The 70,838-nt window shown below is 48.2% G+C and overlaps 2 protein-coding genes and 1 pseudogene across 3 annotated transcripts; 1 reads left to right on the top strand and 2 right to left on the bottom strand.

The window, feature by feature from the left end:
* Positions 1-18,939: 18,939 nt before the first annotated feature.
* Positions 18,940-55,115, bottom strand: RAB7B (RAB7B, member RAS oncogene family). 2 transcript variants are annotated; one of them, XM_067729201.1, is made up of 6 exons: positions 54,877-55,115; positions 47,292-47,360; positions 46,641-46,767; positions 45,702-45,917; positions 37,169-37,294; positions 18,940-19,144 (listed from the first exon to the last, which is right to left on the bottom strand). In XM_067729201.1, the coding sequence occupies exons 2-6, from the start codon at positions 47,342-47,344 to the stop codon at positions 18,950-18,952; spliced, it is 717 nt and encodes a 238-aa protein (XP_067585302.1). In that variant the 5' UTR covers positions 47,345-47,360; positions 54,877-55,115; the 3' UTR covers positions 18,940-18,949. The 2 variants fall into 2 exon arrangements, with proteins under 2 accessions (XP_067585302.1, XP_067585303.1); XM_067729202.1 differs by lacking the exon at positions 18,940-19,144 and adding an exon at positions 23,095-30,572 and having other exon boundaries at positions 54,877-55,112.
* On the top strand, positions 52,570-52,726 carry LOC137219916 (large ribosomal subunit protein eL39-like; annotated as a pseudogene).
* An 8,158-nt stretch (positions 55,116-63,273) lies between the features above and the next one.
* Positions 63,274-69,538, bottom strand: CTSE (cathepsin E). The gene is given in 7 exon segments (XM_067711147.1): positions 63,274-63,435; positions 65,153-65,388; positions 65,391-65,431; positions 66,630-66,752; positions 69,073-69,153; positions 69,155-69,267; positions 69,497-69,538. Coding segments are annotated over 7 exon segments (798 nt in total).
* Positions 69,539-70,838: the final 1,300 nt, after the last annotated feature.

Genomic DNA, 70,838 nt, shown 5'->3' with positions numbered 1-70,838 from the left:
CCTGAGACCTGAGTTCTAAACTCCACGTGGCCACTCCCAGGAAGAAGTGGGATAGGGACTGTCCTGGAAGTACTATTTTTATAGGGAGAGTCCCAGCTTGTCCCCAAGAGTCTGACTCCCCACTCCATTCCAGGTTCTCTCTTTAAAGCCCATCCCTGAGTTCCCGTCTGACCAGAGCTCCAGCCCTGTTCTTCAACACATCTTAGAGCGCGCGTGTGTACAAACACACATACACTCATACCAAACAGATTTTGGGGATTTACTGAGTTACGCAGATAAAGCCAAAGTATTGATAAAGTTCCCTCCTGACACATGTCACCTTTGAGCTGGTCCAGTTAAGGAAGAGCTAGTTTTCAGATTAGCAAACTGAGGCTAGACCCCAAGAAGGAGATGAATCCTGCCACATCTGGCCTTATCTGCACCTGCTGGCTTCTTGCACCTGTGCCCTGCATGGGGCCTGGGCCAAGGGTGTGGGCAGGATCATGTTTTGGGCAGAGCAGCCCAGTGGCTTAAGCAAACACCTCAAGGCTGGAGACAGAAAGATCTTCAGCACATTGGCCTGCAGTGGCAGGATCTGACCTGGCCCTGTGGCTGCCAGTTTCCTGAGTGCATGGGATCTGGCAGGGCTGCAGAGATACCCAAGCAGAAGCCAGTTCTCACCTCTCTTCCCAGGGAAGCCAGGGGCTCAGTGCCCCAGCGATGAGCATCTTAGACCGGTCAGGAGACAGGGGAGGCGAGGTAAGTGGCAGTGACGCCAACCTGTGCTTGGTCTTTTAACTCAGAGAACCTGAGCTCCTGCCATGTGCCTGGCACTGTGCTAAGTACTGGTGACCAAGACCTATGAAAGCCAGTCCTCGGGAGGCCAAGACTCTGAAAAGAGTAGGCAGAGGGAGGCTTCCCAGAATACACACGGTCACAGGGCTTGGGGACAGCATTTTGGAAGGAACCTAAGGGTGGGCTCTGAAGGGTGGAGGGTAAGGACAGGACCTGTCTGGAGAAAGTCAGACCAGAGCTGGCCAAGACCCCCCAGCATCTGAGGCCAGAGGAACGGGAGTGTCGCTGAACCATAGAACTGGGAGAAGAAGAATGGGTCTTAGGGTTCTGAGTCACCTCTCTCGTTTTACAGATGAGAGACTTGAGGCCCCAGAGACAGGAGGGACCTGCCCAAGGTCACCCAGAGAGGCAATGTCAGAGCCAAGGCAGGACTCGACCCGGGACCCCAGACTAGCTCTCCAGCCTGGCCCTGAAGCCCGAACCAAGCTCTCTCTCCACAAAGCGGGTAGGAGACTACTTGGTGACCCCTCCCCCCTTCCTTCTCAGTATTGCTTGGTCACTCTCCAGAGACGCTGGATATCCAGAGTGCTGGCTGCAGAGGGACTGCCCTGCTCGTCGGGCACCAGCCACTCTGTTAAGGGAGAGGTTTGGGGGAAACAGGTCTACAGTGTCGGGCCTGGGAGCCCAGGGGATGCGGCTCCCAGGTGCCCTGGTCCTGCAGCCTCCGCACGGAGACGATTCTGCTCAGAACCAGAAACTGGTGGACTGGGTGAAGGTGTCCAAGGCACTTCACGCTGCCCCGGGAATGCTGCAAACGAGGCTGGAGGTGAGGAGGGGGTGAGTTCCAGGCGATTCATGTTGACTGCAATTCTGACTTCGGGCCCGTAAGCCAAGCACATATTAACCTGGTGTAGGGGCTGCCTCCAAGGGTGGGGTATAGAGGAACTAAACCCCCAATTCTAGGAGAACTGAGATAGCTGGAGAAACATGGAATTGACAATCTTGGTTCCAGGGCTTTGCCCTAGCTCCAGGGTCTAGCTTGGGCAGCAAGAGAATTTGGTCAGAAGATGGAGTTCTGTTGACCTTGGAAAGTTATCGATAAAAATGATGCCTCCTCGTCTCCCCTTTCCTATCCCACATTCTCCAGGAGAGTAAAACTGGAAGGTATCTGTCACTCACCAGCCAGTCCAGTCCTCCCAAATCATCCTTCCCATCACCACTGACCACACAGGCCTCTCTTCTCTAAGTGCTGACAGCTGTGCTCCCTGAACCCCAACCAGCCAAAGGTGAGGTGTTCTATGTCTTCTAGGTGTTGTCTCCCTAACAGCTCTTTTAAGTCAGTGACTGTGTCACATGTACTTGAGAAGCATCAGGACACAGTGGGAAGAACCAAGACTTTAGGCTGAGATCCTGACTCTGGGTTTGCTGGTCGTGTGATCGCGGGCAAAGTATTAACCTCTGTGAGGCTCAGTTTGTTCATCTGTAAAAGGGGACACATGGCAGAAGGGGAAGTGCTTTTGTAAGGCAAGTTCCTTTCCTTCAGGCATGACCGCCCGGCCGTTTGCCCATCTCTATCATCTCTCCACTACCCACTGCTCTCAGCCCTTTGTCCACACCCCAGCCAGGTGACAACCTTTATCACCTTTGCACCATGAATGACCCTTGCTCCCTTGTCTCAAGAGCCAGGAGTGTTGAGCTCCTACTCGCAGGCCTTGCCCTCCCAGTCTCCCAGGGATGCAGCCAAGTGGCAGAATAGGTTCGAGAAGGCTCTTCTCCCAGGTTGCTGTAACAGAGCAAAACCATCAGGACATTATCTGTACCTGGGCCTTGGAGCTCCCATCCCTATGCCCCTCCTGCCTCTGGGAGGTGCCAAGTGGAGAGTGTGTGAGTGGGAATGTGGGGGTGTGTGTCCGTGATGTGGGTGTTTGTGTCTGTGATGTGGGTGTTTGTGTCCGTGATGTGGGTGCTGAACAAGAACAGGGATGCTTTCCTGAAAGGGAGTGGGACACCCTTGCTTTTGCTCCCTCCTCATCCCACACGTTCCCCAATGACCCTCTGCCTGTGGTGCTTTGCTTCGCCCTGCTGTAGCTGAGGGAGGCTGGGCTGGGGTGAGTCCCCTCACCCTCTGGGTCCTGGAGCCCTCCTGCCTAAGGAATAAACCAGACTCTCTAGGGCTGAATTGCACTCGGTGTGGGCAGCCCTTGCAAGAACAGAGTCTTGCAGCTGGGACTCCCCTCAGTTCATGTTGGAGAGAAGGGATGGTTGAGGGGAAGGTGTCTACCCTGAGTTTTTCCCCAGGGGCTGTGTTTGCGGGACAAGTCCAGAAAATTATCCCCAAAGTAAGCCTCTTTTGCTGTGTTTTTTTCAACCCTCCAAGGTCAGGGCACCCAGCACCCTGATTCCTCCCTCTCCTTCCCCAGAACCACTCACAACAGGCTCAGGCAGAGGTAGGAGCACGGTCAGGGGTAGGTTTTCAGCCCTGAAGAAAGGGCTTGTCCATTCTGGGTGGGGGATTGGGACCAAGTCAGGGCTTCAGCCTGGGACACATTCGGGGCTTCTCAGCCTGGTCAGTCCTGACCAGCCTGAACCCCATTCTCCCTCTGGGAGTCAGGGGGGTGTGAGACGTTCATGGAGTTCCCTGAGAATGTGGCCCCAGTGTGACAGTGCAGGAGGGGACCAGGGGCCAGCCCGCTGGGACCTCAGCTGGGAGCACTTCTCTGGGTCTCCCAGCTTAACAGGCAGAGGTGGGTATGACGGAGGGTGGCTGAGTGGCTCTGGGGTCCAAGGCTCAAGAAGTACACATTGTCGCCCTGGAGTGCAGGGAACAGGCCACAGCATGAACGGGTTCTGTGGAATCCTCAGGACAACTCAGTTGGCCGGGGCTAGTTCCTGTCAGCCCTCCAGGGCTGCGCTCTGGCCTGGGCTGCTCACAGAGCCTCATTGTTCTCCGGGAGCCTCTTGAGCATTTAGCTTGTTTTGTCCTGCTGGTACATTCGTTGGCTGTGATTCCCACTGAAGACGTCTTCAGGGGCAGGGAGGGTGCCAGGCTTGCGGGCAGGACCTGGACTGCTCCACTGAGAAGGGAGCTCAGAGCAGTGGGGCCTCGGCCTTTGATGTGACCCTTGGGGCTGTTTGCCAAGAGCAGCAGCAAGTCCGCCTGGATGTTCTGATGCCACTGCTGGCCCTGGCAAGGAGGCTGAGAGCAGACTCTGCCACCAGAGTGTCCTGGGATTGGCTCTGGCTCCCTAGGAATAAGCGGTGTGATTATGGGCAAGTTACGGAACCTCTCTGAGCTCAGTTTCCTCATCTTCAGAATGTGAGGAATAACAGCATCTACCTCAGAGTGATATCGGGAAGATTAAGCAAGGTAACACACGAAGTGCACTTAGCACAGGGTCTGGCAATTTCCAGAGGCCCCCCCCCCCCGACCTTGTCCTTTCTCTTATACGCTGTCCCCATGCAGCTTGAAATGTTCTCCCTTCCCTTCTCAGTTCTCCAGGTCTTTCGGCTCAGACCACATCTCCTCCGTGAAGCCGGCCCTGTCTGCTCTGATTGCACTCACACTCCTGTAGTTCTCTCAGGTGATAACCGCAACGAGACACTTGACCACTTGACCAGGTGCTCTTAGGGATTTGGCTCTGATGGCTCACACGAGCCTACCTTCCTGGAGCGTAGGATTTGGGTGTTTTGCTTCTCTTGTGTCCTTCACAGACCAAAATCTACTAAGCCTATTAAAATGAGCGCTTACCTATTGACTGAGAGCCCATCCTGGGTCCTGCCGCAGGGCACTTATAGAAGAACCATCATTTATTGTGGTTTCAGCCTTGCTCTGTGAAGGTCCAAGGGTTCCAAAGAGGTGCTTCATTTGCAGCCACACCCCACCAGCTGGTGAGCCCATAATACTGTGACTTACCCACATTTTGCCTGCTTGAACCCCCTCCCTCTGACTCAGGGCCTGAATCCCCTCCTGGGTTGCAGTTTCCTGTGGGTAGGCTTGGGAGTCTCCGGGGGTCTCTGGGTGGCTTTTTCTGCTCCAAACTCATCCCTGCTGTCTGTTGCCCCCTCACCATGGAGAGATGGCTCCTCCGGGGAGTTCTGCTCTGCGGCTTCCCGGAGCTCCCGCCTTCGAGGCTCCAATGTCTCAGTGCACGCTGTGTCTGGCAGCCACTCCATGTGTCCCGCAGGAGCATGGGTGGTGGCTTCTCTCCAGTCTGTGTCACGTTGTGTTGGCCCAACCCTGGTGATGCCGTGGTGCAGACTGTTAGCCCTCTACCACCAGAGCCAGCATTACTGTGAGGCACCCAGCAGCAAGCTGGACTCCATTTCCCAGCCTCCCTCACCCTCGCGCATGCAGCCTAGAATGAGGTGAGTGCCTTCCAGGTCTGGGCCTTCAGGTGCTGGGCGTGTCTTCTCCATGCTCTTTCCTCCACCAGCCATACTGGTGACCTAGCACCTACCATGCATGATGATAAAGGCCTGGCAAGTGGGGAAGGAACAGACGGAAGGGATCTGAGCTCATCAATGACCTCATGAAGCTGAGGGCTCCAGTAGCCTGCTCACCTTGAGACTGCTGTAGGAGAGAAGAACTCCTGTATTCTGCCATCCACTGTGCTGGGGTTCTCTCTCCACTGCATGGCAGTTTAGGCTTTAACGTACACATAGGCCCCGAGTGTGATGAGAACACAGCCCCTTCAGCCTCTGCTTGGAGTCCCGCACCCTGTCTGTGTAAGGGCTGGATTGATCCCCAGGGCTTGGCTCAGAAGAGAGGATGTAGAGGCCCATTTCCTGGGTTCTCCTTCTCTGCCCCAGAGACTTGACCAAAGGAACTCTTCCTCTCCTGTAAATAGAGGACTGGAGGGCCTCTGATTCACCAGCTCATCAGACACACCCAGTCTCTGGATCCCAGTCTGGGGCAGCTGGGACTCCCAGCCCTGTGTTTCACCAACAGCAGAATCTTTTCTTCCCTTTCCCTTTCTCTCTTTTTTGAAAAAAAAAAAAATTATTGAATTATAGTTGATTTACAATGCTGCGTTAATTTCTGCTATACAGCAAAGTGATTCAGTTTTATTTCCATTATGGTTTATCATAGGATGTTGAATACAGTTCCCTGTGCTGTACAGTAGGACCTTGTTGTTTACCAATCCTATCTATAATAGTTTGCATTTGCTAATCCTAAACTCCCAATCCTTCCTTCCCCACCCCATCTCCCCCTTGGCAACCATATGTCGGTTCTCTATGTCTCCAACAGCAGAATCTTTATAATTGATATCCCCAGTTAAGGAGAGCCTCCTTGGACGAGGGCTCAGCCCTCCTGCTTGCCTCACCTCTGTCTCCTGCTTAGAATGAGAAGATAGGGGGAGGGTTGGGAGTCTTTAGGGTCGAGAAAGAACCCTGTGGGTTGGTAGCTTCTAGTCTTGTAGTCTCCCTGGGACTAGCAAGTAGGTGAGAAATGGAGTTGTGTTACTAACTGAGATTAAGAAGAAATGGTGCTCAGGACTTCCCTGGTGGTGCAGTGGTTAAGAACCCGCCTGCCAATGCAGGGGACACGGGTTTAAGCCCTGGTCCAGGAAGATCCCACATGCCACGGAGCCACTAAGCCCATGAGCCACAACTACTGAGCCTGCACTCTAGAGCCTGCGAGCCACAACTACTGAGCCCATGTGCCACAACTACTGAAGCCCACGCGCCTAAAGCCTGTGCTCCTCAACAAGAGAAGCCACGGCAATGAGAACCTCACAAACTGCAATGAAGTGTACCCCCCGTGTGTGGCACGCAAAGGTAACACATAATGGAGTTCAAATTCAAATCCAAGCAGTCTGTCTTAGAAGTCAGTCCTCTAACTACTTCATAATATTAATTTGCCAATTATATTAGACTACAAAATTCACAAGCAAGATAGGTATACACAAATGCCATATTTTGCTTGTTTTCCTTATACTGTAAAATTATTACCATATGAATAATTAGCACCACCCTTTCTAATTTTCCTTCTAGTTTCCTCTAATTTTCTTTCTAATTTGTTCAAAATGACAAATCAACTTATTTACAAAACAGAAACAGACTCACAGACATAGAAAACAAACTTATGGTTAGCAAAGGGGGAAGGGGAGGGGGAGGGATAAATTAGGAGAATGGAATTAATAGATACACACTGTATAGCACAGGGAACGATGTTCAGTGTCTTGTAATAACCTACGATGGAAAAGAATCTGAAGCTGCACACCTGAAACACAATATTGTAAATCAGCTATAGTTAAGTATAAAACAAAATAAAAAAAATAAAGTGAGGTGCAGACATCAGGATCCATCTAGGCCAATACGTCAGTCAGCATCACATCATGAACAAGAGGTCAATATTTGTTGTAGTTATCTTTTTCTTTCGTGATAAGTTTTACACACAACGAAACGCACAGATCTCGTGTGCCAGAGATGAGTTCTGACAAACGCATATACCTGTGCAACTCAAATCCGTATCAAGCTGCAGCACATGGTGATGACTCCAGAAAGTCCCCTCAGGCCCCTTCCTAATAAGTACCACCCCCCCCAACCAAAACCAAACAACTCTTCTGATTTCTTTCTACCATAGATTAGTTTGGCCTTTCTGTAACTTTATTCACTAAATGAAATCATACAATAGGTACTCTTGGGAAGGCTTCTTTCCCTTAGCATAATGGGTCCTGCATTCTTTGTGAAACAGTCTGTTTTATACAAAGTCAGACTTTTTTCCTAACCACCAGAAAACAAGTCCCCAAATCTAATCTTCATTACCTGCAGGGACACCGTGTTTACAAAGGCATGATCAACATCTCAGCGCCCATTCTGTGTGTCCTTGAACGGCTAAAGGTGAATAGGGCTGCCCCCCACCCCCACCCCCTCCGGAGACCTGAGCGTGCGGTGGAGGGAGTGCAAGCTTTCTCAACCGCAGCCTCCTCCTGCGGCTGCGAAGGAGCTGCCCTTTCGGGCACATCCACCCCTTACATCTTCCCACCCCAGGCTCTGAGGACTCTGCCTTCTTCTCGTCCTCCCCCTCCTCCCTAACCCACACCAGGAGGATCTGATAACCAGTCATTTACACTAGATAACTGATAGTCCGGTTACACTGTAACTGGACCGCCTTCCACCGAGGTGCTGCCTCTACCGGTATTGACTTGTTCCGACTTTTATCTCCGAATGGGGCCGACAGGCTCCCAGCCCTGTGCCTCTCCGACTTCCACCGAGGCTCCCTAAGGACAGGGAGTCCTGACCGCGTCCCCGCAGGGGCCGATGTGCTCAGTGGGCGCAGCGTCTTTAAATACATGCCAGAGATTTTTAGTCATTCTTAGAATTAATCACGGGTACAGCACGGAAACTCTGATGGGATACAGACAATGCTGTGATGGGAGAAAGATGCGCGGCGGGGCGCGGGGGCGGATTGATCTGTCGGGTGTCGGTTCCCGTCCTTCCCTGAGGGGAGGTGTGTCACTATCCAGAGCTGACATGTAAAAAGTAGTCATACTAAATAAAGGTTTAAACATACTGAGAGACCTAAAGGCAGCTGCCAGAAGACTCAAAATAACAAAAGTTAGGAAAGGGGGGAGGGGGGACCCGAACAGGTTCAGGAGAAGTGTCAGGGAAGCATTGTGTGTTTCCTCAAAAGCTCATGTGAATGAGGCATCCCACTACCCCCTGTGTTGAGGTTTGTTTGTAATATGCGCCGCCCCACCCCGGCCCCCATCCCCGCCTAACACCCTGCAGAATCGCTGAGTAAACACAAGGCTCTGGGATCTGCCAGGTTTTCCCCTTGGCTTGCGTTCTCTGACTCCCCGACCCCTACCCCCAGGAGGCCCTGTGGTTGAGACTTGGGCAAAGGCGTTTCAGGCACTGGCGGGAAATGGGAAGTGGGATCCGAGGGACCCAGAAAACCACTCTAAGTCCATTCTCCTGGCCCCGAAGGGAAATTCAAGTTGGCCCTTTTATCAGGACGTTGGTTGTGAGAGAGTGTGCTAAGTGGGCTGGTCCCCTCTCTGCAAACCCCACTCCCATCCCCACCCCCTCCGCATCATAGCCTCTGCTTCTGGTGGGGGGGGGGGGGCTGAATGAGCTGTGGGAAATTTCTTTCTGAAACAAGTCCGGGTTCATCTCAGCATCAGGAGGTCACCAGGACGGGACACAGAACTCCCTCCTCCCTCCAGTCCTTCCCTCTCAGACCTGGGCTCCCTTCCCCCTTCCGCCCTAACCCAGTGGTTCTTTCCCCCAGCCTCCACTCTCACTTTAACCACAGTTAAGTTTGTCCAACTTGGCTGTACTTTAGAACCACCCGGAGGGTTCAGAAAATAAATGTACAGATTCTTAGGCCTTGTTCCTAGATATTCAGAGTCCCTGTGTCTGGGGGGACATGGTCATGAGTATTTTGTAAACTATTCAAATACACAGCTAGGTAAGGGAAACCCCGCCTTACCCCTAATCCACCCTTCTTCCCTCAATAGCCTCCCAAATATGTGTTTTGTCTCCTGGCACAAGTGATGTGATTTTGATCGGTAATGGATGATTTTTCACATCATCACTTTTAAAATCAAATATTCTCTGAAACATCCCTCTGTCTCCTGTGCTGCTTCCACCCTGATACTGAAACTTGTCATCTCTGTCATCAGCGGTGTCATTGAATAAGACATGTCCCTGTCTCCTGGAGCTGATCCTCATCTACTGAGGCTCTGAAGGCAGACCTCCCCTCAGGGGAGAGGGAGCAGTTCCACCCAGTTCTAACCAAAAGGGAAGTGATCATACTGGGGACTGGTTCTGAACCAAGCTCCTCCTCTGAACAGCTGACCTCTCTCATTCTTTTCTTGGGAGACTCTTCACAGTCCCCACTGGGAGGGGGGCATGGGTAAGGCACACCAACCCGTACCCCCCTGATCTGTCCCCAGGCATCCTCCCCCTTCTGAGCTCTTTAAGCAGGGGAACCAATAATACCAATTTGGTCTGAGATCTCTGCAGAGAAAATATGCACCACCAACAAACCTGCGTTAAGTTGCTGAGATCTAACCCGAGCCTAACCTTCCCAGGCATTTGTAGTAGGGGGGGAGAAAAAGGAGAAGCTATAGGAAGAGGATGAGCAGTACCTAAGCCTAAAATAAAATTCCAAACACCAGTGAAGGAGAGGTTATTCCGGATTGGAGACATTGTTGCAGCCCCTTCCTACAGACCCTGCTGAATGGATGAAGGAACTGTAAGTGTATGTGTGTGTTTGAATGATATACCTGAGTTACAGCTTGCAAGTTATTTCCTTCTTCTCTGGCAAAGGACAAATAGAGAAAGAGCCTACTAATACTGAGGGTGTTAAAAAAAATGATGTCTATAGAAAACTCCTTTGAAAGGTCGGTAAGATCAAAATATTTTTTTGTTGTAAATGACCTTGTTTAAAGAGCTTCAGGTATTTCGTCCTTCACTGGTCTAGCCCAGTTCCAGGCTAGGGAGTGAGGTAGTGAAACAGAGACAGGGGCCAAGAGAAACACCCCGATTAGGAGCCTAGAACCCCTCATGCTACCAGTGGAATCACCTCTCCGCCAGAGCTCAGCACGGGTCCCAACCTAAAGGAAAGTGGGAGCTTTAGCTGAGGGGCACCAGAACCCCAGGGATCTGCTTGCTCCCTGGAGCTCTAGGTGGAATACATCAGCTCCAGCTGCCCTGAGCCTTCTCAGGAAAGGACTCACCCAGTTACTGAGCACTCCATGTACTGCCTGCGGGCTAGAGTCAGACCCACTGCTGTTCCAGGCCCTGGGGACTTTTGACAGCTCCTTGTACTTTCTCCTCCAATTTTACACTCCCCAAACACCGTGCTTTTTCAGATCTATCATACACAAAACATTCTTTCTTTGTGTGTTGTTTTTTTCTGCTTATGAAAGTAATTCCTGCTCACTGTAAAAATTTCAAACAAAATGGTAATGTGCAAATAAGAAAGCAAAAGCCTCCGTAATCTAATTTTCTGAGATAACCAGCCCTAGCAGTTGAGGATACACCCTTCCAGATCTTTCTCTAAGTGTACACAAACAGCTTACACATGCCATGCTATTTGTTTCCCCACACCTTTGCTCATGCTGTCTGCACCCTCTTCCTGGAATGCCCTTTCTTTTCTCTTGCCAGGCTTACCTTTACACACACTTCTGAATTCAGCCCACTTTCTCCATCTGTCATCCCCCAGCCTGGACCAGGTGCCCCTCCCTGGGCTCCTAGAGCCCCTGCACAGCCTTATCAGAGCACCTACCACAGTGAATGGTCAAGTCCTTATTTATGTACCTGTCTCCCTCACTAGAATATAGGTTAATGGCCAAGAGGTGAGGACCGGGGAGGACCTCAGCCCCACCAGGAGCTCTGCTGACTGTCCTAGTCACTTGAGCATCCTCAGTGCCAGCACACTGCCTGGCACGTGCATGGCATTCAGTAGGTGTTTGTTGAATGAGCAAGTGAATGAATAAGTAGGTTCTGGGTCACAGCAGCTGTCCCTGCTATGGGACTTTTATGTACAGGTGGAGGACTACAGAGAGAGGCAACCACCCAAGAACAGAAGATCTCCATGTTGCCTGGTTCCAAGAGCTACCACTCACTAACTTACAGGGGCTCTGTAACTTTGGGGATGGTCTCCTCAGGATATTGTGAAGGTAAGACTTTATGGAGTGAGGTTTCCTCCCACCTCCTATAATGGCCACTCTCCCACTCCCACTTAGGAGGCAAAGGGCCCTTTTCCCTTAAGCCCAATGAAACAAAAGCGTTCAGGTCTGTAATACAGCTTGCCATGATGGGCTCCAAGGACAGAGCTCCAGACGTGTCAGTTGTGTGACCTTAGGCAGGTACTATAACTGCTCTGAGCCTCCTTCCACAACAGTAAAATTAGAATGCTACTGATTATACCTACCTCACAGGTTAGAGGAGACTAAATAAAAGACAAATGTTAGAGTGCTTTGTACATTTCATAGCTCTTTAGCCTCCTTCCCTCCCAGTGGAGTTCCCAGTGAGACCAGAGTGCTAGGCAATCGAGACTTTTAGCTCTGTCCCTGTCTCCTGAGGTGACCTTGGGCCGGACACTCCTTGTTTCCTCAACTGTAAAGTGGAGGTGGGAGGGGCTGTGGGACCTGCTGGCCCCTAAGACTCCTTCCAGCTCTAACGTTCTGTGTGCTCTGAAAAGTGAAGTAAAGTAAAATGCCCCAGGTCCTCATAGCCGGTCCATTTGGCTGTAAGCACAAAGGTCTCTGCCAGCAGCCAGCACTACCAGGGAGGGCCTCTTTCTTTCTCCAAAACCCCCAAATAGGAATCGTGAACACTGATTGGCAGGCCACCAACTGGAATGCCCCCAACCCTGAATTTCTGTGCTGGGCCACCCACCATGAGATCACCTGATACTATAAAATCCTCAGCTAGTTTCCAGGTCCCTAGAGAGGGAGGAATTTGGGGATGGTTTGTGTGATGTGTCTTTTATGACATCTGACTTCTTTGAAATCTGATCATTTAAGCTGGGATCAAACAGGCAAGTCGTAGAGTTTGCACCTGGGGAGCATGGGGTCTAGGTGGGGAGAGGAGACTGACAGGTGACCCTGATTTGGGGAGCAATAGAAGAACTCCTTGCAGGCTGGAGTTTGCAGGCTTCGGGAGATGCTTAGGGTTTGGGTGTGTACAGGGAAGGTGTGAGGGTGGTGTAGAGGGTAGGGTATCTGAGGAAGAGTGACGAGGCTGGGCCAGCTGAGGCTGAACAGGGGATGTCTAGTCAACAGAACGTGCATTTGACTGACCAAGCACTCATTTGATCCTCACGGGCACTCTGGAGGTGGGGATTATTAGTCCCACTTTACAGATGAAGAAACTGGGGCTCAGAAATGCCGGGAGGCTGCCCCAGCTCGCACCGCTAGTTAGCGGGCCAGGCCTCCCAACTCTAAATCCACTAGGCTGCCCAGAAGGCAGCTCCCCTTGGGTGCGGTGGGTTTGCACAGAGACTAACAGAATCAAGGGTGGATCGGGACTGTGGGACTGTGGTGAGGGTCCTGAGACCAATGGGGTGAAAGGGCGATGGTGGGGCGTTTGCTGCTCCTCTGTGGGCTGGCGACCTGGAGGGGCAGTCAGGAAGCTCAGGAGCCTTGAGCTGGGCTGTCAGTTTCAGGGATCAGAATGACTCCAAAAGACAGAGAGGCAGAGACTGGAGGGATAACTGGACAGCCTTACAGGTCACCAAGGGGCCACTCGCTCCCCTTGCCCCATCCTCCCCCATCACCCAGCAACCAGACTTCATCAACTAGGCAGCCAGTCTCTGCCCCGTCATTGCCCTGGGATGGAGGAAAACCTCTGTCACTGCAGAAGCTGCTCAGCATTTCTTCTCCTCTGGGGGCTTTCCTGCTCCTCTCTCCTCTGGCTTCCTGATGCTCTGGGACCTGAGTTGGGGGCTGGTGCGAGAGGGTTTCCGTTTCCCAAGGTGGCCAGCTCCAAGATCCTGCTTCTATTTGGCCCCCAGCTAGCCATCTGCCTCTTGCCTGGCATGGGCAGCAAGACTAGGTCTCTGCCTCCTTGTAGGAGCTGTCCACCTCTCATTCGACCCTTTGGTCTCCTGGGGAGATGGTCCATGAGCAGTATTCCTGGACCGTCAGCATCTGGGGGGCTTCCTAAAACGAAGCTGGTTGGGCGTCACCCTAGATCCTTGGAATCAGAATTTTTGAGGATGGGGCTTGGGAATCTGCATTCGAACAGGCTCCCTTGGGGGAGTTCTTAGGAATGGTAAAGGGAGAGAGCCGAGAGCCAGGGCATGCGATCATCACACTGTACCCTGCCAGGGAGGGACTCATCTCCCAGGATGCCGGGAAGGAGTCTGGGTTGGTGGCAGTTAGATAAGACCGGTTGAATGAGCAGAGTTTCAGAAACCCAGGCAGGGAGGCAATCCCCTGGCTGGAGGCCCTTGAAGCGGAAAATTGCTCTCACCTCCGGGTCCGTCCCCCCCACACCCCAGGCTTCTTCACACAAGAGCTCTCTCCCTGGCAGAGCCAGCCAGGAACACTCAGGTTTGGGTCCAAGGAGGAAATTTGAGGAAGGCCTTGGAGATGGGCCAAGAGGAGAGCCAAGGAAGTGATGAAAGATATTTTTAGGATTACTTATTCCAGAGAAGGCCGAGGGGGCACCTTATCACCATCCAAGAACTTAGAGAGGCTTATTTATTAGACTCTTGACCCAGCAATCAGAGATTAAACGGCAGCTGAAAGGACTGAGGTGAGATGAGAGGAAGGGACCTGTGAGGTCCTGACACGGGTCCAGGAAGAGGCTGTGGAAGCTTCTATCCCGGTGTTTTTTGAGGACAGTTCATTCAGTCATTCCTCAGGTGTGTTTTGTTGTCTGCTGTATGCCTGGTACTTGCTTAGCATAGGGGGAAGCCACGAGCAAGGACTTGTCCCCCTGAGCTGGAGGTCGAGTGGAGAGTCCCTTCTGTTTGGAAAGCCTTTCTCCTTGTGGAGCAAGCTTGCCCAGGGCAGACTCCTGGGTGGCGGTGCCCCATTCCCCGCCAACTACCCCCGTGCTCCTGCAGGGAAACATCTAGAGAGTTGACTGCTTGCCAGTTTTCAGACATGCCGCCACATTTCCACAGGGTCCTCCTTCCATATGACTAAAGACCTTTCGGTAGGCTGAGCAGCCCAGGCTGCCCTCACCTCTGACAGTCCTGTTGGGGAAATCTCCTGTCTCAGAACCAGTGCCCCTGGCCCAACTTGCCAGGCCTGTCAGGTACCCTCCCTGAGCCCCTGCGGCTGCCAGAGTCACCTGGACACTGCTGTCCACCGCTGGACATCTGGACTCCCAGACACCCCTGGTGAGCGCTGGGCTCCATAGTTCAGCTTCCCTGGGGAGCCTGGTGAGATCAGGGGATTGCTTCTGCTTTGCTGTCCATCTCTCAATACATCAGCCATCCCACTATTTATCTTTCGGGGGTGTCTATAACCCAGCACTGCTAAGAGGGTGAGAGGGACACAGGAGAAACCTCTGTCGCTGACTCATAGGGTGGCCAGGGCTAATAGACATGAAGTAATGAGAGAATTTTATTCAAGTCCCAAACCACAAGGAAATGGGAGTAGAAACTGGGACACCTTAGGTCTTTGTCTAACTCCCTTTCCTGAACCACTGTTAACTTCTAGTAAGTTCCGGTTCCAGTGGAACCTCTCTAGGTTCTCCCTCTGTAAAATGGGAGGGTGATCTCTGTGCTTCCTTGAAACAAAGTGAGGGTGTGTACGGGGACAGACAGGAACAATGGCTTGTGTTTATGGAGAGCTTGTGAGGTGCTGGAAGCAGTTCTCAATACTTTGTATAGTTAACTCAACTAAGCTTCTTAACAACAACCTTGTGAGGTAGCACTGTTATTATTTCTGTTTTACAGAGGAGGAAACTGAGGCAAAGAGAAATGAAGAACTTGCCCATTAAGTGGCTGGATTCAGCCCCTGGCCCGTCTGACCAGGCTTCTCACTTACAGTAACTGGGAGAGTGAAAGGGCAGGTGGAAAAGCAGGGCCAGCTGGCTTTCAGACTCCAGGGTTGCCTCCCAAGGTTCCCAAGAGGTGCACCTGCCACCTTCAGACCTGGAAGCAGGACCCCGTGTCTCCAACCCAGCACCTGTTCCTGGGTGACAGCTGGGTGCCAACCTGAAAAACTGCTCTGTTTCCTCTCGTGAGGTGGTCCCCTCACCCCGAGCCAAGGTCCTTCACATCCCTTCAAGTAACGCTCGTGTATCAACTCATTTGCCGTTTTCAGAGCATTCTCCCACTTCACCTTCCCAGTATCGTTCTTCCCATTTGCCAGATGAGGGGACTGAGGCTCTGGTGAGATCAGAGACTTGTACAGTGTCTCCTGGTTGGTGGACTCAGTCCAGTGCCCTTCACTAAATGGAGGCGTCTCCGTAGAAAGTACTGAGAGATTCTTGGTCCTTCCCTCCCCAGGCCCCTTTATGGGGCTAAAACACCATTTTAGTCAGAATTCTGAGGACTCAAGGACCAGGCATAGCCCACACTTGATTGAATTCACTCAATCATTCATTTATTCAGCCATATTTACTTGCCATGCTCTAAGAGCTGTGCCACATGAGGGCGCAATGATGAGCTGCCCTGGGGACCTCAGAGGTCTGGGTGATGGAGGGACAAGGGAAGCAGAGAGTGAGCAGGCAGTTATAATACCAGGTACAAGTACTGAGGAAGGACACCTAAGTTTGGGAAGCAGGGATGGCTTCCTGGAGGAGGTGATGAGGCAAAATCTAAGGTGAGACCAGATGGATGAATAAAACTAGCCCCTGAAAATTAGGCTGGGGAGAGGGAGGGAGGAATGTTCCAGGCAGAGGTAAAGCATCTGGGAGGGCCCAATGGCAAAGGAGCGCATGGCGCACCTGCTATGTCCTCAGCTCCACCCGAGTTTCTCTCGCCCCAGATCTTTCCATCTCCCAACTGCCTGTGACCCCTTTCACCCCCAGAATGCCCAGCTCCCCACTTCCCCTCTGATGGGCAAGCCTGGGAGTGAGCACCATTGCGTCTGCCTGCCCACTGCCTTGCGCAGGGATGCCTGGTGTGAATGTGGATTATTTCCCTTTGGGGGTAACTGGAGAAGAAGCAGCAGGTGAGGCAGCGGGTATAGTATCGAGGAACATCCTGGCACTGGCTCTGTCCTGGAGACCCGTGGGAAGCCTTTGTCCCGATGGCCTGTAATGGGGTTTCAGGAGAGAGCTTCAATATTTGCAGCAAACAGTGGCACAAAGGATATGGAGGGCTATTGTGGACTCTCCAAAGAGGAGCTAATCCTCAGGCAAGCCTCCTGGGCCAGAAGGGGTTCAAGTGCTGGGCGGGCTGCTGGGGGGTGTTGTCATTTATGAGCAATTGTAGGAGATAATAACAGAGAGAGAGAGACAATCTCTATACAGATGGAGGGAGGTGGTGAGAGGCACTCCCCACAGGGAAAGAAGGGGACAGCACCTGTCCTGAAAGCTCAGGGCACAGGTGATACTTCCCCACCCCCACCCATCTGAGCTCTGTGCTTCCTCCAGGCGGCCTGGGCTGCCTTGTCAGCTGTTCTTTGCCCAGGGGTCAGATGACTTTGGGGTGGGGACTGTCAGCCAGGACTCTCAGGCCTCTTTCTTCCCTTTCCTTCTCTCTAGCTCTCTCTCTGGGCCTCTTTTCGGTCCACTGCACATAGACAAGTCATTGCTTGGCTCCAGGGACCAAGGAGAGAAAACCAACTGTATTTGCATATCATTAGCATAAAGAAGCTCTATTTGCATAAGTCTGTTTTAAGCTCCTCCCTCCTTCAAAATTGCCCCATCATCTCTGAATATGGTACATAAATGTGCTGTCCAGCCACTAGGACAAGGGATGTCTTGGGGGCTGGGGGTTGGTAAAGGCTTTTTTCCTAGGTCCCTTCCAGGGATGCCTTGTGGCCTGAGTGGAGGGAAACAGAACCAAAGTAAGGCTTTGTGATGACCTAGAGGGGTGGGATAGGGAGGGTGGGAGGGAGGCTCAAGGGGGGGGGGATGTGGTGATATATGTATGCATATAGTTGATTCACTTTGTTGTACAGCAGAAACTAACACAACATTGTAAAGCAATTATACTCCAATGAAGATGTATTAAAAAAAAAAAAGAAATCTGCAGTCTGGGAGTGGGAGAGGTTGGAAAATTCAAACCTGCAAGCTTTGCATCAGCACCGGGGGTTCTGCCAGGATCCCCTCACCCCAGACACCTCCAGGAGTACAAAGAGCTGAGATTGGAAATAGAGGAGGAAATGTGCCAGTACACTGATTTACATTACAATTCGCATAATCTTGTGTAATTTGCATGGGTGAGATTACTCAGTTGTCCAGAAATTTTCAAATTAGATCTTTTTGCTTCTTAAAATTCTTCCTTCTTGGAGTTTTCTTTCCTTTGCTTGTTGTCAGCTTCCTAAGATGTGGATCAGCTTCCTCTCCAGGAGGGAGAAGAGGACTGGGGAGGAGCATAGTAAAAGGGATGGGGTGGAGAAGACAGGCAGTGTAGACATCTGAATTGGAGAAAAGGGGTGGTGTAGACATCTGAGGCCTCTGCCAGGTCCCAGCAGTACCATCTCCCATTTCTGTTGTCCCTACTCTGTGGGGATCTTCTTTCTACTCACAAATTCATGGGAGTAGAGCAGGAATGAGGCTGGGTTTGTCCGCCCATTTCCCAGAGGGCAGCCAAGGCTACACAATAAGAACCCAGAAGGCCCGACTCCCAGGCCACATTCTGGCCAAGACTGAACTGAATCTAGAAATCAACAGCCTTGCTCCTGGGGAGAAACGGCTGGTTTTAAGAAGCATCCTCCAGACTGCTCCAGACAGCAGCAGATGGGTCCCCTCAGCCCTGGGGTTCTAGGCCACCTCTCTCTTCGGGGTAGGAAGGGAAAGGGGAAGAAACCTGATCCCTCTCACAGTGGCGCCCCGGAAATCTAGTGTTTTCCATTTACAGCCCATTATTAGTATACTGGATTGGCCAAAAAGCTCGTTTGGGTTTTCCCGTACACTCTTACGAAAAACCTGAACAAACTTTTTGGCTAACCCGGTATATAAGATAAAGGAGGCTGAATTCTGCTGAAGCTCGGGCGAAGGGAAACACCTGCAAAAATCATTTGCTGAACCACTGTCAGCAGTGGTTCCACCTACTCCCTGCCTACGTCTGCCTTCCCTGACCTCTTCTCCCCTCTGTCTCTTGTCTTCTAAACATGTTTTTAAAAAAACATTGTTATAATTACTATTCACAAACTCCAATGCTATTTAAACTAATAATAATATCTCTTCTAAAAATAATCACATTCAGATCACATTACTCTTCTGCCTGGGAGCCTCTGTTAGTCCCCATGCTCCTTTCCACAGTGTATGAAGCCCTGCACGGTGCAGATCCAGACTTCCTTTCTTACTTCACCTCTTACCACTGTCCCCTTTCTCATGACTCTTCAGGCCCCTGGCTGCCCTACAGCTTGGAGAACATTCCTAGCTCATTCACACCTCAGCTTCTTTTCTTTGTTGGCTCTTCCTCCAAGGTCTTCTGAAAGTCAGATTCTTTTTTTTTTTTAACATCTTTATTGGAGTATAATTGCTTTACAATGGTGTGTTAGTTTCTGCTTTATAACAAAGTGAATCAGTTATACATATACATATGTTCCCATATCTCTTCCCTCTTGCCTCTCCCTCCTTTTCATCGCTCAGGGTTCGGCTCTGCAGTCCTCTCCTCACACAGGCCCTCCTTTGCCTCCCCACCTGGATAGGACTCCCAGAGTATCAAAGCTGTACCTCTCTTATTTATTTGATAACTTACCGGTTCTGTCTTCCATATGGGCAGATACCTCACCTGCCTCATCCATCTCCATGTCTCCAGCACACGGTAAAGCACCTAGAACATTGCAGGTGCTCATTAAATATTTGCTGTGTGATGGATAATAACACCCAGTGACAGACTGGGGTTGGTGATAGATCATAGATTTGGAGTCAGAGAGATGCAAGTTCGCATGCTGGTTTTGTCACTCCCTGGTGAATGGCCACGGGCAAGATACTCACCTCCCTGAGCCTCTGAGCCTCTTTCTGGGAACAGAGATAATAAGATATATTGAAGGTGAAGTGTGTGGCACTAGTAGGGGCTCATTAAATAGAGATTATTGACATGGATAATTACATCTTTGTTTCGTACTTACTTTGCACATGAGTCTGTTCCTGCCCTCAAAACTTCAGTTTATTGAGAGACACAGTGACCTGCATGGCCAGCTATGAAACAATGGTGAACATACTAAAACAGAGATATGAACCAAGTACCAAAGGAACAGAGGAAATAACAACAAATTCCACAATCCCTGCATTGGAATAGCATTTTACAGTTTATGTACCATGTACACTTCTGTCATTTATTTGATTGGCTCCTAGACTGTTGAAGTAGGCAAGGCCTCAGCAGCTCCATTTTACAATAAGAGATCAGAGGCTCAAAGAGATGACATCATTGGCCCATGGTCACACTATATCTCCTTGCCCTGCTATTTGTATTCCCCCAAAATTCATATGCTGAATCCTAACCCCCAAGTTGATGGTATTAGGAGGTGGACCCTTTGGGAGGTGATTAGGTCATGAGGGTGGAGCCTTCATGAATGGGATTAGTGCCCTTATAGAAGACACCCCAGAGAACAAGCTTGTCCCTTCCACCCTGTGAGGACACGGTAGGAAGGTGGCCATCTGCAACCCACAAGAGGGTCCTTAGCAGAACCTGACCATACTGGCCCCCTGGTCTTGGACTTTCAGCCTCGAGAACTGTGAGAAATAGATTTCTGTTGTTTATTAGCCACCTAGTCTAGTATTCTGTTACAATAGCCTGAACAGCCTGAGACACCCACTCTATCCTTCTTCCACTACACTCATTCCTCTGGACACCTTACGTGATTATCTGTGTATGTTCCATCTCCCAGGCTAGAATGCAAGCTCCATAACAGTCTGTTTTGTTCACTGCTCCATCCCTAGTTCCTAGAACAGTGCCTGACACATAGTAGTCACTCAGTAAATATGTATGGAATGAATGAATGGAAGATAGAAGAAAGAATTAGTGAAAGGCTGGTGTAGGCTTCAAACCTCTCAAGCAGGAGGCAGAATAGCTGGCTAAGAGCTCAGCTTCTGGAGCCTGACAGCCTGAGTTTAGATCTCAGCTTTGCCACATACTAGTGTGCAACTTGGACAAGGGATTTAACCTCTCTGTGCCTCAGTTTCCCCATCTGTCTAATGGGGATGATAATATAACACCTAGTTCATAGGATTGCTGTGAGGACTAAATGACTTAACATTCATAAAGTGCTCAGAACAGTGCCTCGTACATAATAAGCCTCAAAATATATTTGGTAGCTTAAAAACAACCAACCAACGAAGGTATTTTGACTCCAAATCCAGCATTCTCTCTCTACACCATGTTATGTAGAGCTGTATAGTTTCCAAATGACTAACATATTCATGATTTTATTTTATCTTTCTATCATTTTTCTATCTTTCCCTGTGAAACGACCAAGAAATAATGATATAATAATTTTTTGGCTGTGCTGCACGGCATGCAGGATCCTAGTTCCCCTACCAGGGAAACTGTGCCCCCTGCAACGGAAGCACAGGGTCTTAACCACTGGACCACCAGGAAAGTCCTCAAGAAATAATTATTGTCCCCATTTTACAGAGGAGAAAACTGAGGCTAGGCACAATGGCTCAAGACCACACAAAAGCTTGGTTAAAATAACCTGACTTCAAATCAATGATTCTGTCCATGATTCCACAGGTAACTCTCTCCCCTAGATCTAGCCTGAAACAGGAAAAAAAATAAAATAAAATCAGAGACTGGCAGAGATTCTCAGAAGCCCTAAAAACATCAGTCTCTCCCATTTTCAGGATTTGGAAATCCACTTAATTTTTTCCAATCATGGGCTGTCATTGTATACAAAACAAATGTTGCTGAGACTTTAAGGGCAAGGAAATCTCCCACAGATTCAAGAGTGATGGATCCAAGGCTGCAAATGTCTGGGGAGCTCCCTGTTGACCAAAGCCCTCTCCTCCCCAAAAGCAGCTGTTATGGGCCCAGAACTGTGCCAGGTGCGTGGCATAGGGAGAATGCAGTGAGTTCTTCCCAAAGGTCCTCTCTTTGGTCCAGATTGGAGGGTGGAGACAGAATCTTCCTGGGGCTAGGCTTGTCAGCTGCCTGCTTTCAGATGCCCTGGGTAGGCGTGAGAATTGGATTTTGTTTTAGGTGACCACAATGCTAACCAGGCAACTTGAGTCCCAGAAGTCACTGAGGGGAGAAGATGTGGAGGTACAAATAGGATGAATGAGTTTTTTTGTTTGTTCCCTCACTTGTTTATTCATTGCATCCTCATTTATTGTGCCCTTAACCTACAATGGTGATCCCAGAATCCTATGTCTTTATTCACTTTATTATTTAAATAAGAGATTTAAACCAACACCCTTGCAATTCTTCCTGATCCAGTAATAACTACCATTTATTAAGCATCTACTACGAGCAGGCATAGCACGTGCATGACCCTTCAAGGTAAGCATTATTATCCCCACATACAGATGAGACCGTGGAAGCTCTGAGAGGTCAGGTGACAGGCCCAAGGTCCCACAGCTAAGAAAAGAAGGTCAGGATTCAAACCCAGGTGGGCCTGACGCCAAAGCTCAGGCTGTGGTTGAAATTTTAAAATTTGAATACTTGAGTCATTAAAAAGAATGCCTGTAACATACATCTAAGATGCAAGGTGTAATAATAAAATGACTGCCTGTGGCTCCACAACTCTATGGAGAAATAGAACATTCCCAGCATCGTCCTGGTGCCTTGTATGTCTGGCCCCTATTGCATCCCTCTGCTTCCCCCCACTCCGACCCCCAATCAAGGTAATCACTGTCTAAATTTGGGGTCCATTAGTCCGTTGTTTGCATGCCTTTTGTTGCTTTATGTTGTTTTACCACATGCATTTGTGATAAATAAGTATGAAGATAAACCATTTAGTTTTGAACTTTACATAAATGGTTTACAGTATGTCTTCTATGGCTTGCTGTCTTCTATAAGCTTCTAAGATGCACCCAGTTGATATATGTGGCTTTATTTATTTCCACTGCTGTGAAATTCCATTGTTTGAATATACCACATTTTATTTATCCAATTTCCTGTAGGATATCTAGGTCATTTCTAGTTTCTTTCTTTCTTTAAAATTTTTTTTGCTATTACAAACAATACTACAAAGAAAATTCTTTTTTTTTTAAATTGAAATATAGTTGGAACTTCCCTGGTGGTCCAGTGGTTAAGAATCCGCCTTCCAATGCAGGGGATGTGGGTTCGATCCCTGGTTGGAAAACTAAGATCCCCCATGCCGTGGGGCAGCTAAGCCCGCACACTGCAACTACTGAGCCCAGGTTCTCTGGAGCCTGCGTGCCACAACTAGAGAGAAGCCTGTGCGCCACAACTAGAGAGAAGCCTGCACTCCACAACGAAAGATCCCACGTGCTGCAACTAAGACCCGATGCAGACAAAAACAAAATGAATAAATAAATATTAAAAAAAATAAATTGACGTATAGTTGATTTACAATATTGTGTTAGTTTCAGGTGTACAGCAAAGTGATTTGGTTATATATGTGTATGTATATATCTATATCTATCTATCTATCTATCTATATTATTCTTTTCCATTATAGGTTATTACAAGATATTGAATGTAGTTCTCTGTGCTATACAGTAAACCCTTGTTGTTTATCTATTTTATATATAGTGATATGTATCTGTTAATCCCATATTCTTAATTTATCCCTCCCCCTCCCCTTCCCTCTTTGGTAACCATAAGTTTGTTTTCTATGTCTGTGAGTCTGTTTCTGTTTTGTAATTAAGTTCTCTTGTACTATTTTTTAGATTCCACATACAAGTGATATCATATAGTATTTGTTTTTCCCTGTCTGACTTACTTCACTTAGTATGATAATCTCTAGTCCATCCATGTTGCTGCAGTTGGCATTATTTCACTCTTTTTTTTAATGGCTGAATAATATTCCATTGTATATATATACCACGTCTTCTTTATCCATTCATCTGTTGATGGACACTTAGGTTGCTTCCATGTCTTGGCTATTGTAAATAGTGCTGTTATGAACTTTGGGATGCATGTATCTTTTCCAATTATGTTTTTTACAGGATATATGCCCAGTAGTGGGATTGCTGGATCATATGGTAACTCTATTTCTAGTTTTTTAAGGATCCTCCATACTGTTCTCCATAACGGCTGCACCAATTTACATTCCCACCAACAATGTAAGAGGGTTCCTTTTTCTCCACACCCTCTCCAGCATTTATTATTTGTAGACTTCTTAATCATGGTCATTCTGACTGGAGTGAGGTGATGCCTCATTGTAGTTTTGATTTGCATTTCTCTGATAATTAGTGATGTTGAGGATATTTTATGTGCCTGTTGGCCATATGTTATGTTATGTCCTCTTTGGAGAGATGTCCATTTAGGTCTTCTGCCCATGTTGTGATTGGGTCATTTGTTTTTTTGATATTGAGCTGTATGAACTGTTTGTATATTTTGGAAATTAAGCCCTGTTGTCTCTTCATTTGCAAATATTTTCTCCCATTCCGTAGGTTGCCTTTTCATTTTGTTTATGGTTTCCTTTGCTGTGCAAAAGCTTATAAGTTTGATTAGGTCCCATTTGTTTAGTTTTGCTTTTATGTCTTTTGCCTTGGGAGACTGACCTAAGAAAATATTGCTATGATTTATGTCAGAGAATGTTTGCCTATGTTCTCTCCTAGGAGCTTTATAGTGTCATGTCTTATATTTAAGTCTTTAAGCCATTTTGAGTTTATTTTTGTGTATGGTGTGAGGGAGTTTTGTAACTTCATTGATTTACATGTGGCTGTCCATCTTTCCCAGCACCACTTGCTGAAGAGACTGTCTTTTCTCCATTGTATATTCTTGCCTCCTTTGTCAAAGATTAGTTGAACATAGGTGTGTGGGTTTATTTCCAGGCTCCCTATTCTGTTCCATTGATCTATATGTGTTTTTGTGCCAATACCACGCTGTTTTGATTACTGTAACTTTGTAGTATTGTCTGAAGTCTGGGAGGGTTATGCCTCTAGCTTTGTTCTTTTTCCTCAGGATTGCTTTGGCAATTCTGGGTCTTTTGTGGTTCCATATAAGTTTGAGAATTATTTGTTCTAGTTCTGGGGAAATTGTCATGGATACTTCGATAGGGATCACATTAAATCTGTAGATTGCTTTGGGTAGTATAGTCATTTAAACTATATTAATTCTTCCAACCCAAGAGCATGGGATACGCTCTTCCCATTTCACTGAATCTTTGTTGATTTCCTTTATCAATGTTTTATATATAGTTCTCAGCATATAAGTCTTTCACCTCCTTGGTTAGACTTATTCCTAGGAATTTTTTTTTTAATGCAATTTTAAACAGTATCTTTTTTTTTTTTTACTTTCTTTTTCTGATATTTCATTGCTAGTGTAAAGAAATGCCACAGATTTCTGTATATTAATCTTATATCCTGCTACCTTGCTGAATTCATTTATCAGTTTTAATAGTTTTTTGTGTGGAGTCTTTAGGGTTTTCTATATAGAGTATCATGTCATCTGCATATAATGAAAATTTTACCTCTTCCTTCTGATTTGGATATATTTTATTTCTTTTTCTTGTCTGATTGCTGTGGCTAGGACTTCAAATATTGTGTTGAATATAAGTGGCGAGAATGAGCAACATTATCTTGTTCCAGAATTTAGCAAGAAGGCTTTCAGCTTTTTACTGTTTAGTATTATGTTGACTGTGGGAGAAAATTCTTGATCATGACCTCTGGTGCACCAGCAAGGGTTGTGCATGTGCAGGGTGGAATTGCAGGTTTGGAGGGCCTGTATGTGGTGCCTTACTCAATATATCCAAAAAAAATTGTACCAGTTTACTTTGGAGCCTATAAGCTAGAGTAGTGTCTTTCCAGGGGTCAGTGCTGGGTTTAGGAAAGGGGGTTCCAGGGTGTTGACAAACTGGTAAGCCCTGAGATTAACCTTGGGAAATTCCTACCTCTAAGTGTGGTAATTCACAAAGGAGTGCACAGACTTGATAGTTTATCTCCAGAACTGAGCTTCTGATGTTGGAAATGATCGCTCAGTTACTAGTTAACATCCCAGGAGACAGGATCCTCCGATAGGACACACGAGAACCAAGAGAATTTGAGATGATCTCACCACATCCCAAGGGACTTGGCATCTTGGCCAGAGCATGTGAGCTTGGAGCATTTCTTAGTCGTGTACCCTCTGGTGGCAGAATCCAAGTTTGTCAGCCTTGGATTCAAGGCCATAGGATGGACTGACTGGAGGCAGCTAGGTCCTGGTTGGAGTTTTGCTTCTTTCCCTGCTTGTACTTTTTCCCACTAATATTAATTTTCCTTCTTTTAAATTATTGATTATGTAATAATTCAAAGAGTTCAAAGTTCAAAGTATAAAATTATACAAGGAAGAGTCTTGCTCTCACTCTTGACTCCCACTTGCCCAGTCCCCCTCTGAAAGGTAACTGCTTTTATCCATTTTCCATGCATCCTTCCAGAGTTTTCTTTATGTACAAGCAAACATGAACATAAAATCTTATTTAAGCCTCCTGTTATGGAAGAGATAGCATATTATTCCCATGATTCTGCCATTGCCTTTTCACATAACAATGAATCTCAGCTATCTATTCCATGTCATTACATAGAACATTTTATTGTTATTAAAAAAATACCTATGCAGTATTCTATTCTATTCCACAGTATTTATTTATCATCCACTATGCACCAGTCTCTATGCTGAGTGCTGGGGTTAAAATGATTAATCAAAACAGGCCCACTTCAATAGAAGTTAATTTAAAAAAAAAACAAGCCCTGCCCTCAGGGACACTATAGTCTAAGGGCAAACAGACAAACAATTATGATAAAATACTGCAGGAGCTCTTCCTTCCAAAAATATTTCTCCAGTCCCAACCCTTGTCAGGCATTGCTCTGGGCATGAGGCAGACGGTGGTGAATAAAACCAATGAAAATCCCTGCCCCTAGTGGAGCTACTGTTCTGGCACTGTGATACGGGGGGCTGGGGGGGCACATGGTGGGGTCCCTAACCTGGTCTTGGTATCAGGGAATCCTTACTGAAGGAAATGATGCTTTAGCTGATAACTAACAGCTAAGGAGGAATTGGCCTGGTGAAGGACCAGAGAGGGGCCAGAGTTCCCAACAGAGGTCCCCTGCCAGGTGGGGCAGGGAGGTGAGAGGCATCCCTGGGGACTGAGAGAAAGTCCTCCCTTTGCAGCGTCGAGAGAGACTATGGCCAGAGCTGAGCCCTGACAAGCAGGCAGTGGCTGGCAGCGGTGGGCCCTTGTAGGTCACAAGAGGCACTTGTCCTGTGGAGGCCACTGCGATGGCTGCCACGTGGAGTGGTTAGGAAAGGGACAAGAGGGCAGGCAGGGGGCTCAAGGGGAAGGAAGTGTGGTCTAGGCAAGGCTTGTGATCGGCTGGACCCATTGGAGCAGAAGATGAGGGGAGAAGGAAATGAATTCAAGACAAGGACGAGGAGGTGTTGACAGGACATGGCGGGATGTGAGTGGCGGGAGAGGAAGCCTCAGTCTCCTCATCTGAAAGATGAGGCCAATGCCCTCCTCCGTGGGCTGTTGTGGAGGATTCACTGGTATGAGGAGGGCTCTTGGCAGGGTTTCTGTCCCCTCACTGCCAGCATCCCTTCACCTGGTTTTTTGTTTGCTCCCCTCCAAGCCTATGAGCTTAGTTACAATTTTTCTGTACTTCAGCAAGGGAAAACTACTGTCTGATCTTCTAAGCCCTTGCTCCCCCCACGCCCCCAACAGGCATGCACAGAGTGTCCTGGTACAGGCCGCTGCCCTCTACTGGAACTAAACTTCCTGCCTTGCCAGCACACACTGCAGAGGGAGCCTCCAGGTGCGCATGCAGCAGGGCTGGCCTCACGCAGGTCCGCTGTCGCAGCTGTGTCTGCTGTGCGCGGCACCTAGTTTTGGTGTTGTTGCCAGCGTGGCTGCTTTGAGGCTGCCCTTGGACTGTGTGCTCCTGGGAACAGGACCCCATTGTGGGCACCTGCCACGGGCCTGACTGCGGCATCTGCCTGTGGCTGTGGATGCAGTGGGAGCCTCTGCTGAGCAAAGAGCAAATGCAGAAACAGCGTTTCCCCAAATCCCCTTGGGCACCATGGCGCCCAGTAGGGCCCGGCCAGGTTTATTTGGCGAGAAGATCTGGGTTTGTTTTTCTCCAAGCCGCATGGGCGTGTGCTGCCCAGAGCCCTGGCCTGGATTCTCTTGATTATTCACTAGCAGCCTGGAGCTGCCCCTCGGAGGAGGGCTGTAGTGGGTAGAGGAGCAGCCTGGTTGGAGCAGTCTTGTTAATCTAGGTCCTCTTCTCTGAAAGAATGCTGAGGACAGGGCCCTGGGACATGCTGCCCGCCCCCCCCCCCCCCCGCCCCTGCCAGGCTCTAGTGGGCTCCCTTTGGCCGGGAGTTGCAGCCCCACATCCTGCCTCTTTCTGCGAATACCTGCCCCTACTGGCTGGGAACCGAGGGTCAGTCTCAGACTCAGGAGTGGGGGAGGGGTGTGGAGCGGCCCACAGTGTTTTGGCTCAGTTCCATTTGCCCTGGAGATTGGTCACCAGCATGTCCCCTAGTCTTGATAGGAGGGATGCCGTGGGCCTCAGGTCCCCACTCTCCACCCCGCATGTGAACATTCAGTCCTGGCTCCTGACTCTGGGGAAGATTCAGAATGCGTGGTTTGGGGCACGTGGCTTTTGCAAAGACAGAACCTTTTATCTCCAAGCGGCCCAGGTGGGCCTGACCAGGGCTCTGTCATTCCGGAGGGCACTGAAAACATAGTGCTTACTCAGGCGCAGTTTCCTGGGTGTGTGCCCCCTGCGCTCAGAAGGACCCCACGCTTGGTTTAATGATCCAGTGTCACCGTCTCGGAACTCCTCATGATTTTTGGCCAAGGGGTGGGGCATTTTCATTTTGGGCCCTGCCAATTACATCACTGTTCCTATTATACTCTTTGTTGTCTCTGTCTTCCCTTTTATTATCTTTTGAATTTTGAACTATGGGGATATTGAAAAAAAAAAAACTTTAAAAACTAAATACCACAAAAGATTAAAACGAAGAAAGACACACTTGTTATTTGTTGTGCACGTTTAGAATGGTTCCTACGTCCATTGCAGCGCACGGGCTGCTGCATACACGCCCACGCACCACACGTCCAATCCACAGTCCGACAGACTCCTAGGAGAGCCTGTGTGATGTGCAGGGTGCCACCCCCATGAAGGACACAGAGACAAAAGTGTGCTCCAGGCCACCTGCTCCTATGTCAGGTCCATGCCGCTGCCCAGGACAAGCAATTCTTACTTCACAGCTGGGTGGGGAGAAGGGGTTCCCCAGACTTTCTTACTGACTCCCACCTCATATCTTCAGTGTCAGATGACACTTGGAAGTCATAGGCTAACATCCCCAGCTCTGCTGGGAGCTCAGGGAAGAATACTTCTGTGTAGACAGGAGACTTCTGTGGTGGGCATGGATGTGGTCATGGGAGACCCTGTGGGGTCATCTTGCCTATTCCCTTCAGGTTGGGCTCTATCTGTGTTGTTTATCGCCAGAAGAAAAAGAAGATTATGGCTGTAGAGATTGCAGGGACAGAGGCTCCATGGGCTTTCCAGGCCCCTCTTCTAGTATTTGTCACTGATGCAGATTTCTTGCCTGAATCACTGATGCTGCAGTTTTTGCTCGTCTCTCTGTAGGCTTAAGAAACTGGGATTTTCCTGCCCCACAAATCTCGAAGGGTTGAAAATGCCCAGAGCCCGAGAAGAAGCTGTGAGCATCTACACAGGAAAACTGCAGCTCTTCATGGGCCTGTGGAGCTTCCGCTTTCTGCTCTGCTGGAAGGAAAGGATCACTGCTGCCCTCTGTTGGTCGGTTGACAGAGACTCAAGGAGTCATCCAGAGGGCGGGGTCCCCTTTGCTTTTCTCTGGGACAGCAGCTTTGAGTCCTCAGGTAAATTCATCTTTTCACTGTTCCTGGCATGCAAGTTTGTCCTCGACCTGGGGCCTTGGCCCTTGCTGCAACCTCTCCTCAGAATGTTCTTTGTCGAGTTCAGGTGGCAGCCCCTTTCTCATTCTCTAGCCTTTGAGTCAATGTCACCTCCCCAGGGAAGCCTTCATGGACTACTTTGTCTGAAACAGCACCCAACCCCACCCCCTGTCCCTCTCTACCCCATTACCTTGTTTCACTTTGTTCAAGCACTTACCTGCTATTTGAAAATACCTGTTTAAATTCTGTGTTTACTGCCTCTCTCCCTCGCCAGAATGTCGGATCCAGGAGAGCAAGGTTGGTTACATTTGTCACTGGACCTCAATGCATCGTACATAGTAGATACTCAAAAATACTTGTTGAAAGAATAATAAATGTATCTCAACAAGAGCAACTGAGATTCAAGCAGAGGTTCTGGTCTTCAAAACCACACTGACGTGGGCAGGGCACATGCAACTCCCATTTGACAGATGAATAAGTTGAAGCTCAGAGAGAGTTATGGGAGTTGCCTGAGCACCAGCAGGGAGAAATGCACCAGTCCCCGGTGGGTTTTTCCTGTGCTCCCTCAGTCCTGCATTCTGGAGGGGACAAACAGGGGGTGTCCCAGGCCTGAACAGCTGCTGCCAGGGGTTGAGGTAGACCCTCACTCCCTGGCCCCGGTTACGAGGGAGCCTGAGCTGCACCCTTGTCCAAAGCTGTGCTGTGGCTCTTGGGGGTGGTGGTGGATGGGCTGAGGAAGGCCAGTCCATAGGAGAATATAACAGGACTCCAGAGAGAGCGGCCTGTCTGCAGAGATGTGCGTTCTAGAGCAGGGGTGTGGCTGGGAAGGGAGTGTGGCAAGAAAGCTGGAGTCCGCGAGGGAATCGTGACTCTTCTGGGGTTTGGCTGTGACATCCGGAGTTTCATCCAGGCTCAAGGGCCCAGCCCTGGCCTCTCTACACTCAGCCTGAGGCAGGGCCGCCCTCTGGTTCTGGGTCCAGTGCAGATGCGAGGAATTCAGGGCTCTGGCCGCAGAGCCTGGACTGCCATCTGAGCTTGGGTGGGCAGTGGGGCTGGTGGGGGCCCAGGATGACCAGGCCCTGCGCGTGCTCTGTCCCTGGGTGTGCAGAGCGGGAGTCTGGAAAGTCAGCAGCAACTGCTCTTGGACTGGTCTTCTGGTGAGAGCTTGATGGAGTCTGTGAGGTAATTCTCCAAGACGCTTCGATACTGGAGAAGGAAAAGAGGAGTCAGCGTTCGCATCCTGGCAGGCAGAGCTCCACCTGCCCTCTATTTCTTTTCCTTTTTTTTTTTGCGGTATGCGGGCCTCTAACTGTTGTGGCCTCTCCCGTCGCAGAGCACAGGCTCCGGACGCACAGGCTCAGCGGCCATGGCTCACGGGCCCAGCCGCTCCGCGGCATGTGGGATCTTCCCGGACCAGGGCACGAACCCATGTCCCCTGCATCGGCAGGCGGACTCTCAACCACTGTGCCACCAGGGAAGCACTGCCCTCTATTTCTTAATGGCCGATGGTGGTCTGGCTTTCTGTTCCCCCACCTTGTGCAGTTGGGAAACTGAGGCCCGGTGGGGAGGAAGTCTTCCCCGCCCCCTCCTTCCTCACCTCCTCCTCCAGCTCCTTCCCAGGAGCCCAGAGCAGGTGGGCGGCTGCATTAGAGGCCCAGGTCTCCTGACCTCCAACCAGGTCCCGTAACTTGCCATTCTCCAGAGGGGACAACTGAGGTGATGTTTGCCCTCAGGCAGAGATGATGACGGCCCACTCCTCATTTCTGCAGGAAACCTCTCCCTGCAAACGTCCCCACACCCCAACCTTCTCTCACCGTGCCCACCTCTCAACCTCCCACCATCCTCTGAACTTCCCATGTCCAGGGATCCCTCCCTAAAATAGACTCAATGTTTCTACCGGGGCTTTTTGCTTCCTTGCCCACCCTCCCAAAGTCTCCTGTCCCAACGAGGTCCAGAGGAAGCCCCTTCTCAGTCTAACAAGCCTCTCCCCACGCAGCTGGCCACTCCTCACCTATGACCCACCAGCTTGGTTCAAGGGTGAGGGCGTCCTTCCTCAAGGTGATGGGTTCTACACACTGAAGGGTCTCTTCTTCGAGGGATCACATCTCTTTCCTTGGCCAAGCCTCCCCCCAGTCTCCGAGCTCCCAGCATTCATGTTCTCCCCGCAGCCAGTGGTGTGTGTGTGAGGGCAGGTGGGTAAGTGGACACGCTGGTGCAGACCTGAGCTGGACAGAGCCCCCTGTGGGGCTGTCTGTCTGAAGTGCCCCTCTGAGGGGACAATTTCCAGAAGAGTGGTTGTGCCTTCACTGATTTTTTTCTCCTCCATGGCTCCTGGGCTCCGGCTATGGTGCCCAGCTGGCGAATGTCAACCAAACCCTTAGTGCCGGTGACTCTGGACCCCAGGAGGCTGTGTCAGACCTGCCTGCGGCACCCTCATGATGGTCACCCCCCAAGACACATGAGAAGGTCCCATGATGCCCCGTCACTCGCTGCTGCTGCCATACAGCAAGCAGTAGGTTAGCCTGACAGCACAGAGCTCAGGGCACCGGGCCTGGGACCCAGCCCTTCTTCCCACTGTTTGCTTCTTTTTTCTTTTCTTTTTCTTTTTTGCTGTATGCAGGCCTCTCACTATTGTGGCCTCTCCCGTTGCGGAGCACAGGCAAAGGACGCGCAGGCTCAGCGGTCATGGCTCACGGGCCCAGCCGCTCCGCGGCACATGGGATCTTCCCGGACCGGGCCATGAACCTGCGTCCCCTGCATCGGCAGGTGGACTCTCAACCACTGCGCCACCAGGGAAGCCCTTTGCTTCTTGAAGAGCCCCCATTTCTCACCCGCTCCCTGGTAGGGTGTCCGGGCCAGCAGAGCACCAGCTACCCTTAGTCAGCCGGGATGATGGGCCTTGAGTAGCCCTCAGCAAATTCTTTGGAACTATTAGAATTTTATTTGTTATATATATATATATATATATATTTTCATTAGGAAAGATTAGTGCTGGGGAGTCAGGGGCAGTGTCTCCTAATGAAAGCCTGTCCCTCTGGGGATGTCTCCACACCCCAGTTCCATCTTCCCCTCCGCTGGGGAGGATCCTAGCCCACTGCTGGCAGAGCCGGCCCAGCGCACCACAGGCCTTCCCCAGCCCCTCACCCTGAAAGAGCAGAGTCCTCCCCTGAGTTTCCTGAGGCTCCTTCCCCCAGGACTGCCCAGGTCTGCTGTGCGGGCTCGGGGCTGCACCGCCCGGGACACCATCCAGTCCTCCAGCTGGCCCCATCTGCAGGGCCCACTCACTCCACTGACAATCTGAGCCTCACAGGGAGAGATGAGGGGGAGCAGAGCATTGCTGTTTAAGTCCCTTTTTAAGCTGACTGATCCACTTCTCCCAGAAAGACAGGCTTTTGAAAAGATTCTCTTATTTTTTGTGTTTTCCTGGTCCCCCTCTCACCATAAACATCAAAGAGACCTTGCCTGGGATCAGGAACTCTCCTAGCTGGGTCTTTTGGACCCAGGGGGCAGGGCCTGTTGATTCATCACCCCTGAGTATGCCTCACCCTCACGTCCACAGAAGGCCCAGCTGGGATCATGAACAGAACCTGTGCCTTGTCCTCGAGGCCAGCCTTTGGGAGGGAGAGTCTAAGCTGAGGGCTTTCTGAGCTGCTTTGCACTTTATTCGAGGAACAAACAATGCTGCCTTTGAGGGTGTGAGAAACGCCCTCGTTCATTACACACCGGCAAAGCCTGAGATCTTCATGCCAGCTCTCTTTACCCAATAAGAGTCACATCCTCCCCAGGTCCAAGTCAGCCCTGAGCTCTTCCCATTTATGACATCATTTCACTCGATAAGGGCATCATCTCCCTCCTCAGGTTTCCTGCAAACCTTCCAAGTCACTGGCAGTCCATTATTAGATTTCCTGTGTAATTCTTTTCTCCAGACCCCAGTCATCTTAGCAAGTATGTGCATGTCTAACTGTAAAGTAACACCATAGTGTCCTAATGCACATTTCAGTGGGGATGTGACTGTGGGAGTCTGCCCCTCCAAGCCTGGCCACCTCATAGCCCTGACTCTAGATCCTACATCCTGAGGACCTCATAGAAGTCCTATAATTTCACTAAGCTTACCTGCCTGTCAGCCTGCTTCCCTCCCGGATGTGGCAAGTTTGTCTTTCTCTAATTAATCCAAAAGGAACCGGCCTCCGTGCTGCAGTTCACGCCGGGCCCCAGCAGGGATGGTATTGCCAAGTTGGTAAGAGCAAAATCCCTTCATCCCAAATCCCCCAAAGCAGGTGGGTGTCCCTTCTTTGATTATGAGGGCATTCTTAGTCATATTTTGGAATAACTAAATACCCTAATCCTTGAAAGTGGCCAGATTGGGAAACTAACGTAACTAGCTACCTTCTCTCCTTTCAAAATGTAAACCGAGTACCTCTTCTGGCACTCTACCTGTAAGCTGCTCTTTCCATCCAGAGCTCACTGCAGAACTCAGACATTCCAAGGAACCTCAAGGAACCCCAAATGCCATGTGCTCCATTGCCTCCTCCTCGTGTGACGCTTTTGCTTTCCCCTCTCTTTTCTATCTTGGTCTATAGCATCACTAATCAATCATCCCTCCGTTTGCCAAGCTAGAAACCTCGGTATCAACCTCAACAGCTCCTGATTCCTTCTCTCCTACATTTGATCATCATCAATCCCTGATGGTTCTCCCTCCAAAGTCTCTTTAATCTACCCCGTCCTTGCCGTCTTCATCCTCTCATGCCTGGACCTTTCTGAATCACCCATCAAGCGCATCCTCCCTGCAGCATGAAACTTCCCTGCTGAAAGCCCTTAGCCATAGCTTTCATTTAAAAATAGCTACCTTTTATTTAATGCCTTCTCTGTGCTACCATATTATTTTATTTAGCCCTGGCAACAGCCCCATGAGGAAGATACTATTACTTGTACTTTAAAGGGAAGGAAGTGATGGCTTAGGGGAGGCTGTATGACTTGTCAGGGACACAGTGAGTAAGAGGTAGAGCCAGGAAATAAGCCAGACCCACCCGGCTTCAGAGCCCAGCTCTTCCTACCCCAGGCTGCGGCTCCCTCCTTATTCTAGCAGCACCTCTCACGTCTTCCTCTCCGAATACTCTGGGCTGGTGTGAATGAGCACATGACCTCCCTGGGAAGGAGGGGAGAGCTACTTGTAGGAAATGTCCTTGAAAACTCCTGTTTGATTTTAAAGTATAGATTTGGAAACTCCAGTTTCACCTTAAAAATCCGTGTGAGTTTTTACATTCAGTGCTCGAGTAATTATGTTTATTTTAGGGTGAAATATTTCCCTTCCAGATTTCTGAATAATAGAGACATTGCTGGAAGATGCGCCCTGCTGGCCTCCGTACTGGGCCCCTGTGTGCCCTGGGAGTCTGGTAGCGGGTCTAGAGGTCATGGGCCTACAGCATGAAGTCCAAGGTCTGGTTGGGGCTCACCAGGCCTTCATGGTCTGGTGCTGTTGGCCTTGAGAGCCCCATCGCTCACCTCGGCCCAGCGGCCCCACTTCCCTCCATGCCACGGTTCTTCCTCTTACAGACGGAGCCCACAGTGGTCCCTCACGTGAGCCCTGTGGACTCACGCCTGGGCCTCTGCCACGCCCTTCTCTCCGCCCTTCTGCGGCTCTTGCTTGTGCTTTCAACGGCCTACCGTGTCCCCCACGCAAACTGCATATGACCTTTCAACCTCCAACTCACATGTCACCTCTCTGGGCAGGCATCCTTGCCCGCCTTCGCCACCAGCACCTCTGAGTCACCTCGATGCCTTGGCTGTGTCCCCTCCCCGCCCCAGCCTATGGCACCTACCTCACTCCATGACAGTCTATCTGTTTTCTTTTTTCTTTTGTAAACCTATATGTTTTGTCTTTTCCATTATGGCCTATTACAGGATATTGACTACAGTTCCCTGTGCCATACGATAGGACCTTGGTGTTTCTCCATTCTATATATACGAGTTTGCATCTGCTAGTCCCAAACTCCCAATCCTTCCCTCCCCTCCCCCCTCCCCCTTGGCAACCGCAAGCCTGTTCTCTCTGCATGACCTCCGGTTTTGGATGCCTTACTCCTTTACCTGACCGTGGGGCCACTGAAGTCCACATCTCCAGCCCTAGCCTGACAACTCAAGAACGTTTATGGGATGGAATTATTTCCATCTTATGAGGAAATTGAGGCTCAGAGAAGTCATATGTCTTGCCCAGGGGTCCACTTGAAAGCATGAGGACGGGATCAAACCCAGGTCAGTCTGACTGCGGGTATCACACCCGTGAACGCCAAACTTCTCATCGGTAAATTTCCCCCATCATTGTGAGGGACTGACACGGGGTCACCAATCCATTCTTTTGCCAAGTAAGGACAATGGAAAAGAAAAACAAGCAGACAAACTACCATCCACTCACATCACTGTGTCATAAAAGTGACACAGCAGGAAGGACATAGTTTCAAGAATGAAGGACACTCCTTCTCCAGAAAGGACAGTTGCTAACTACACACAGACACTGGCTGTGGGTTGAGGGAGCTTCCCCGTGACTGAGCACCTGGCGATCACTGCACTGTGTTTGTGGAGGATCAGTGATCACGTATCACGCTATGAGGTCAAAGAGCATCCCTCACCTTCCAGGGGACGGCATGAGCAGGCACACCTGTGTCACCGACTGTGTGATAGAGCAGCACTTCTTGACCATGTGCTAGAGATAGACACCCCTCTTCTTCCTTTTAACATGACACAGTGAGGGCTGGGGGCCGGGAGGGGAAGCATGAATAATAGCACACGGGGGCAACCTCCGAGATGCAGGCAACGGGGTGTAAGGGTGGCAGGCTCTCCCTGGGCAGCTGCTAGGGGTGGCTGCTGTCCCTCTCCTTTGTGGACAACCCACAGGGCAGGGCCAGGCAGACCCGTGACAGCAGGCCCTTCCACAGAGGGGAGCCCTCCGATTGCCCATCCTCATTCGCTCCTTTCCTCAATTCAGAATCACTGCCGTGATGACCTCCCCACTTCCAAGAAGCCCACCTTGATTGCATATGGCAGAATAATGAAACATGCTGAGCCCCTCCCTGTGCAAATCTCTCACGGACCCTCTTCAGAGTTTCTGAACTCTATATCAGAATGGCATTAAAACTCTGCTAATACTTCCAGGTGACCTCCGATCTTCCTCTTCTCTCTCCCCCTTCTCTCCCCTGCAGTGTGGGCTGTGTGTCCCTCCTCTGAGGCCCCATCACCAGTCCTTGCCCACCATACAGTGCCTGCACTGCAGCCACTCCTGTGCCGATCTGTCTCCCTTATGAGAGCAAGGGACCTCGGAGCCCTGGACGGGACCTGACACACGTGACATACTCAACACATGCTTGTTGAGAGACTGCACCAAGTGGTCTACATCTATCCATCATTTTGATTGGAGGATGTCAGCAACTCCCGCAGGCTTCATTATTCCACTTGGACCAATACTTGGCACCTTGGGGCTTCCCTCCCATCAGTGAGGACTGAACTAGAGCATTACTTTTCAAACTCTTACTAAATTAGAGTCTCCAGGGGTGAGGTATCGAACTGTATTTTTTAGAAACTCCACAAATGATAACCAGCCGGATTGAGGGACCACTGATGATGGATTCTAAGGAAGCTTGATGCCTCTGGTATTCTGTGGTTCCAGAATTGGAATACTGTTGAGCCCATTCAACAGCTGATTAATTAAGATGATGAGCAATCCTGTCCCACCCTCGTCCCTCCCAATATATACTTTTCTGGACGCTCCTGAGTTGCCCCATCCTAGGGGGCAGCTGGCAGCTGCCACTCACCCTTGACAGAGCCCGACTGGCCAGCATCTCGAAGGCTTGTACCACATTGATGTCATTCTTGGCACTGACTTCAAAATAGGGAATATCCTTCTCTTTACACCAGTCTTGGGCTACCTCCTGTGGCACCTGCATGAGGGGAAGAAATGATCACTGTTCCTGTGTCCCCATCTCCACCATCCCCACCATGACTATCACCATTATCACAGTCCCACCTTCCCCACCACCACTCTCATTTATTGAGAACCTTCCATGGGTCTGTAAGTTTACAGGTGTTATTATTATTTTTAAAATTAATTAGTTAATTAATTTATTTTTGGCTGCGTTGGGTCTTTGTTGTTGTGCGCAGGCTTCTCTCTAGTTGCAGCGAATGGGGGCTACTCTTCGTTGCGGTGTGTGGGCTTCTCACTGCGGTGGCTTCTCTCGTTGTGGAGGGCGGGCTCTAGGCACATGCGCTTCAGTAGTTGCGGCTCGCGGGCTCAGTAGTTGTGGTGCATGGGCTTAGTGGCTCCGCAGCATGTGGGATCTTCCTGGACCAGGGCTCGAGCCCGTGTCCTCTGCATTGGCAGGTGGCTTCTTAACCACTGCGCCACCAGGGAAGCCCCACGTGTTATTTTTTAACATAAGCCAATGAAGTAGCTATTGTTAGCTCCATTTTACACATGAGGAGTTCGAGGACTGGAGTGTGTGGGGCTGAGCAGGGTTTGAATACAGGCCTGGAAGAATTAGAGCCCTCTGAACTATGCCATCTTCTTAAGGCCTACACTAGGAGCTTCTTCCTGCCATTGACTCCTTCCTCAGTTCCTTCAAAGGGAGGTGGACATAACAGACACTAGCCAGGGAGGGAGGACTTCCTTCTCCTGAGCTGGTTGACCAGGCCCACGCTGCTGGGCAGAGACTCAGGTCCCTGTTAACCCTTCTTCCTCGGGGTAGAGTCTTTGGAACAGTTGATAAGCTCCCACTCTGGGCCAGATACTAGGTTAGACATCTGATCCTATTAACTCACTTAATCCTCTAACAACCTTGTGAAATGGGTCTTTTTAGCTTCACTTTATAGATAAGAACACTGAGCCTCAGAGAGGTTCAGCAGCTTGCCTCAGATCACACAGCTAAGGAAGGCAGAACTTGGATCCAGCCACAGCTCAGTGGTCCCATGGCATCTGCACTGCCCTCTTCAGGGCACTGCACAAGAATTCTGCTGGTCTGTCTCTCCCACTGGACTGCAGGTTTCTTGAACTCAGGGTCAGGACTTTTAGCTCTTGGCCTGGCACCATGAACCACTCAGTACAGGCTGAATGAATACGGCTCTACCCAAATGCAAACGCCAATCACAGTTTGAGGATTAGACTGGAGAATGCTCTGGCAGCCAGTGGGTTCCTTCCAAAGACATTGGTTCCTGAGTTTAGTCTAATCAATTATTTTGGGGAAGAGGGAATGACCATATATTGATATTTGCTGTGCCTGATACTTTCTAACCATTATTTCACTTTAAGGGAGCCAAGGTTTTTCTCATGGAGAAAGAATCATTCTGCCCCTTTCCTTGAACCCAGGGCAGCCAGGGGGAGATCTGAGACTGTTCCTTGTCACATTGTCTCCTGCAGGTTCTGGAAAGCCTAGCTTACTGGGATTCAAGGAACCATCACTGTCCCCTGTCTCTTTGGCCCTTGCTGTCCTGGCCTCAGGAGTGGCAGCAGGCCCCAGGGACTCATGGCTCTCTTTCACAAAGCCTCTGTTGTCCAGTGGCATTGCTCTGGTATTGTGAGGCTCGCTTCCTAAGACTGCAGGGTAGAAACTGGGGTAGCTAAGCAGCCTGCCCTTTGGGGAGCCCAGATGACACCTCTGGTCCCCCACGCTCAGTCTCCCTGGAGCTGCTGCACTTCAGCAGAGCAGGGAGAGAGTCCAGGCCATGGTCTTTGTCTCTGATCTCTAAGGTCCTCCTGCCTTTTGGGGCGAGGGGCCCCCGAACTGGCCACAACTGCTCTGTTCTGTGGAGCATAGATGTCCTTGATCTGGTGAACAACCAAGAAGCCTAACAGATCGGGGAAAATCCTGAACTATGTGGATGAAGAATCAAGGATGGCCAAGTTGCTGATTATTATTGTCCTTACTAGTAACACACAAATAAATAATCATTAGAAATTAACATGTTATAATAATACCTTGATGGCATCTTTGGAATCCCAAAGGTTTTGCATCTTTTAAAGTTCTTTAAAAGACCTTAGGGTGGGCTTCCCTGGTGGTGCAGTGGTTAAGAATCCAACTGCCAATGCAGGGGACACGGGTTCGAGCCCTGGTCCAGGAAGATCCCACGTGCTGTGGAGTGACTAAGCCTGTGCGCCACAACTACTGAAGCCAGTGTGCCTAGAGCCCGTGCTCCGCAACAAGAGAAGACATGGCAATGAGAAGCCCGTGCACCGCAACGAAGAGGAGCCCCCGCTCGCCACGACTAGAGAAAGGCCACACGCAGCAATGAAGAGCCAATGCAGCCAAAAATAAATTTAAAGAAAGAAAGAAAAGGAATAAAAGTTTAAAAAAAAGACTTTAGGGCAAGGACTGGACTTACTCTTCTTATTGCTCCCCCTTCTTTATATCCTACTGCCACCAGCTAATGAGCATTTTTCTGGGCACATCGTTGGTGCTCAGGAGTTGCAGTAAAAATGGAAGTAAATTGCAATGAAGTCAAGTGTCTCTGCTTCTCCAAGAAGCAGGGAGATTCTTCATATGCTATGGCATGAGAAGCTGAAGCCCAGACTGGTGCCCAAGGTCACCCAGAGACAAAGCTAGGAAGACAAGCCCACACCTACAGCCCGAAGATCTCTCTGTCCCTTCTCAACCACTGACAGTGACTGGGCCTGCCCAGAGTCCGGTTATGACAGACGTTTTCTCTCACTTCTCCCCGATCATTCTCTGTCTGGTTTTTACGGAGTGATTAAATACACACTCTAGAATATCAGTTGAGATTGTGCTGCAAATTAACATTCCTTTTATATCCCTCACCTCTCCCACTCAACCTCAGAATGTCGCCCTGGGAAGAAAATGACCCACACAGCACTTTTCCCTTCCAATTCTAGTTACAGCTTCATGATTTTTAAAATCATCTTGTCTTCTTTTATTTATAAAATAACAGCTATTTATAATTTAGGCTCTGACTGGAAATAAACTCAGGGTGTCAGCCGTGGGGACATGGGAAGTATGAAAATTTTGAAAGTGTTACTTCCATTGATTTTGTTTTGGCTGACAATAGACTACTTTTTTTTTTTTTTTTCGGTACACGGGCCTCTCACTGTTGTGACCTCTCCCATTGCGGAGCACAGGCTCCGGACGTGCAGGCCCAGCGGCCATGGCTCACGGGCCTAGCCGCTCCGCGGCATGTGGGATCTTCCCAGACCGGGGCACGAACCCGTGTCCCCTGCATCGGCAGGCGGACTCAACCACTGAGCCACCAGGGAAGCCCTATACTACTTTTTAAAAATTAATTTATTTTTATTTTTGGCTGTTTTGGGTCTTTGTTGCTGTGCGTGGGCTTTCTCTAGTTGAGGTGAGCAGGGGCTACTCTTCGTTGTGGTGCGTGGGCTTCTCATTGTGGTTGCTTCTCTTGTTGCGGAGCACGGGCTCTAGGCCTGAGGGCTTCAGTAGTTGTGGCACGTGGGCTCAGTAGTTGTGGCTCGCGGGCTCTAGCACGCAGGCTCAGTAGTTGCGGTGCACGGGCTTAGTTGCTCCATGGCATGTGGGATCTTCCCGGACCAGGGCTCGAACCTGTGTCCCCTGCATTGGCAGGTGGATTCTTAACCACTGCACCACCAGGGAAGTCCCGACAATATACTATTAACATTTTACTTTCCCTGTTACAATTTGGCTTGTTCATTAAAAGTCAGATGTTTGACAAAATTAGTCCACTTTGCAGACTTTTATTTCTGATGCTTTTCCATCTCATATGCATTTAATTAATTAATTTGTTTGTTTGTTTGCCTTTGGCCACACCACATAGCATGTGAGATCTTAGTTCCCCAGTCAGGGATTGAATCTGTGCCCCCTGCAGTGGAAGCACGGAGTACTAACAACTGGACCGCCAGGGAATTCCCTAATGTGCATTTATTTATTTATTTTTGCGGTACGCGGGCCTCTCACTGTTGTGGCCTCTCCCGTTGTGGAGCACAGGCTCCAGATGTGCAGGCTCAGCGGCCATGGCTCACGGGCCCAGCTGTTCCACGGCATGTGGGATCTTCCCAGACCGGGGCACGAACCCACGTCCCCTGCATCGGCAGGCGGACTCTCAACCACTGCGCCACCAGGGAAGCCCCTATTTATTATTTTTTCCGTTTTTTTTTTTAACCTCTTTATTGGAGTATAATGCTTTACAATGGTGTGTTAGTTTCTGCTTTATAACAAAGTGAATCAGCTCTACATATACATATATCCCCATACTTCCTATGCATTTAAAATGATCAATTGTGTGTGTTAAGATTAGTGTACCGATACATCTTAAACCAATCAAAAATAACAAAGAAAACATAATCCCAATGTTATGAATCAGCAGTAAGTTAGAAACTGCCTGAGTGTAGAGCAAAGAATTCACGTCCTAGTGAATAAATTCCTTGCAGCATAGATGCTAGCAGAACTGTTCTTTCCAATAAACTAATTTTTTTTTCACTTTTACCTTGTGTAGAAGGTGTAGGGGTTTTAAGAAAAATCTAAGTCAGTAATTTCTTTAAAATTATCCTGGTGAGGTATTGATTGATTGATTGTGGTAAAATATACATAAACATAAGATTTACCATTTTAACTATATTTAAGTGTACAGTTCAGTGGCATTAGTACATTCACATCTTTGTGTAACCATCACCACTGCTCATTTCCACAGCTTTTTCATCATCCCACATCTAGCATATATGTTTTAAATATTCATTTTCATTTTGTTAAGTAGGAAGAGCTTCCCGATCTTCCCAGCCCACACCTTGGAGATATTAAATTAAGGAGGGTAACAGTCACTTCCATGTATTAAGATTGCCACGTGCTTTGTAGGCATCATTGCCTATAATCCTCAAACAACCTCATGAAATCTGAGTCTGGTCTCTATTTCACAAAGAAGCTGGAACTGGCCAAGGACACACACGAATTTGAGCATGAATTTGAGCCCAGAGAAGGTGCCCCTTCCGGTGGCCCTCAGCTCTCATCCACTCAACCCTGTGCAAGCGGGGAGCGTCTCCAGCCTGGATCTCCAAGCCCAGGGTGTGCCTCTCAGCAACTGGCGGTGTCCCCTGCTGGGTCTGTGCCGTTTGAGGGCAGCCGCTTCCCAGCCTCACCTCTAGCTCCACGATCCTGGGTCTCTGGACTGAAGTCCCTCTGCTCTCCCCACTTCCAGTTCCTCCTCCCCACCTCCCTGTGCTCATTTCATGGCTGCGAGCACTTCCTTACCTCTGTTCCTCCTGCCTCCCTTCAAGCCCTTCCCTTGTCACCCTCTCCAGTGCGGGTTATTTCCACACCCTACTCAGTACAGACCCCAGAGACCTGGATGGGCTTGCCTGGGTCTTTGCTGCTTCTTTCAAACTTTTATTCTTCCTCTCTCTGCAGAGCAAAGCTCATCTCCCTGCAGCTGGGATCGGACCCCCTCTACCCCTCTGAGTCGTCACCTACGCCTCCCATCCTGCCAGGTACCCCCTGGTTCACTGAACACTTGCGATCTCGTGAAGCTTCCTCTGCATGCAGCCCCCAACGCTCACGAGAGCCTCACACTTCCTTCCCCTGTAGCCGTCTTCACCTTCTCTCCACTCAGCCTCTCCTTCCCAGGCCCAGACCCAGGGCCTCCATTGTCTGGTCTCCTTTCCCCGCCCTCCTTCTGCCCTGTTCCTCAACCTCTGACAGCCTCCTGGTTCTTCAGCCTCTTCTTGTCTCTCCTCTTTCCTCCATGGGTTCTCAGTGTGTCCCCTTGCAGCTCTGTTTTTCAGCTACTCTTGTCTGGAAAAACCTTCCATCAGGTCCCTGGCTTTTACCCCATGTACCACGGTTGAAGAAAAACACAACATAGACTCCACTTCAAACTCCTGGCCTCCTGAGCCCTTGGTGTCACCCATCACTTCTGGTCTTTGTCTCTGACTAGCCCCTTCACCCGTTGCTCTGCCCATCAGCTCTGGTCTTTGTCCCTGACTAGCCCCTTCACCCGTTGCTCTGCCCATCAGCTCTGGTCTTTGTCCCTGACTAGCCCCTTCACCCGTTGCTCTGCCCATCAGCTCTGGTCTTTGTCCCTGACTAGCCCCTTCACCCGTTGCTCTGCAGGGTGACTGGCACAACTTCACCATGATTCTGGAGACTCCTCCTGGGCTCCCTTCTCAACAGAAGATGGTGCCTCTTATTTCACTGAGGAAACGTCGGACTCTCAGTCTTGAACTCCCTCGACTGCCCACCCCACGACTTGCAGGTATATGAAGCAAGATGTGAAATGGAAGCTTTGGCAGAGACACTACAGTGTGATTGATGCCAGGTATCAGGTTGGTTGGGAGACAGACCACCCCTGGGACCGTGCACATTTCCAAACGTTCATGACCAAGAATCTGCTAGATGACTCTAACACCCCGGCATGGAATAAAAGGATTGAAAAGGAGGTTAGAAAGGATTTTTTGGGGGGGGCGGAGAGTTGTGTTGGGGGGACACCCCTCCCAAGAGGGAGACCATGTAAGGCCTCACCTCTGGCCAAAAGAGGCCACTTGGAAAGGTTAACATATGACCCCTGGAGCTTGGTGGCTACAGTGGATTGGTATCTGATTGCATCTGAGGGATTTAAGGCAAAAGGCAACAGGGCAGAGAGAGGACAGACTGCACTGAGAACGAATTACCCTTGGCCCTACAATGGAGCCAGAATGCATGGGTTTGCCTTATGAAAGAGAGGCGGGCTCCACAGAGAGCTAGCCAGCCTGGAGCTGTTGTAAACCCCATCAGGAAGAGTGTCTGCAGGAGGAGGGGACCCCATGGAGTGGAGGATGGCTCTTAAGCTCCTACATTAGGAGCTGAGGAAGAATATGCAAGACCCTTGTCAGGGGAGGTACAGTTAAATGTTCCCAGTGGAAGCTTCTTAGGACCCAAAGGAGTAATCCACCAAGAGACAAGTTGAAATACCTGTTGGGTCCGGAGAGCACAAACTATCTTAAGACAGTACCAGTCAAATAAGGGTGTTTTCGCTTCTCCTGACCTCTAATCCCTCTTTTTGCTTCATTCCTGATGGGGTCTGAAACCAAAATTATCCTGAGAAGGGGAGGAAGTGTGGACACATAAAGTTGGCAATGAGATGCCCCTCCTAGACAACAGTGTTCTCACTTGCAGCTGGCCCCAGTGGAAAGAAGAGAGACCCCTTGGCTGTGAATGAACTTAGGACTTTGATTCTTATTTGAGATTGGATATTTGTAATTAGAGAATTGACACTAAATTTGCAACCTGAAGTTCCCATAGAATTGATGACTTCTAGATTTCTATTTCCAGCACAGACTTCTCCTTTGACGTTTCATTCTTATGTGTTCTAAAGCTTACTGGTCATTCCCAATTAGTTGTTCTCCAAGCTCCTCCAACTCAGCGTGTCAGAACCAAACTCCTCTCTCTCTCTGAACAAGAGGCTCTTCTTTATGGTGGTAATAGTTTAGTTGGAAGCACCACCGTCCATTCATCCACCCACCCACCCATCATTCCAAATGATGCCTCAGTTCTCCTATCACTTTTCTCCATTTGAACACTTGTGAAAATGTGGTTCAAATATGAACCCCATTTATTTTCTCTATTTGAAACACTAAGACAACTTGTTCAGACGCTCTTTTTGGTGTCCTTTGGGCTTTGTTTGGCACAAGAGCATCTTTTATAAATTGTCTACTTTTATTCTTTTCTCATTAGTAGGCAACGATGAACTGAGCTCTACTCAATGCCACTGCAGTGGTGAACACCTACATAAGTGTGGTCACCGCAGCCATGGAGCAAGCAGATCATTTGTCAAGTGGCTGGCCAGGTGATATAGAATATGCTTAAGCTAATAAGAAATAAATACGGTATTACTACTTTCCCAGAAAATTTGTAGTTTCAAGAATTCATAACTGCAGACCCCCTATCTGACCCTGGGTAGAAATACTGTTCTACAGGTTAATTCAAATCCCACCTGCCTACTTCTGATGCCTTCATTCTTCCATTCCCTCTCTCTAGACAAAATTGCCTTCGGCTCTTGGCTCACATCATTCTATTTCTTACCTTTGTTCTTGCTGTTTCTTCAGCCTGGAACCCACTTCCTTATAGGAAGCCCTTTCTATACTCTGGGCTTAAGTAGATAGATGCCCTTTCACTATGGTCCCCAAATATCCAAGGTGTATCTCTATGATTGCTTATGATTTATCTTATTGTATCATAAGTGTCTTTAAATTATCTGCATCCATTACTAGATTGTGAAATTCTTAAGGTAAGGACCCTGCCTGATTCAACTCTGTATGTGTGGGACTTAACTCAGTGCCTGGCATATAGCCAGTCCTCACATGTTTGGTAAATGAATGAATGAATGAGTCAGCGGTACCTGCCGGTCTGCCAGATCGATCTTGTTCCCCAGCACCACCATGGGGTAGGACTGCTCCATTGGAATGGTTTTGGCCAGAACATCATCCCTCCAGGTTTCCAGGGCTTCAAAGGTCTCCAGGTCAGTGACATCAAAAGCCAGGATGCAGCCATCAGAGCCTTTGTAGAAGGTAGACACCATGGAGCGGAATCGCTCCTGTCCTCCTGTGTCCCAGATCTGGAGGGGAAGAACAGAGGCTCCATGGGGCTGTGATGAGTGGCTGAAGGTATGCCCAACCAGGTCACATCATGTCAAAACTTCCTTTTCTGGGTAGGGGGCAGATAGCCCCGGCACAGGTGCACGAGGTCCTTTCACACATGGGCATCACACACCCTGTCACCCATGTACACTATAGAATCTCTGCAGTAATATTTAACATCCCAAGAGTACTTTCACATCTGAGTCCTCATTTTCCACCTGGGGCGTCAGGACAGTCATTGTTCTTCCACCTGATAGATTTGGACCTTGGGAGTGACTTGCCCAAGTCCACTTGGCAAGTTTTCCAGGGAACCTGAGCCTTAGGGTGGGGCCTCTTAATTCTGGATTAATGCTCTTCCTTCTAGATCAGGGATCAGTAAATTTTTCCGTAAAGGGACATATAGTAAATAACGTAAGCTTTGCAGACTATACACCGTCTGTTGCCACTACTCAATTCTGCTGTTGTACTGTGAAAGCAACCAAAGAGACCATGAGTAAACAAACGGGCAGGGCTGTGTTCCAATAAAACTTTATTTTCAAAAGCAGATGGCGGACAAGATTTGGCCCATGAATTAAAGTTTTCTGATCTATGCTCTAGACTCTTCTAGCTCCTGGTGCACATTGCTGTGTGAGTGGCCATCCACGGAATGTGGGGTGATATTCAGGTGTGTATATTGAAGAGGGAATGAGAGGGCAGCTCACCTGTAGCTTCAAAGTTGTGTCATCCAGTATGATAATCTTGGAGAGGATACTAGCTCCCAGTGTGGTCTGATAGTCCTCATAAAATGTCTTGTGCACGAATCGGTGGAGGAGGGAAGTCTTTCCAACACTAAGGAAAAAACCCAGACACATGTGGACACACACACACACACACATATCCATACCTTTCTCAACATCTTACCATGACCCTCTCACCACTGTCTCTCTCTGAGATTTTGAATTTCTAACATTTGCAGTTTGAGTAGCTTGCTAATACTAGGGAATGGACACAAGAAGCAGGGACCAAAGTGAGCAGAGAAGTTTGCAGAGAGCTGAGTGCCTCACAGCAAAAGGTTCAGGTCTTTCCTGAATGTGGCAGGAGGTAGGAGGGCAGAGAGATGCTAAATGGCTTGCCTAATTCACACACCTAGTTACTGCAGAGTTAAGTGCAGAGCTGCAGTCAGAAACCAGGTAGCCTGACTCCCAGTCTCTTTCTCCCATCTCAGTTCCCTTCCCTGGGGTGGAATGCCCTCCCTGGTGCCACTCTGAATCAGAAAGGGACCCATGCAAGGTGGGAGCACATACAGGACGTCTCACTGTTCTTGGGTAGGGGCTTCTTCCCAACCCTCAGACCCCGAGCTGAACTTGGCTTACCCCAGGGATCCGATGATGATGAGCTTGAGGTCCACCTTCTTCTGAGGATTCATGGAGGGGCTTCAGAGCCTGTAGGGAAACAGAAGTCATCTACATGCTGGCCAGAGTAACCCTGTGGCCATTGTCACTGGGGCTGGTCTCTACTTTCCCCTCGTCATGTGCAGAACTCTGTCCTGGGATCGGATGGGTTTGTTCTCCAAAAGAGGCGGATGACTCAGCAACCCTTACACACCCACCTCCGCACCCCCCCGGGGGTCTCTCTGAGGCTGGAAGGATGGTGGCCCCGCCCTGTAGGACAGGCACACCTCTCACCTTTCAGCTCTACCAACCCCGTGGAGCACCAAGGCTGGACTGGACTGAACAGAGGCCTCGCAGACAGCCTGTGTTCCAAGCCTGGAGCCAGGGATGGAGGGAAGAGGAGATGGGGGTGGGACAAGGGGTCCATTGTTAGGACTGCTGAGAGGCTTTGGATGGAAGAGTGGCCTTCCTTCAGCCCGAGGTGTTGCTGCATTGGCAGAATCAAAAGGCTCTTCTCTAATGCAGCTGGTGGGGGTGTAACTGGTACATGTTTCTGGAAAGCTGCTTGGCACAGAGTATTGAGAGCCTTAAACATGTCCCTGCCCTCCACTTCTAGGAATTTGTCCTAAAAACATAATCTGAAACGCAGGCAAAGCCTCTTGTTCAAGAATGTTCTTTCCCAGCGTCATTTATAAACATCCAACAATAAAGAAAAAAAAAATCATGGCACACGATGAACTATTAAGCAGTCGTTAAAATGGAGTTTGTGAGCATATTATAATAACGTGGGAAAACGCTTACACCACAGGATCTAAATGAAAAACAGAAGACACTAAACTGTACATACCATACCGCCCCCCCGTATTGAAATGAATTCCTACTTGCATGGAAAAAGATCTAGAAAGAAATATATAAAAAACGTAAGTGGTTAATTCTGGGTGGTAGGAACCTATGATTTTAACTTTGTTCTCTATACTTTTTAGTACGTTCCAATTTTTTTTAACAACACACATGTCAAACATGTATTGTTCCTATAAGAGAAAAATACTTGTATGTCTGTTTTATACATATAAATTATATATGTATATATATTGTGATTATTAACAAGATAAAGCAAAACTGTCTCAGGGAATTATGCTTAACTGGCTCCTTGGTTCGACCCTTACGCGCACACACATATATACTATTCCCAACTCCTGGGTCTTCTGACCTTGGATGCGGTAGGTGCATTGAGTTAACCTTGATCTGACTCTGCCTGGTCGAGGTAGCAAAAGTTGGTCAGCTTGAACTTGCCTGGTACTGGGAAAAAGCTCTCAATTGGACGTCCTGAGGTTTTGGTTCTAATTCTCACTTTGCCACTGTGTGATCTTGGGCCAGTTACTTCCCCTCTTTGAGTCTTGGCTTTCCAACTAGAGGATGAGCCATCTGGGCCCCAAAGACCCAAGGCCCCTTCTGGTTGAAAAATGCTTTATCTACTGGGGTGTAACTCGCTGGGCCACGAGAGCCTTGCCCAGGGCAAAAGACAAAACAAATAGGAGCCCACTCCAGGGAGTCATCAGGGGAGAAAGGAAAGGGGGGAGTGATTACAGCAGAGAGAAAATGTCAAGTGCCCCGGCAGAGGCCCCAAGAAACTGCTGTGAGAATTCAGGGCTGGGGGAGAAGCTGCCAATCCAACTGGGCCCTGAGGAAATGACACAGGTAGTTGGGGGTGATATTTCCAAGGAGGAAATGAAATATCAAAGCTCTGGGAACAGGGGAGTGGAGAAGGTGGATGGTTTGCTTCAGGGAAGGGTGAGGCGAAGAGTGTGGAGAGAGAAAAGCCTAGAAAGGAAGCAAGATTAAGATGGGTCATGAATACAGACCAAGGATTCTGTCATTCATTTATTCATTCGTCAAACATTTCCCACGCTTCAGACAGGCAGAGGAAGAGAATTCAAAGTATTAACAGGGGCTGGTATTTTGTAATGGGTGTCACCGCCCAGAAGGAAACCAGCCAAAGGAGAAGTGACTCAGAAGCTTCTGAAAGGTATGTGTCTCTAAGCATCAGTTACCAGTCGGGAAGGGGAGCAAGGGTGAGCTCTTTCCTAAAGGCTTTGGTACAACCCGCTAACTTAGCCTCAAAGGCCAATAGAGTGCCCTGGAAAGGGAGTCAGAACAAAAGGGAGGCGGGGGAAGTGGGAAGGGAACCAGCATTGGCTGAGCACCTGCAGGGGCTGCTCTGTAGGGCTTAGGAAATCATGAGCTATGAGATGAGTACAACGGGGCTCAGAGAAGCCAAGTCACTCATAACTCATCTAAGGCCCCACAGGTAGTATACGGATGAGTTAACGTGTGAGTCAAAGGCCAGAGAAGGCTGCTCTGTGCCATGTTGCCCCCTGACGTCCTGAGTTTGAACCGTAGAATCTGTGTGCACAGGATCTAGGGCACTGGGCTCAGGTTTGGTGAACCCCAACAAAACCCTGGTAGAGCTGTAGGGGATCGAGAGAAAGGCAGCCAAAGGGACAAGAGCCACAGTGGAAGCCAAGGGAATGGGCTGCTGAACAGGAGCCGTCGTGTGTGGACTGACCACAGGGGTCAAAAGAGCATCCTGAGGCAGAGGGGAGCAGATTCACACGTTGCCATGCGGAGTTGTCAACGCTCACACTATAAGCTAAGGTTTACTCGCCTGGTGGTGTTGTAGAGCACTTTGCGAATATGCAAATAAACATATCATCGGGAGGTTAATAAATGAATACATTATTATACTACATTTAACACACATAGTACATTATTATAATGCATTTATGGCACTAATTAAGGGCTCAAGAAACGTTAGCACACAGAAATATCTTGTGGGATTGATACTACTCTTATCTCTGTTTTACCACTGAAGTGTTTAGAGAGGTGTTTAGCTCATCTCTAAAAGCACGGTCTGTAAGTGGCAGAACTGGGACTTGAATACAGGCCTGACTCCAGAGATCACACTCTTAGCTGCTAGGTCCTACTTACCGCCTTCTGTGAAACTAGAATGAGGATCACACACCCTGCCACTTGGTGCCCCTGTCGGAGAGTCTGGGGGGCTGGATGGTTCGGGTTTGACATGGTGCAGCAGAGCTGGTGTGCGTATGAAGGGAAAGCTGGGGTTGAGGGCGGGGCAGGTGGAAAGTGCATGCGTATAACAGAGGATCGATATCCACTATGTGTAAAGCACTCTACAGACAATCAAAGACAACACAGAACATAAAAGCGGGCAAAGAATACGAATAAGTAACCAGTAGAGATCTTATAAATGATAAGTAGTAACCCTTGGGAGACACTTAAACTTACTAATTTTTAAGGACATGCAAAGTTAAAAAATACCACTCTTTTACCCACCAGAGTGGCAAAAATTCAGAAGATTGATGATAATATTTAGTGTTGACAAGTGGGTGGGGGAAAACTCTTGTTTACTGCTGATAGACTCTGAATTGGCACTGTCTTTTTTGGACGGCAGTTTGACAGTATCAAAATTTAATATGCATATACCCTAGATTCTAATTCTAGGAGTCTATCCAACAGAAATACACATATGCTCAAACATACATTTTTACAAAGATAATTGCTGAAGAACATTGTAACCTAAATGTCCATCAATAAAAGACCCTTGGCCTAAATTATGATCCATACATACTCTGAAATACTAGGCAGTTTTTAAATGAGTGAAGTAATGAAGTGGAAAAATATGACAATTTAAGTGAAAAAAAATCACTGAACATTTTGTATAGTATGATCACAATTGTATAAAAACAACAACCCTGTGTGTGTGACTATATGTTTAATATTATATGTATGCTTGTCCTGCAATACATAGAAAGCTATGGATAGATACATACTAAATGATTAATAGGATGTGGGGAAAGGTAGATTAGAGGCAAGGAGCTATTGTTTTATTTTATATATGCCTTCTGTTAAAATTTGTTACACAAGTCTAAGTTGTTATTGTAATTAAAAATATCAAATAGGGCTTCCTTGGTGGTGCAGTTGTTAAGAATCCGCCTGCCAATGCAGGGGACACAGGTTTGATTCCTGGTCCGGGAAGATCCCACATGCCACGGAGCAACTAAGCCCATGAGCCACAACTACTGAAGCCCACGCGCCTAGAACCCGTGCTCCGCAACAAGAGAGGTCACTGCAATGAGAAGCCTGTGCACCGCAATGAAGAGTAAACCCCGCTCGCCACAACTAGAGAAAGCCCGCACGCAGCAATGAAGACCCAATGTAGCCATAAATAAATAAATAAATATTTTAAAAATTTAAAAAATAAAAAAAGCCTGGTGAGGACTTTTCAGTGTATGTGGCATGAAGTCCAGTTTCCTGGCTTAAATTCCTGGAATTCCTCACCACGTCTAAAAATATATATATACATCAAATAAAGACAACATTTCTTTATAAAGAGCAGGTGGAAGGATGGCAGCCCAAAGACATCTGAGTGTGACTTCCTGACAGGACAAGTCACTTTTGTGTCTGGGGCAGGAGAGAGAGGCCTCCTGGGACTCCAGAGTGATCATGAGTTTTGGCGTCAGAGTTTTCATCCCACCTCCATATATTTGTGACCTTGGGAGAGTTTCTTAACCTTGGTGAGTCTGTTCCCTTGTGGGTAAAATAGACATCACTCATGGCTGTGGCTGATTCTGCAGTGTGGCATGTGTCATGCTCTTAGAGCAAATTGGAAAGACCTGGTTAAACGGTTAAACACGGTGGGGGGCAGATACCTGATTTGTAGTGCCTGCCGCTTTCTGTGGTGTAAATACTCCCACCGTGGCTGATTTCAAGCTACCAGTGTGGATCATTCTCCAGTTCACTACAGAAGGACCCCAAAGTTCATCTAGTCCGACCTCCCACCCAGTGCTTGAGCCACCTGCACCATATTCATGGAAAGATGGCCAGACTTGCCCCACAGAACTTGCCTCCACTAGGGGTGGATTTCTCCTGGAAGCCACAGAAAGAATGCTCAGTTCCTCTGCTACCTGCCAGCCCTCCTGAGATTTAAAGTCTTGGAGTTTTACTTGAGTCTTTTCTTCTCCAGATTCTTATAACTCACCTCAGCCTTTACTCTGAGCCCCCTACACCCACCACTGCCCTGGTTCTTCCTCTGGCTGAGCCCTCAAAGTCTGCTGCCATGCAGATTCCCCTACACCCCGCCAGAAGGGCAGGGATTGGCTGGGGCTGCTATTTGCAATAGCCTGTCTCTCTCTTCCCTTCTCCACCAGCTTGGTGTGTGTGGTTGACTCTGTTCCTTGCCATGCCTTCTCACAAGACATTCAGGATCAAGCAATTCCTGGCCAGGAAACAAAAACAGAATTGTCCCACTCTCCCAGTGGATTTGCATGAAAACTGGTCATAAAATCAGGTACAACTCTAAGAGGAGATATTGGAGAAGAGCCAAGCTGGGTCTGTAAGGAATCACACACGAGACGGCCCACATATCGATGCTGTATCAAGGTCACTGGCATCTTACCATATCTAGCTGTCCACTGTCTGGACAGCAGGACATGTTCTACTGGGAAAAATGATTTTCCTCTTTGTTTCTATGCTTCTGCACTAGCAGGTTGGTTCAGTAGTAAATATGTGAGCCCTTTTGTTTGAAAAATAAAATAAAATAAAACAGCCTGGTCGTTGGTCCCAGGATAACTAGCAGCAAGAGGGTGACCAGGACTACATCACTGACAATGGAGGGTGGCTTGAGGGTAGACACTGGATGGGCTCACCAGGGAACCACGTGCAGATTTCAGACTGTGCCTGAAGGTCCTTCTTGTAACATTTGGGCTCTGCCCTTGGCTGGGCTTTGGCAATGTCTGTCCTTTTAAGCCTCCTTCCTCCCACTCAGCTGACTCAGATACTTTAAACCAGTGCATCCTCCTAGAGGCCAGACTGAGTCATCACCCTCCACTGTTAAATAACAGTGAAAAGCAGGTTTGCAATGCAGGGCCCCCCTTCAGCCGGCTCAGGTCTGAACAGAGCAGAGTCTGCCGGGGACTGTTCTCCACTGCACGTGGCTAACTCTTCTCCCCATCTTGCCTGGCAGGACTTCTAAGCCCTAGCCTTGCCCATCTGCCACAGTTCAGTGTAGCTCAGTGCCCAGGGAGTGAGAAAGATGCAGTTGATGCCTCCCCAGTGCCCCCACCCCATGCAACACATTCTTTTTAAAGTCAGTCTTCTAAGAACTCTTGGACCTGCTGTGTTTTTACCTTCCCACTTTGTTTCTCTCTACCCTCCTGGCCCCAACCGGGACGCAGACACAACCTTCCGCCTAAAAGAGGTGTTGGGTGAGGTGTCATTTCTGCTGACGGGGGGGAGGGATGAGAGGCAGTGAGCAGGGGGGCAGCTGAGATTTCTGAAGCAGGCAAAGCCTCCCCTCCTCACACCATCTTACCCCACGTCACTGCCTCCCCTCTCTGCTCCCACGCTTTGGAAAATAACAAATGTATCCACCCTAAAACATAAATGGGATTTACAGTCTTGAAGTAAGTTTGCCTTTGAAAAGAGGCTATCGGGGAGCATATGCCTTTATTGCCTCACAGGAAGGCTTACAAGTCTGCCTCACCCACCCAAATCCTAGCAGGTTTAGACCTGCTCTCTCTGGGAAGTGTACCCACAGCCCTGGTTTCAGGAGGCTCAGCACTCCTGTTCTTTAAGTTCTCTGGGGGTATTAGTTCTATTTCCCCAAGTAGGCTGTCAGTGCCCAGTGGGCAGGACAATGCCTCACACCTCTCAGTATCCCCCCAAAGAGTCTGACCCATGCCGGGAATACTGAGTCTTCAATAAATAGTCATCTATCCATCCATCTTTCTGTCCATCCATCCATCCATTCATCTGTCCATCGTCCATCAGTCTATCCATCCATCCAGCACATGGACTGCATGCCTACCACGCACTATGTAGGTCTGAGGATATATGTAAGTTACTATCTCCATGTGACCTGTGGTGGGGGATTGATCTGTAAGTCCAAAGAAATTATTTTTATTCATATACAATGCTAGCAACTATAGGACACTTTGCAGTTAAAAACATGCCATCATAGCCCAGTGGATTTCAGAGTCAGGAACAGCTAGTTTGTGGCAAGCTGAGACTAACATCCGGGCCTGTCCAACGCTGCTCATTGGCTCCCCAAGCATCACAGAGCTGTGCTGAGAGGCGTATTTACAGTTTAGAACAAGAGGGACACTTTCCTACTCCAGGGGTTCCCCCTTCCCCGATGAGACCCTTGGGTTGACACGATTCCATCCCAGTAGGTGCCCTGTCAAAGTGGCGAGGAGACTCTGGGTGCTAGCAGGACACAGCCCTGCTGAAGGGCTCCGGTCTCTGGTTGGCCCTTCTCTGACTGTGCCGGCAGCTGCATCGCTTTGCTGCTGACAGCCGGCCGTGCAGAGCCCCGAGCCGGGCCCCAACTCCCCTGGCTGGGCAGGGAGTCCTTTCTGCCTTGGCTCGCTGCCACCCCCTGGGAGTTACTCAGGCGTGGGTGTTCTTTGGGCTGGATCTAAACCCTGCAGCTGACAGATTCTAAGCCTCCCTTGCCTCCACTCCTCCCTACACCCCAAAACCCAAATACCTCTGGGGCTGCTGGAATAGACGGGAACCGAGAAAACTTCCAGGGCCCTTTCAGCCTCTGACGGCAGGCGGGGATTCCCTCTGGGTCGGGGTCTCCTCTTAGAGCAGCAGTCTTGGCCGGGTCAGAGGAAAAAGGCTTTGGGAGGAAAAAAGAGTTTGTTGAGGCTAAGCCACTTCCTTCTGAGTTTTCCTCCTCTCCGTCTCGTGCACAAACTTGGGAAAGCTGCAAAAGAGGCTGGGCTGGGGTGACCTCAGCCGTGTGGGTGGAGGGAGTGGGAGGGTGGGAAAGCCAGGCTTCCGAGCTGACTGGATTTGGGGCCCCTTGAGAATTTAGTTTACAGGGACTCTGGTCCTGGGGGGAGTGAGGCATAGGAGGCATGAGGGTGGGCCCTTGTGGGTCAGAGGGTCTGCAAGGTAACGTACCAGTTTGTGGGCACCATAAAAAGTGTCCGGCTGCTTTTAGGAACTTCTGCCTCTGTTGCTGGAAGCCGCCCAGGAAAGGGGCCCTTTTGTTGGTTGAATTATCAGACTCACACGTGCAGTAGATTCCCTCCGGCCATCAGCCTGGTTGGGAGAGGCTCTAGTCCTCACACCTTGCCCTCACTTTAATACCGCACACACACACCACATCTACACACACACACACAAACACACCACATCAACACACACACACACACACACACACACACACAGAACCAGACTTGTGAGATGGGAGGCAAGTCCTGACATCTCCCTGTGCCTCTCAGATGAGAATGTGTGACCCAACCCGAAGTTCTTAGGAGACTACAGGAAGTTAAAACGTTAGTGTGAGGCAGATTTGAGCTGCCTGGAACTATGCCTTGGGTAACTATGGTTGGCAGATTAAACGGGAATAAAGTGAGTTTAGACACGCCCAGATGGATCCCTTTAAGGCTTATAATACATTTGATGCGCCCCTCCGTTCCCACAGTCCTCCTGAGATGGGGTTTTTTCCTCCTTGGAGTTCCATCCTTTAGTTTAATAATCCTCACCGTCAAAAAGTTCTTCCTTTTCTCCAATCTGAGTCTCTGACGCTGCTTCTTTGCTACTGTCTAGGTCTGTCTGGTCAGGTAGACTATACATTCCTCAAGGGTGGACTTAATATCCCTGAACCCACACTAGGCCACATGCAGTGCTAGATACAGGCCCCGGAGAGGAGTTTTTGGTGGAACAAAAGCTTCAGTTGAAGCTCATTTCTTTGTTTCACTAGCAAACATGCCTGGAGGGAGGGTGCAGTGATTTCCATGAAGTGTAGTATTGGACAGGATACATTAAATTTGGAAAAATTCTAGGGCATATTCCACTTGGTTTACTTTGGAAAGGATGCCTCCATTCGCCCTCAGGACAACCACTGGTTTATGACAGCCAGTTTGCCCTTAATTTGGTGCCCTTTGGAATCCCCTGCCCCCCATTCTTCTGCTTTTCTGAGATCAGGTTTTAAATGAACGTGTGTGTGTGTGTGTGTGTGTGTGAGAGAGAGAGAGAGAGAGAGAGAGAGAGAGGGAGGGAGGGAGAGAGACGGGTATCTGTAGAGGTATAGAGGCACATCTGAGCCTCTTTCAGAGAACATGTAAAAGTTACCATGGGCCCAACAGCTGCTATGGGTGCTTTTGGGTAGGGGAAGTGAACTCTCCTCAGCTAGTCATTACAGCCTCTGAATATGGGACTGAAATTTATACTTTTAGGGGATGTTTGCAAACTACCCTTAACACCTTTGGAAGCCAAGTCACTAACCACCTTCAGGCTCTAGTCCCCACTTCCTCTGTCTGCATGGATCAAAAGTCAGCAACTTCCCTTCTCTTCCTCTGACACACGCTCCACTGGAAAATGGCGTCCAGCTTCTACTCTGCAGGGGAGGCCCTGACACTGTGCATTGAAGTTCCTTCCTTTCTTCCCTCTTGCACACATTCATTCAATAATCTGAGTGTGTCAGACCCTTTGGGGGACACAAAATGGATACTTGTATTTTATCAGTGGAAATAAGACATGGTTCAAACTCACCTCTGGCCCTCACCACTGCCCTGCCAATGGTGCATTCTGAGCTGCCCTCAGTCTACCGCCTTGCTGCCATGCAGAGAGTTTGCTGGAGGTGGCTGTGTTTGCTGCAAATCTGTAGTCAGCTTGGAAACTCACCTCCTTGTATCTATTCCCCTTCTCTTTCTTCTTCACTTCCCTTTCCCCCTTTCTTACTTCCTTTGAATTGAACTTCCCAATAAAATGTTAAATATAAGCTTCTGACTCAGGCATTTAAAAAAAATTTCCCCTTAAGGAAACAGGCCCAAGATAGGACTCCATAAATATTTGTTGGGTAAATGAATGAATTGTAGGACAAGAGGTCAGGCTAGATAGTGTAGGATGAGAAACAGAGGTACAGGAGCTAATTTGAAAAGGTCATAAATTTACAGGTCGTCTGCTTAGAGATGTTGACACAGGGGTTGTCTCCATTGGTTGCACTCAGCAGAGACACATCATCCCCGATGTGGGAGAGGGTAAGTAAATGGAGAGGGGAGAATGAGAGAGGGAGAAGAGGGCTGAGGCAGAACTCGAGACATACTCACATTTAAGAATCAGGAGAAAGGAAAGGATCCCAGCCAGAGGCCTGGTGAGGCAGAGACGACCAGTGTTCATTCAAGCCCCCTTATACCGCCAGGCCACAGCTCACTGCCATTTCCCACCCGCTATAGACAGGCATGGTCATGGACCACATTTTAGCAATGGACAGAATGGTGAACAAGACAGAGCCCCTGGTCCCATAGAGCTCAAGTCAAATGCGTATAGAGAAGTGTCCCGCTGGTACTGGGCCTCTTTCAAACCTGGCCTGGGAAGACTTCTTATAGGAGCTGCCATACTCTATCCCTGTCCACAGGACAGTAGAATGACTCTGAGGTCCTAGGGGATGTGGGAACCACAAGGCAGACGGATCCCAGGGTTTTGAATCATCGACTCTTCAACTGGCCTCTCCATGAACGAGGAATACACTTTGATTGTGCTAAGGCACTGTGATTTGGGGGTTTCATTGTTATAGAAGCTAGTGTCATGTCATAACCTGGCAAGTGTTGAAAAGATGAGGGCAGATGTTGAAGCTGAGGAGAGGGGGCACACTATGGTCCTGAGGCCTGGACCTATAGCTCTAAACCCTGATGTGTTTTACACACCCCAAGTGTGTGGGGTGTTGGGTAAGTTCTCACATAGCTTCTCTCCCCTTACCATCCTCTTAAGCACAAGTTCTTCTTTTAAGGGTTCCCCAGCCAAAGTCACTGAGATATGCTTTGGGACTTTCCTTAGAGAAAAGAGCAGACTTCACAGTCCGGAGGCCACCGACTCTCACACAGGACAGTCATCCCAGCCCCCCTCTTACAGTGAGATGCACGTGCCAGAGTTCTTTAGCTGAGAACAGACACAGTAGGAAGGACAGAAGGAGGGTAGCCCTGCGACCTTGGCACTCTGTGTGCCCGCCATGCACGGCTCAGCTCCAGGCGCCCCTCTGTCCTGTGGGGTCCCACTCAAGATTCCCATTCCCAGGAGAGAGAGTCTGACAGGTGTGACTTGAGGCCTGTGTCCTCCCCTGTAATGTCACTGGTGATGACGGGAACCCAGGAACCACCAGGAGAGGCCATAGGACTTAGAACAGGAGGGGAACCATTCCTCAAAGGAAGTGATGCCCGACACACAAAAACAGCAGCCTCCCCGGAACCCTTTGGCAAGGTCTTATCTCCATGTAGGAGCAGACATGAGGACACTGTTTGAATCCTTTTGGGGGTCAGCAACCATTAACTTTTCAGCAGCTTATACATTTTTATTTTAACAAGTAAACATGATTAGGGGGACTGTTTAGAATCTACCTTTCATCCTTGCCTTTGAGATATCCTGAACTGGCAACTACCTGGGTGGGGGAGGAGGATGAATCAGAAGCAGTGGATTAGGAGCTGGGAGACATGAATTCTACCTTCATCTCTCTTTTTTTTTTTTTTTTTTTTTTTTGCGCTACGTGGGCCTCTCACTGTTGCGGCCTCTCCCGTTGCGGAGCACAGGCTCCGGACGCGCAGGCTCAGCGGCCATGGCTCACGGGCCCAGCTGCTCTGCGGCATGTGGGATCTTCCCGGACCGGGGCACAAACCCATGTGCCCCGCATCAGCAGGCGGACTGTCAACCACTGCGCCACCAGGGAAGCCCCATCTCTACTTTTGACAAATGGTTTCATTGTTTTATAACCCAATTTCCCCATTCACAAAACAGGGTAAGAAAACCTCCTCTGCCTAATTTACAGATTTGTTGTGAGGGAAAGAAGAGGAAAGAAAAGAAGAGAAAAGACAAGAAAAGAACAACAAAACACCGAAAACTCCTAAAAGGATTTTAAGAAGCCAAAAGTCAAATATAAGAGCAGTCAGTTAGCAGAGCATCTGTTACGGGTTAAATTGAGTTTCCCTAAAAGATAGGTTGAAGTCTGAACCCCTGTACCTCAGAATGATCTTATTTGGAAATAGGGTCGCTGGAGGTGCAATTAAAATTGAGATGAGTTCATAGTGCGGTAGTATGGGGCTTTAATCTGATGTGACTGGTGTCCTTATGAGAGGGAAGAGTCACAGAGACAGAGACACACAGGGACGCACCATGGGATGACAGAGGCTGAGACTGGAGTGATGCAGCTGCAAGCCAAGGAGTGCCGAGGATTCCAGCCAGAAGTCTGGAACAGGTGAGGAAGATTTCTCCCCTACGATTTCAGAGGGAGCATGGCCTTGCTGACACATTGATCTGGGTCTTCTAGCCTCCAGAACTGTGAGACAATAGATTTCTGTTGTCTTAAGCCACTCAATTTGTGGTACTTGGTTATGGCAGCCCTAGGAAATGAATACAGCATCCTTTAACAACTCCCAGGGCACAGTGAAGCTTTGGCCAAACTTCTTGGCCCACCCCTGAGAGGTGGTGAGCTAGTATCAGACGTGGGACATGGGACACGGTCCTGGATTTCAGAGGTAATAACCACTGATGTGAAGGTCACAAAGAGTCAAGGTCAGTTGTGGAAAACCCAAAGCAGCTATTAGGGTTAAGTAGGTTTACACAGGCAGCAGGAGTTTAGTCCACACTGACTGAAAGCATCACTTCTGCCTTGAGGGACCAGAGTGCTCAGAGCAGAACTGGGTTCGGGCAGCCTTGGGACTGAGCCTGATTTCACTTCCTACAGATGTGATTGAAGCATCACTTTCATACTGCAGCCTCCACCACTCAGACTCCTGGACCCCCAGGCTCTAGGCCAGCACATCAGGGTTGCTGCCCATGTCACCCTTGAGGAGAAAGTCTGCAGGGATGCCCTCTAAAGGTTGGCGCCCCGCCCTCACAGAGCTTGTGTTATTGACCACTCCACTATGTTGCTTTTTTTTTTTTTTGCAGTACGCAGGCCTCTCACTGTTGTGGCCTCTCCCGTTGCAGAGCACAGGCTCCGGATGCACAGGCTCAGCGGCCATGGCTCACGGGCCCAGCCGCTCCGTGGCATGTGGGATCCTTCCGGACCGGGGCACGAACCCGCGTCCCCTGCATCGGCAGGCGGACTCTCAACCACTGCGCCACCAGGGAAGCCCCACTATGCTGCTTTTGACTTAATTGCTTAAATATTGCTCTGAAAGCAATAATTCAGTTTAAAAAATGTGTGTATATATATATATATATATATATATATATATAGGCAAAAAGAGAGTAAAAACAAAGCAAAAAAAGTGTGTGCATGTGTGTAGCTGTGAACTTCTTGGATCCTGATGCTTAGAGGGAAGGGGTGCTAACATTATGACCCAAGCGCTTCCATCCAGATAAGCTCAACTCTTCCCAAGAGCTCTGCAGGGAGAATATCCCGGAGACACAAAGTAATTAGCCAAGGATGCCAGATTGGTGAGGGGTGGAGCACAGATGTGGATACAGGCTTAGGGTTAGGGTTAAGCCTGGTGTGTTTTCCACGACCTCTGCTGCCAGAAGTGACAGCCAGGGCCTGCCCCAGTTGTCTTGCAGGTCTTGGGGTGTCTCTCTTAGCACCTGGCACAGAACAAATATTTATTAAGAGAGGGTTTGATAAATAGATTGACACTGTGCTGAATGAGTTAGAAGAATGTACTGATGGGAAATCTACTGTTAAATGAGAAAAGAAAAAGGTTTCCTTACCAATAGCCATCTCTGATAACATATGCAAGGAAAAAAGTCTGCATAAGATAACTTCAGATTGATAGTAATGCTTATCTCTGAGGAGGAGGCTCATGGGGGACTTTCACATATTTTAGAATAAGAAAAACGCTGAAGATATTTCCATTTTGAAAAAAGCAAAATTGAAAGGAAGGAAAAGAAAGACAAGTTGTTCCTAGTGGCAAAGGATGGTCCTTAGACCCAGATTCCCCATATCAGCTCACTTAGGATGGGCCCTGGTTCCCAAAGGTGAAAAGCATCTGTTCAGAACCTCTCTCTCCCTCTCTCTTTCTCTCCAACCACACCCCTCCCATGTACTGTGAAATATTTTCATTTACAACAAACACATGAACACACTGCAAAGAACCAGAACTGTGGGAAAACGGGCCTAGAACATCTCTTTGTATTGAGGTCAAGTCAAAAGTTCACAGGAGCTAAACTGAAGGGGCGCCCACTGGCTAAACGTGGGGTGATCTGAGCATTAAAAAATGGCAGGAAAGTTGAAACATACTCATTATTCTGAAAACTGGTAAATAAAGGGAAAGAAGCAGGTAATCTTGCCTTTCTTGTATGAGCTGTACCTCATAGTGGACAATAGTTAATGAAAGGGTTGTTTTTTATAGAAGAGTGCCAGCTAACAAATACAGGAGGAAAAATAGAATTAGAAAAATCCCTGTTTTCAGCCCCTAGTGATAGTGTGGATCTAAGCGAGGATCATCAATGGCTGCTGAAACCTTTAGGTCAAACGCTGAAGGGAACGTTATCGTGGGTGGATGAGGCTGGCAACTCGGGAACCCACCCATCAGTCCTAACGTTACAAATTGAGAGGCGACCGGCATTATCTGTCCCCGATGGGATACAGTAGAGGTACCCAGCACCATTTATGAAGTGTTCCTTCCACAAAATAAGGCCTCTAGATCTAACTATCGTTTTATAGAAACAATGAACTCAGACAAACATGTTACATGACAGCTCTGGATTTCAACCAGTGAAATTCAGAACGTGCAACTATGGATGAAAAGAGACATTTCAAACAAATGTACTTTGTGAACCTTGAATCCTGACACAAACAAGTCAACCATAAAAATGACCAAACATTTATGAGGCAATAGGAAACATCTGAACACTGACAGCACCTTTAAGAATACTGGTTTCCCACACAGGGACCTGTATTCAATATTCTGTGATAAATCATAATGGAAAAGAATATGAAAAGGAATATATATATATGTATAACTGAATCACTTTGTTGTACAGCAGAAATTAACACAACATTGTAAATCAACTATGCTTGAATAAAATTAACCAAAAAAAAAAAAAAAAGAATACTGGTTTCCCTTGCTATCTGAAAGTAGAAGTTTCCTATGAAACTATGCTAATGGACACACCTTGCTAACGGACACACAAATTAAATCAAGATAAAGCTCAGATGCTCACAGATACAGTTCAAAGCTATGGAGGCTTGATGCCCAGATGCTGAGTGTAGTTCCCATGAAGGAGCTTGGTGGTACCACTCTCACTGCTTGGGTATGCCCTGCCTCTATCAAAGCTTGCTGCAAAACAAACACTGACTGCTTTTTTCTATTTCTGCCTTTTTTTCATAAGTGCAAAAAATCCTCTTTGGATTCCTTTAGTTTAGGGAAAACAGGTACTAATGTAGGTCTTTCATAAAAGCAAAGTGGTATAAAGTGAACTTTTGAAAAGCAGGGGATACCTGTATTAGAAGGGTTTATGGATAAATATTTGATGTGGTGATTTATGATGTGATGCTAAGAATTTTACTTCAAAATAATCCAGGTATGTGGGGCTGAAGAGAGGAGTAGCTGGTGAAACAGATAAAACAGGCCCTGCCATGTGTTGATGGGTTGTGGAAACTGAGTGGGGCTGCACAGGGATTTATTGTACTATAATTTCTGCTTGTGCACATGTTCGGAAGTTTCCATAATAAAACATTAGCAAAAAGCGATAAAAAGTATGGGCATACAACTTAATTCTTCCATTATGATGTTGGTGGAGTTGGTGTGTATGTGGGTATATGAAGTATGTGTGTGAGTGTGTATGTGTGTGTTCTCATGCTCTGTTTCATTCTAATTTGGGTTGCAGCTCTGGAAAAACTGCATTCTATTGAAAAGAACTTTGACAGCTGTGGAGAATGTTCCAACCTAATAGGCCCAGGTAAATTTCCGGGGGGCTGGCACAGACACAAGGCCCCTGCTTAGGGGACTGCTGGGGCCAGCCCCACATGGTTATTCCCATGGTCAAAGGCAGTAAAACTGTTTAATGATACATTGCTTAGGGTCCAGAAGGACCAAGCTGGAGGTTGGATGTCAGAACCTTGAAAGCCACTAATTAAGAACTTCATTCCATCCATGAATTTCTGGAATTGGAAAGAAGAATATAAATGACGTATAGGGAAAGAAGGAAGTAGTGCTGTCTAGAGGCTGTACTGTGTAGTAGTGGTAGCTATACCAAATGGCCTTGGACGGCCGCTTCACAATTTTGGCTGGTTGGTTCTTTCTTCCGTTTCGTATACCTATACATGTTTACTCAAAAAAGTGTTTGCACAATTTCATATACGTGGGTCTTGGCTTCTAAGTTCTGCAATTTTGATAATTGTTCATCTGTTATACACCTCCACTCCTTACCACCATCTTAACGATTGGGAAAACTGAAACCTTGTTGCATGGCTGGAACAGCAAAAGGTTTGGCATTAGAAGATCTTGGCTTAAATTCTGGTTTCTTTAGTTTCTAGCAAAGCTCAACTTAATTTTTTAAGGGAGAGTAATTGCTCTGTAAGTGGCTAGCCACTGCTATTCTCTTGAGTTCTGGGAAGAATCATTCGAGTGGCTCCTTCAAGTTATAAGGCAAGTAGGTATCCATTGATCCGTGAGAGGAGTATAACTGTCCCAACCTTATTTGGTTTGGTAAAGACTTGGGGTCTAACAGGCAGAAGTTGTCTTTCCGACAACCATTTGAAATTTGAGGTTGCCGATGAGGGTTTGGGAAAATTCACTGAGAGCTTCAAGAGTCTTCTTGAGAGGAAGGGGACAAAAATGCAAAGTTATGACAACATCCTTGATGGATTAAGGTGGCTCTGATCAAAAACTGCTAGCATAAAAGGACAATAGCACCATAATGGGTACAGGGAAGGGTGTGCGTGTGAGCAGGGACTCACATAGGGTGAAGGGGAGAGAGAGTGGGGTGTTGGAGTGGGGAAAGGTGTATAGACTAATGAACTTGGCACAGTTGAAATGTGTAACTTGTCCTCAGCACCATGTTCACAGTGGCAGCTCTACAATTCCTTTGTTGGAGGAGCTTAGGAGACTTGACATGAAGCTTGTGTTTTAAAGCAAAACATTTGTTTTCACTTGCACTGTCTGTTTATATTTGGTGGCTTTGGGAAGGAGTGAATGGAGATCAAGTTATGGGGGTAGGGAAAGCCCTCTGTCTACACCTTAGTGCTTCCGTCCTGGTGCAGTCACCCTGATGCTGCAGGTGACTCTTGGGCAAAGTTGGTGTGTTAAAGTGTGTCGCCAAAGAAATGCGATATTGAAAATTTGGGATCATAGATCTCCAAAACACCTGGAAGTTCCCTTTCTACCTCACTCTCCAAACTTACCAATCGCCTGCAACAAGACATTTTCTTGTGTGGAGAATGTTAACTTGAATGTTAGAAGAGATATAACCTTATTCTGTATCCCCCTACCTCTAGCAGCTCATATCTTGAACCATTTAACTCTCTGAGTATCCTCATCTATCAAATGGGCTAATAATATCCCAGTCTGACTTGGTGGTTGAAGAGATTAAGTTTTGTCAGTTGAAAAGTCCTACCTGACAATGTCAGAAACCTCATTAAATGGCTTGTCCAAGGTTTGCTGCTGCTTCATGGCAGAACAGGAAGTTAGAACCAGCCCAGTGGCGTTTCCACCATCGGCAGTACCACCCCTCCCAAGGGGAATGCTTTCAGAGCTAGATAAGATGGGAGGGGGGCAAGGGGTAAAGGCACCCTGAGTACAGGCGACTGTTTGGAAAGGGGAAGTGGCAGCCGTGTGAGGATGGCCCTGTGACTTGCAGAATAAGGAAACAGTTCTCACCAGCAGGGTGTAGGCAGTTGGCTGGTGGGTGTGGGGGACCCCATTGATGGTGAAGGTGACATCCGGCAAGACACTGATGTTGACACACTCCAGAGTGTACAAAAATAGAACGCAGAGGATCTATTCAGAGGCCTCCCAATTCCCCGTCCATGGGCTCTGCCCCAGTGGTCTGTGCAGTTGCTTGCTACCGCCTGAGGGGCCTGTGATGAGGGAGGTCCCTGGGTCCACAATGGCCTGCAGGCTTCGGAGAAGAACATCATGGTGCCTCCCACCTGGATTCTGAGGACAAAGGAAGCATCGTCAGCTACTCCTACCTGTTCCTTCCCCTTTCTCCCCCTAAGCTTCCCTGGCACCCCAGCAGCTCTCACTCTCTGCTGGGTTCTCTAATCTGCTGAAGCACGTTAGTAATTTGCATTTTGGTCTCTCTTACCACATGAGTGTTTCTCTCTCTATATATATATATATATTTTTTTTTTTTTGACTGAGATGCATAGCAGGAAATATATTTACTTCTTGACCCAGTACACACACATACATGCACACACACACGCAGGAAATAAAAATTTCATGACACTGTACTTAACCTTAATATATGAAGTGCACTCTCATATTTTCTATTTTAGCCCATTTCATTAAAAAATGTAGGTCACGATCCCCTAAAATGATGTCGTGACCCATAAATGGGTAAATCCTTACAGTTTGAAAAACCCTCAGTAGACAGTAAACATTGGAGCCTTTTTGGCTTTTGTATCTCTGTGCCTAGCACATGCCTGTCCCCTTGCAGGAACTTATCTTCAGCTGAATTGAAACTTGAATTACATTTCTTTGAATTCCTGCACTGTCTAGTACAGTGCTAGGTATGTGGCAGGAATCTAGTTCCACTTTCCCTGATTGCTTCGCGCCTCTGTGTGTGTGTGTGTGTGTGTGTGTGTGTGTGTGTGTGTGTGTGTAGACTCAATCAATGCCACCCCCTCCATGAAACCCTTGAGGAGTTCTTCAGATAGAAGTGGTCTTGCCCTTTCTGGTCTGGGCCACTTTGGTGGTCCATCTCATGGAGTACTGACCACCTTCTACTCTACATGGTAGAAGTTTGTGTATAGGTGTCATCTTCTGCAGTGATTTGTGAAGGCAAAATCTGAGTCCAATTCGCTTTTGCACCCCTGTGTCATTCAACCCTTGCCTTACATGTTAATTAATGTTGAATGAGTAGTTGGCCGAGTGTTAGTATTTACTCTCTGTTGAATTGAAGATACACCACATGTACAAGAAAGGAAGCTGAGAGTTGGTACCATGTGTCTGCTGCCCCGTCCTGCCCCTCTGCTCAGCACCTCCATATTCTAGCCTCATGCAGCCAGCTCCCAGCATCCTCTCTCAGTGACCAGCAGTTTCATTCAGGTCAATTTAGTTAATCCAATTTCAGCTGAGCCTGTTATGAGTTCTTCCCTCATTCTGTAACTACTCTGTGGAGGATACTTACGTGTCCACTGCAATCTGCCAGTAGACTTGTTTGGTGACTGGGACTCAATCTATGTTCCCAGAGAGGTGGGAGTGGTCCTAGCCTCTGAAAATCAGCTTGCTACCTGCACCACCTCCTGTGTCACTACATGGAAAGAAAGGCAGATTGTCAAGGAAGGGGCACTGGAAAACCTCAAGGACGAGCCTCAGCCAGTCCCCTGCTTCTTGGTCTGGTCACTCACACCAAGTACCTAGATAGGCAGAAATATCAGCCTGCGTTTTGAGACCGGGGCTTCTGACTGCTGCAAGCTGATTAGTCGGAGCCTCTTGGGCAAACAATAGAAACAACTGTGCTCAATGATTTGTGAATATCCTCCTGCTTCTTGGATAGAAGGGGTAAGGAGGTGAGAAATGGAGACCACAGATCTGATCAAGCAGAACTCATGCAGCACCAAGGCCAGGACCATCATCGGGTGTGCATTCACCACGCAACTTGAGGCACCCCCAAAGACTCCTTTGCCCCAAGTATCTTCTCCACTATTATGGTGGTGCCTGGAATTTCCACAGTATTCACTCTTTTGTGTTAGGCAAAGATGCTAATTGAACACGAAGTGACTTACTGGAGCTTGAATATTTATTAATATTGTGTTGATTTCTCAGAATATGTTCTGCCACCTAGCAGGATCCTGCAGAAATAGGACCTAAAACTGATTTGTTTTCAGGAGGAAAAGGATCAGAGAAAGACAAAACTTGGGGCCCTGTATGCAGGGCAGTAAAGGGGAAGGGAAGTGGATATCTGTGGGAATCCAAGGAAAACAGTTTTCAAGGCACGAGGGGGGAGGAGCTGATGTTTGTTGATGGCCTTTATGCAAGGCGCTGTGCTAGGAATTTTTCCTGCCTCATCTTATTCTCATGTCAGCCTAGTGTCCATTTGAGAAAAATGAGGCTCATGGAGATGAAGTAATGCAAGAGGGGGGGATTTCTTTTTTTTTTAATTAATTAATTTATTTTTGACTGTGTTGGTTCTTCATTGCTGCATGCAGGCTTTCTTTAGTTGTGGCGAGCAGGGGTTACTCTTTGTTCTGGTGCGCGGGCTTCTCATTGCAGTAGCTTCTCTTTGTTGTGGAACATGGGCTCTAGGCATGCGGGCTTCAGTAGTTGCTGCACGTGGGCTCAGTAGTTGTGTCTTCCATGCTGTAGAGGGCAGGTTCAGTAGTTGTGGCGCACGGGCTTAGTTGCTCTGCAGCATGTGAGATCTTCCTGGACCAGGGCTCGAACCCATGTCCCCTGCATTGGCAGGCAGATTCTTAACCACTGAGCCCCCAGGGAAGTCCCAAGAGGGGGGGATTTAAATCCAGGTCAGTCTGGCTGCAAAGTATTTGCTGTTTTCCACCACAATTCACATCTTTCCAGGCTGAAAGGGAGCAGGAAGCTCTGAAGGGCAGAAGCGAGGTGTCCAGACACCTGCCCGCTTACTCACAGTTCCGTCCAGGCCTGGTCTCCACTGCAATCAGGCTGGAGAGGAAGCCATGTGATGGAGGAGATTCAAAGCTCTCCATGTGAGAGAGGAGAGCGAGAGAAATGCGCTTCTGCTGAAACAGGGTAAGCTCAGGCCAAGTTTCCTTGGGAAGGAGTCAGAGAGATAAGAAATCTCCTCCCTGACCCTCCCAGAACCCCAGGTAAACGTGTCCGAGGGCTGGTGAGTCTCATGACCTTTTCCAACCACAACATGCAATTTAAAAAATTGTATAAATTGGCAAAGAACACATAAAATCGACCCTCTTAGCCATTTTTAAGTGTACAGTTCAGTAGTGTTAAGTATATTCACAGGGTTGTGCAACCAATCCCCAGAACCTTTTCATCCTATAAAATTGAAACTCTATACCCGTTCAATAACTTCCTGCTTGTTCCTTCCCCAGCCCCTGGCAGCCACCATTCTACTTTCTGTCTCTATGAATTCCACTACTGTTAGAATTTTCTTCCTCTTTCAGGCTGAATAATTTTCTGTTGTAGGCATATACTACATTTTGTTATTCCAGCCATTAATGTGTAATTATTTTATTGTCAGCTAACATTTGAATTTTTTCCCCCACCTCCTCTCACTAGAATTAAGCTTTTTGAGGGCAGGGACTGTCTTTCTTGTTCCATTGTGTTCCCAGTGCCTAGCAGCATGGTGAGCACAGAATAGGGGCTTGATAAATATTTATTCACTGCATAAATGAATGTCCAGTCCCAGAGATTCTTTGATTACTCCAGTGTGGTATAGTTTACAAAGTCCTTTTTTCAACGACTTTGAGGCAAACCCCATTTTCTCAATATTCAGAGAGGGTAAGTGTTTTGCCCCAAATCACACAGCTGCTACAAGACCAAGCAAGAGCTCCAACCCAGGTGTTGTGACTGCTAAGTCTAGACGTGTTGTTTCCCTATAGTTATAACCTTAATCTGGTGGGGCTGATGGGCCTTACCTACTCGTGTACACAGAAAACGCGGGTAGATCCGCCAGCTTCTGGGCCATTGTGTCGAACACTGGGGTCACCCTTTCAGCACAAGCAGGGTTATCCCAGGCCCAGAATGCCATAAGACTCTGCATTCATAAAGAACTGGTCAGTCTCTGTGACACTCTCTTCAAATTGCTGACCGACCTCAGTCAGTCCTTCTACCTAATGGTGGAGCCTGAAGGAAAATCACACAGATCCTTGGCAAACGGGCTCAGATTCTTGAAATCTTCTTCTGTCCTAAAGCTAATTCTTCCCCTACTCAATTTTCCTTGGTTAAATGGATACAACAATTTTTGCCATGCTCCCATCCACTTAATTTTTTCTATGTAAACATCTTTTATTGAAGTATAATACAGAAATCACAAGTGTACAGTGTTTTCACAGACGTTACAGCCCCATTGCCAGAAACCCCTTCAACTACCCTGCCCGTCATTGAGACTTTCCTTAAGAGTAACCAATCTCAAAAAAAAAGACAAAACAGCAAGATAACCCATCTCTTGGCTTCTAACAGCTTATACTATCTTTGCCTATTTTTGAATTTTATATGAATGGAATCATATGGTATGAATTCTTTTTTATCTGGCTTTTGTCACTCAACGTGATGTTATTGCATGCTGTTGTAGAATTTTCATTGTCTTTAGTATTCCGTGGTATGAATATATCATCATTATTTATCCATTCTACCACTGATGGATATTTGGGGTGTCTCCTGTATTTGACTATTGCTAATAGAGCTGCTTGTACTTGTCTTTTGGTGAACATGTGTACTTATTACTGTTGGATGTATGCCTAGGAGTAAAACTGCTAGATAATAGGGTTTGCAAGTGTTTTGCTTGAGTAAATACTGACAGTTTTCCAAAGCGATTGTATCAATTAACATTTCCAATATCAATGTTTTGAAAGGTCCAGTTGTTCTGTATCCTCACCAATACCAGCTGTTGCCTACCTTTTCCACTTTAGTCTTCTAGTGAATATGCAGTGGGCTACATTGAGGTTGTAATTTGTATTTCCAGATGACTAATAAAATTGGACATTTGGATATCCTCTTTTGTGAAGTGGGTTATCTACAATTTTCTTGTTGATTAGTACGAGTTCTTTATTTATTCTGGAATAAAGTCCTTTGTTGGATATATGTACTACAAATATCTTCTCCCAGATTGTGACAGATGTTTTTACTCTCTTAATGGTGCTTTCTGATGAACAGAAGATATGAATTTCAGTGTAGTCAAATTGATCTTAGATTGATAATTAGTAGTTTTAAAGAACTTGTTACAAAAATTTTTGCCTACCTTAAGGTCATGAAGACATCTTCCTATGTTTTTTCTAAGAGCTTTATTGTTTTGCTTTTCACATTTATATATATCTACAATCTATTGGAAGTTTGATAATGTGTGAGTTAAGATCCATTTTTTCTTTATTAGAAGTCAGATTTATTGAGATATGATTTATACACAATAATTCACCCTTTTAAGTGTACAGTTCAGTGATTTTTGAAACACAAATAGTTTCTGTTCGCTAATATTTTGTTTACAACTTTTGTGTCTACATTCATGAGAAAGAGACTGGTCTATAATTTTCATTTCTTGTAATGTCCTTTTCAAGTTTGTTATTAAATTTATGTTGGACTCATAAAATGAGTTATGAAGTGTCCCTTCTTTATCAGTTATCTGAAAGAGTCTGTCTAAGATTGGTGCTATTTCTTTTTTAAATGTTTGAGGGAATTTACCAATGAG

Source organism: Pseudorca crassidens, chromosome 2 (genome assembly GCF_039906515.1).
Source record: "Pseudorca crassidens isolate mPseCra1 chromosome 2, mPseCra1.hap1, whole genome shotgun sequence".
In the NCBI taxonomy this organism is placed as follows: Eukaryota; Metazoa; Chordata; class Mammalia; order Artiodactyla; family Delphinidae; genus Pseudorca; species Pseudorca crassidens.
This window is presented reverse-complemented; position numbering and strand designations above follow the sequence as displayed.

What these genes read in the sequence shown, in the direction of transcription:
- RAB7B (XM_067729201.1), bottom strand. Translation starts at nt 47,344, where the DNA reads ATGAATCCTCAGAAGAAGGTGGACCTCAAGCTCATCATCATCGGATCC. An exon ending in ATCATCATCGGATCCCTGGG is followed by an intron (nt 46,768 to 47,291) that starts GTAAGCCAAGTT and finishes TTTTTTCCTTAG; the next exon opens with TGTTGGAAAGACTTCCCTCC. An exon ending in CCAGTCGGGCTCTGTCAAGG is followed by an intron (nt 19,145 to 37,168) that starts GTGAGTGGCAGC and finishes GCAATGTTCTAG; the next exon opens with GTGCTTTACCGTGTGCTGGA.